At 41.1% G+C, this 72,089-nt stretch overlaps 3 protein-coding genes and 1 pseudogene across 6 annotated transcripts; 1 reads left to right on the top strand and 3 right to left on the bottom strand.

Annotated features, from left to right (window-relative positions):
* Positions 1-869: 869 nt before the first annotated feature.
* On the bottom strand, positions 870-13,651 carry LOC112231663 (pre-mRNA-splicing factor ATP-dependent RNA helicase DHX15). Its single transcript, XM_024398362.2, has 14 exons — positions 13,461-13,651; positions 11,972-12,320; positions 11,080-11,273; positions 10,319-10,478; positions 9,079-9,297; positions 8,733-8,900; positions 8,368-8,454; positions 5,488-5,637; positions 5,081-5,189; positions 4,641-4,832; positions 2,834-2,956; positions 1,857-2,047; positions 1,562-1,731; positions 870-1,367 (listed from the first exon to the last, which is right to left on the bottom strand). Exons 1-14 carry the CDS (start codon positions 13,520-13,522, stop codon positions 1,250-1,252), a joined length of 2,292 nt encoding a protein of 763 aa, XP_024254130.1. The 5' UTR covers positions 13,523-13,651; the 3' UTR covers positions 870-1,249.
* Positions 13,652-24,302: 10,651 nt separating this feature from the next.
* LOC112231662 (extracellular superoxide dismutase [Cu-Zn]) lies at positions 24,303-27,979 on the top strand. Its single transcript, XM_024398361.2, has 2 exons — positions 24,303-24,710; positions 27,097-27,979. Exon 2 carries the CDS (start codon positions 27,119-27,121, stop codon positions 27,755-27,757), a length of 639 nt encoding a protein of 212 aa, XP_024254129.1. The 5' UTR covers positions 24,303-24,710; positions 27,097-27,118; the 3' UTR covers positions 27,758-27,979.
* Positions 27,980-33,947: 5,968 nt separating this feature from the next.
* LOC112231660 (coiled-coil domain-containing protein 149) lies at positions 33,948-57,501 on the bottom strand. Of its 4 annotated transcripts, none has more exons than XM_024398356.2 (13): positions 57,309-57,501; positions 50,698-50,859; positions 48,447-48,485; positions 45,086-45,193; positions 44,759-44,875; positions 43,908-44,080; positions 43,697-43,769; positions 43,229-43,313; positions 37,615-37,762; positions 37,314-37,390; positions 36,776-36,811; positions 35,213-35,503; positions 33,948-34,937 (listed from the first exon to the last, which is right to left on the bottom strand). In XM_024398356.2, the coding sequence occupies exons 1-13, from the start codon at positions 57,357-57,359 to the stop codon at positions 34,780-34,782; spliced, it is 1,518 nt and encodes a 505-aa protein (XP_024254124.1). In that variant the 5' UTR covers positions 57,360-57,501; the 3' UTR covers positions 33,948-34,779. The 4 variants fall into 4 exon arrangements, with proteins under 4 accessions (XP_024254124.1, XP_024254125.1, XP_024254128.1 ...); XM_024398358.2 differs by having other exon boundaries at positions 34,788-34,942; positions 57,309-57,500; XM_024398357.2 differs by lacking the exon at positions 36,776-36,811 and having other exon boundaries at positions 57,309-57,500.
* A 687-nt stretch (positions 57,502-58,188) lies between these two features.
* Positions 58,189-69,127, bottom strand: LOC112231659 (annotated as a pseudogene).
* Between the last annotated feature and the right edge of the window lie 2,962 nt (positions 69,128-72,089).

Raw genomic sequence — 72,089 nt, 5'->3', positions numbered from 1 at the left:
GTTAGGAATGTTGACTTCTTGTTCATAAGAGGGGAAGATGTAGTACAATGTCCCTTGTGTGCATCCATAGTTATGTATAACATGCAGACTAAACTAAGTAAACATGCCGAAGCTGGAACATCGTTGTCATGACATTTATCAATTGTTTTCCATTTTTATCAATGTACGAGCTTGGGACTCAAAGGTCATTGATAAGTTCAGAAATGCAAATGTAAGGTATACTCAGGGGTGAAAGTAAGATGGTATGGTTCGGTGTCCTGACAAAATAAATTGTGGGGGTACGCCATACCAGTTAAACACAAGCCTAGCACTGTTGGCAATTGCACCATTATTTAACATTACCGCATGTCAGCTGCATGAACATGAGCAAATTGACTTCAACATGTGCAGTATACTCTCCAAATTGCATCGTGGTTCGACAAGAACACTAAAATGTTATCAAGGTGGAGATATGTGGCCCAGACATAGAAGCGCACAAACAGCACTGGATGCATCAATTCAGGCTATATGTGTAGTGTGCCTAATGACAATCGCTGAACGTCATTACACGTTTTAGTTTAACAGACGTCGCTTTCCATTCATCAAATTGCAGGTGCACCGTTTGGATGCTGAAATATGCCGCCCCGGTACTCAACAGGAGAGCGTTTTGAAGTGATTTTTCTCACAATCAGATGAAAACAAAAGTAGTTGTATTACCTTTTAATGTGGTATAAACACATGATCAAAGTTATGACAAATCTTCATGGGCCTACTTGACCCACAGAGGTCACTAAATAGGGATTCTATATGTACTTCTAGGATTAGACCCATAACATGTTTTTTAGTAGTAATTCCCGTACCAGTAGACAATCAAAGACCATGAGCTATTATTCATGGTTTTATTCAAGTCGAAGCTCCTTTATTGAAGAAACAAGGACAACCTAGGCAAGTACACTTTCTCAGGGTTCACAATTTCCTAGAGGAACATAACAATATCCACATGAATGCTCATGCTTAACATGTTAATTGAATTCCTTTTCGAAAATCTCTAATCAGAATAGCCTAATATTCACCATTGAGATCAATTTCATAAATGCTTACAGTTATACACGTTGCTATTGAATGGACAGAAAAACCACAAACAAAAAAGTTATAAAAATCATATCTTGAATCGAGAGAAACATTAAGATTGAAGATAGGATACAACTTTTAAAGTATGAATTGTGCCAAGCTCTTTCAAGGATGTCTTCCTCTCTCCAGTCGCTGTTAATCAGTACTGGGAATACTCCTTGGTCTGGAGTTTGGCAACGATTCGCTCCAACTGCCTCTTGGCTTCACACTGTGGGAAGTTGCCCATTTCGTAGTACTGAGGAGCAACCTTCACCAGCCTGGGGAGACGAGATCAATTAAAGCAAAGTCGTAGAATATAATCAAAATATCCAATAAAAGCATTACCTGTAAACGACGAATAAGTCATAAGAGATGTTGACGCTTATCAAAACCCTTGTTATTTACAGTGTATTCGCTAATCGTTTTATTTGTGTGGACATTTCTGAGTTATACTTCATGACCACAAACGTACCATTCCGGTTTGATATCAGAGCAGGTGCGAATGTAGTTCTTGGTTGTGAGGACAAACTCATTGTAGAGCACCCACTCTGGCTTGTGGTCCAGGACGGTAGAGGGGTGTAGCTGGACCACCTGGTTGTCCTTGACTGTGAGATAATGGCCAGTGCGCTCCAAATGAGCCACCTAAGCAAACAAGAAAACATTTAAGAAAATGCACACAATGCGAGATAAATCGTATTTGTTCACTTAATTCCATTTCAATTCGAAGTTAATTGAAATGGAACTTGCCCTGCTGTGCACCGACTGACCTGCATGAAAAAGCCTGTGACTAGCGCTCGGCGGATGTTGATGTAGTAGTCTCTGCTGGTGAATTCGGTGCTGCGCCGGGGCAGGTTGAAGCGGTCCATGATCCGGGACAGCTGCGAGCGCACGTTGTCGGCCGACATCAGCGAACGGTAGTTCACAAAGTTGTCGTAGCACCACTGTGTAGACTCGTGGTCTGAGAAACGACAACAAAGATCAACCTACAGGCAACGGCAAGTCAAATTAAGCATCATATTTCAAAGTTACTTACTTAAAGGGACATTACACTTAAAAAGCAGTCTTCAAAGGTTAATCTTCTGTTGAGATAAGTCCATGGCCAAGTCCGATTAACCATACTTGCATTCTACATAGTAAGCATATTAGGTATGCGAAAATAAAGTTTTATAGTAAATTTAAAAAAATTCAAGTATGCTTTAAATGCAGGATGTTTGTTATACTCATTTCGGCTTCTCTTCTAGTAGAATTTGCTAAACACTTTTGAGGAAGAGAATCATTTTTCCAGACTCACTCACGTGTGTTTGACAACAGCTGATTATCAGCTGATGAGATAAGGGGACACACTGTACCCAAATGAACAAATTGCGGGAATCAACGCAAATACTCAGGACATTTGTTGCTTACTGCATTTGTTTTTTACTAAACAGTACATTCTAAATAGTATGTAGTACAACTAAGTACACAGTATGTTGTTTTAGTAAGAAGTAGGCAAGACAGATTTCGGACACGGCCCATGTATCAGTCTATCAATTTATAGATCCAAATATCCCATGTTAATTCCAGATTTGTGATGCTTATCTTTAGTCTGTCATTAATTAAAGGTTGGTCTACACAACTGATGGCATAGGATGTGGACTCACTTTTGAGGTCTGAAACATCTGATTTAACGTTGATTTGAGTCTAATCTGTCCCTTTAATTCATTTTACCCTATCAAAATAAGATGTTTGTGGTGGCCATGTTTACTTTGTTTGAAGGCGTGGTAGACGTTGAGGAGTGTCAGGTGGTCTCCGTCGATGTGGGCGAACCGCATCTTGGACTCGTCCGCCGCCTTCTTAGCCTCGGTAGGGCGGACGAAACACTGCGGGACTAGACAAGGTTGGTATGGGCCCCAACACAGACGCCCATAGGGATGAGTCAAGCATTCACAGAACAGAGGAACAAGGCCTATTGTAGCTAGAAAACTTGACAGAGAGCATAGGTGGGCAGGGCAGGACCAAGTGGTGTGTTTATGAGGGGGGGCTCTTCCGACTGCATGATGACTGGCTACTAGCTTGTCAAGGGAGTCAACACCTAACCACATCTGCAAAACAAAGAGGTTTCACACACCTGCAGAGCGTTAAAAGAGAGCATTGAACTTGAGAACAGTGTATATATGTATAACATTCAAGAGAATCCAAGTCCATTTCACATTCAAGTCAATGGCCTTGACGTTATAAAAGGGAAATAGATGTCCTTATACGATGTCACTACTGACATACGGCTTTGTATGAAAGAAGAACATCAATATGTCCAAATTGGGAGTTTTTGGAACACCACCGATCATTACTTTCATGTTCCGCTGGTAAGCCTAATTTTGCTTTACTCATACATGTTTAAATTAATATTTGACATTCAATGTAGTCATTTTACAGTCGCAGACCAACTTCAACATGAATTTCAGGAAACAAAAAATGTATGGCCTTTGTACTGAACTGGAATTTCTATGAATCTCCTGAGTTGATATTGAATTGACCACAACCAAATCACAAATGTGTACGAGTAAAACACAAGGGGAATGCCAATTTGAAATATTGCGAATAGTCCAAACATTGAACATTCTATATGATAAAATCAGAACTCTATCTTGCCATATTGAACGCAAATGGTTCCCCCCACCCCCCCGGTAGTAAAACCAAAACTGGCCAAGAAAGCTTAAATATAACCTAAATCAACCACCCACATGCAGATAACAAAGAATCCTTTAAAATGTGTAAACCTCACTTAAAACAAAAATAAAGATCAGGTCTTGATGAGAAATACATTTGATGAGTAAGACCATTACAACATCTTGACGATAAAAAAAACATTGCTTGCCATGGTATCTTGTACTGCATTTGGGCCAATAATACATCAAGAGACACCATTAAAGCAGCCATAGACAAACCACTAAACAAATGCAGAGGCAATGTTTTAGACCTTTCTGAGAGCACTATATTGAGATGCCTGCCCTGCCCAATAGCACTGAGGATAAACACTCCCATATTTCAAGCAGCTGGAAGAAACATGGTCAACTTTTCAATTTGATACAGAATACAATTGGCTTTCAGTTTACTTTTCCATCAACCATCACCTTAAATTACTAATTGTCATTATCAATCAAGTATCTAACCAGTAAGCAATCGAAATACTTTGTGTAGACCAAAAAGTGTATTTTTCCATGGAGCCCTCTACAGCGGAAGTTTCCCACAATTGGCTTTTTGTTCTCACATTTTGATTTGAGGAATACTTACCAAATATTGTTAACTTGATCCCTCCATATAAATCTAATACTTTCTAGCATCTTTGCTAACTAGATCTGCAAACCCCCTTAACTGTGGGCCACCTCCTTACTTTTCCAAAATATTAATGAACTCTTCCAGGAATTAACAAATAGCATTAACAAAGCACTGAGGAGACGATCAATTTAGAGATCTCCATCTTGCATTAAATTGGAACCCACAGGGTTGAGAGGGTGCCAAGGGTGGGCACTGGGCGACTTTGGATGCCAGCCATCCCAGCCCTGGGCCATTACCTGACAGCATGGCGGTGATGGAGAGGATCTCGTTGGAGCAGTTGAACTCGCAGCTGGCGATCACCATCTTGGCCAGCTGTGGGTCCAACGGGAACTCTGCCATCATGGAGCCCAGCTCTGTCAGGTCGCCGTCGTCGTTGAGTGCCGCCAGGTAGTTGAGCAGCTCCAGCGCCCGCATCAGGGTCTCCGGGGCTTGAGAGCGCAGGGGAGGAAGCAAGAAGAGCAAGTGATCAGTACAGCATAGAACATGTTTGATCTCTTTGTCATTTTTACTTTTCTGTCTGTCAAAGGATCAATCAACAAATTATATTTTATGATAAAATGGTTGGTCAAGAGGTATATCAAGAAAAAGGGCTGCCAGTCAGTTTCAAATGAAACAGTTTCAAACTAAAGTAGCACTTCCAACAGGCAAGTATTGCAGCAAAACCTTGGCTCCTCACCTGGTGGGTCCATGAAGTCAAAGTGCACCAGGTCATCGATACCCAGCTTCTTCAACTGCAACACGACAGAACCCAAGTTGGACCGGAGAATCTCAGGATACGTGTTGTCCTGTAGTGTGGAAAGGAAAATAGTCAGATCAGTAGAACATGAAGCCATTCTACTGTATTATATCATCCGTTGTGTAACAAGGTTGGCTAATTCTGCCAAATCACGTGTTTAACAAGAGCTGAACGTACTGGCCGAAACAGGCTTCTGTAAAATGCCCAGCACCACATGAGATAAGTTAGACTATAAACATTTCCTTAAATTAATTGTCCTCAACATTATCCATAAGATAACAATGTATTCAATATTTAATTCGACCGTATACTTTGCCCCAAAATTTCTACAATCCAGGACAGCTCACCTGCATCTCGGTCTTGTAGGCTTTCTCAGTGTAGAGGCGGAAAGTCTTCCCTGGCCGTGTCCTGCCGGCACGGCCCGCCCTCTGCTGCGCCGAGGCTTTGCTGATCGCCGTTACCAGGAGAGACTCCACCCTGATACGAGGATTGTACACCTGTGGGTTACAGGTGTAGACAACATTCTCACTCAAGTCTTTATTTTATAATTTAAAAAATGCTGGATGCTGATGTTAATGTTAACTCAAAATGACACCACGACCAGGTTCCAGTTTAACAATGTTTACTTCACCGTATGACTACAGTACATACCGGTAGTTTCCATCACACTCAAGTCAGGTCCATCTCCAGTGAGACTACTGCGCAGGCGTACTAACAGAGTGATAGCGCCATAATAACAGAAATACAGGGATACTTAAAACATGAACTTAACAGTTAAGTCCACAGTGAATGTCATGGACAGCACTTCTAGAGATAATCTTAAATCATACATTCATTACTTAAACTGTACCACAGATGTACAGGTGAAAATCAATGAATACACAAATGATTGAAGATAATCACTTGTTCATCTGTAGGTACAGTTGGAGGGATTTGGATATGGGGCGAAGGGGCACCCATTACACAAGTGTTAGTCTACAACGGCAGCGAGGTGAATGAGTAACGGGAGGGTTTCTGGTTCAAATCGCAGGAAAAAAAAAAAAAAACAGGTAATAAGGGAACAAATGTATGTTCTCAAAAAACGTACTGTCGCTAGGTTTCATACATTTGGCGACAGATAAGCACATTTTCCCACCAGAGGGGCGTTTCTGCCAAACTGACTTGTTGAGGATAAATGGCTGTGTGTAAAGACGTAGTGAACTTTAAAAATAATTTTGCGGTTAAATTCCCCATGTACCGAATTAAATAATCTAAGTTAAATGGGTTTCCATTGCATTTTCAACTCCATCGATGATTTTCACCCAAACACTGTTGCAACAATATAGCAAACTTGCCCAATATGTTTTTGGCACATGCTCTACAGACAGTTTGCTGATAAAGTGGACAGGGTAGGTTATATGATAAAAGCCAGATCATTTTTTATTGATAATTGGCAGCCAAGCAAACCAGTCATCATGTCACCAGCATCATTCAAATGATCGCCTACCCTCAATATTTAGTGGAAATGTGCATGAAGCTCATCACAGTGCACTTAACCACCAAGTAAAGACATAAGCTATAAAGTTCATCGTAACTTATTCCATCTGCCTATAAACTCTGCATGCTTTTTCAAGTCGTGGTGGTAGTACAACAAAACATATCACATGACTAAGTTCACTTAGAAACTACATTGGCACAATCTCATTCCAAAATCATGGGCATTGATATGGAGTTGGTCCCCCCCTTTGCTGCTATAACAGCTTCCACTCTTCTGGGAAGGCTTTCCACTAGATGTTGGAACATTGCTGCGGGGACTTGCTTCCATTCAGCCACAAGAGCATTAGTGAGGTCAGGCACTGATGTTGGGCGATTAGGCCTGGCTCGCAGTCGGCGTTCCAATTCATCCCAAAGGTGTCCGATGGGGTTGAGTTCGGGGCTCTGTGCAGGCCAGTCAAGTTCTCCCTCCCTCGATCGACAAACCATTTCTGTATGTACCTCGCTTTGTACACGGGGCATTGTTATGTGGAAACAGGAAAGGGCCTTCACCAAACTGTTTCCACAAAGATGGAAGAACAGAATCGTCTAGAATGTCATTGCATGCTGTAGCGTTAATATTTCCCTTCACTGGAAATAAGGGGCCTAGCCCGAACCATTAAAAATAGCCCCAGACCATTATTCCTCCTCCACCAAACTCTACAGTCGGCACTATGCAGTCGGGCAGGTAGCGTTCTCCTGGCATCGGCCAAACCAAGATTTGTCCGTTGGACCGCAATTTCATGATTCATCACTATAGAGAACTCGTTTCCACTGCTACAGAGTCCAATGGCGGCGAGCTTTACACCACTCCAGCCAACGCTTGGCATTGCGCATGGTTATTTTAGGCTTGTGTGCGGCTGCTCGGCCATGGAAACCCATTTAATGAAGCTCACGACAAACAGTTCTTATGTTGACATTGCTTCCAGCGGCAGTTTGGAACTCGGTAGTAAGTGTTGCAACCAAGAACAGACCATTTTTACACACTACAGCCCTCGCCAGTGTGTGTGTGGCCTAAAACTTAGAGGCTGAGCCATTGTTCCTAGACTTTTCCACTTCATAATAAATAACAGCACTTACAGTTGACCGGGGCAGCTCTAGCAGGACTGACTTGTTGGAAAGGTGGCATCTTATTACGGTGCCATGTTGAAAGACAGTGAGCTCTTCAGTTACGGGCCATTCTACTGCCAATGTTTGTCTATGGGATTTGCATGACTGTGTGCTCGATTTTATACACGGGTGTGGCTGAAATAGATGAATCCATTAATTTAAAGGGGTGTCCATATACACTTCATGGCCAAAAGTATGATGGTTTTTATATCAATATTTGCACATAAAAGCATTTCTACCACAATTGTCGCACAATCTACTTCACAGACAACAACAAAAAGATCCTATCTCGTCTTTCGTATTTTGATTTGTCGAAATTGCGAAACTTTACTGATAACATTCTGTTTCTATGAGGCCTGTCATGAGTTGTTTTATGCGTCAGGTAATTAATCCGCTTGAACTGGTTGGATGGAAACCTGGTTAATGAACTACTATTACTTTTCTATCTGCATTGTGCTCAGATTGTGGACCACAGACCGTTCAAGTGTCCCTGTTATTGAAAAAAGTACAAGTTCGTAGTACTCGTGCCAGGTATTCGCTCTGCGTTTGAAATGACGAGACAAGGTAAGGTAAAACATTATAGAGGGAGAGGAGTAGCAGCCTACCTTTTGCTTGGCAAAACCGGGATCGATCACAAACACCACTCCGTCGATGGTAAGGGATGTCTCAGCAATGTTTGTCGAAACCACAACCTAGGGAACAGGCATTGGGGGTTAGCACTAGCAGACAATTCAAGGACTTTCTATACATACTTACATCATAAGACATTGGAAATATTTGGTGATAAACAAGCACCAATGTATGAAATCTGGGTTGTATATACAGTAGGGCACCCCATAGCAAAACATTTTGAAATGGAAAATTAAAATCTGATTGTACAAGTTCAGGAAGTACCTTCCCATTTCTCAGTTCCAAAATGTTTTCTTCCTACTGAACACAACCCTGTTTTTGCAGTGTTCTGCTGGTCTACCTTTCTTCCTATCGCACCGCTGGGCTTCCTGGGTGGTGCGGCCTCAAAGATTCTTTGTTGCTGCTGGGGAGGCAGTGTGGAATATAGTGGAATGACTTTGATGTCCCCGACTTCAGGTCCCAAGTCGTCGATCTCCCGTTTGATCCGTTTACAGGCCTCGTCAATTTCCTGAAAGACAGTTCAGAGTCAGGCAATATTCACATTGAGCAGTAGACAGATATCCTGAAAGTTAAACCTCCCCAACAATTCAACTTATATTCAGGCGACAACCTTGGTGTTGTCAGTATCACTCTTCAACACTGAATTGAACCATCTTGACTGCATTTGAGAAGGGGTGGAAGTATACCTCTTGTCCGGTGAGGAACAGCAGACAGTCCCCCTCCTCTTCCTCACACATGTGGATCTGAACGACCGTGCGGATGGCGGCTTCCAGGTAGTCCCGCTCCGGCTCAGGGGTGTAGAAGATCTCCACGGGGTGTGTGCGTCCGGGAATGGTCAGCAGCGGACAGCTGTCAAAGTACACTTGGAACTTCCCGGCGTCTAATGTGGCACTCATCACAATCACCTGTGGGCAAAGAACATATTCCTGCTAATGCTTTGTGGTTGTTAAGGATTGTTGCAATGCCACTTTTCGTGTACAATAGTGAAAGCCTGACTATGGGAGCCAAAGAGGGAAACATCTACGTTTGAATAGGGATCTAGAATGGGTGAGCAAATAACTAGGCTAAATTACATTGGGACTAAGGTCAAAAGCAATCCAAAAACATAACCCCTAAAGAGCGACTGCCTTTAAAAAGCAAATAAATCCCTTTGAAAACGGCCTATGTGGCATCGATATGAGTCAGAAACAGTTATTCTTGTGTCGTCTAAAACAGTTTGGATAATCAGTGCGTCGCAACGGATAAATTAAGGTTGAGTTTTGATTTGACCATGTCCATTTGCCCAAATACTGCACAAACAACTTACACATAAAATTGCGCCGCTCAAACATCCTCTGCAAAAATGTCTTAATTAACATATTTCTTGAGTTACAGTATCTTAGAGTCATTCTGGGAAGTTTGCGGAAGTGAAATAGGCTTCCGTGTCTAGTGTCTCATGGGCGACAAACTAACCAAATGCAGAACCTGTCAGGAAACGCACCAAGACAGAAATCAAATTTTTCTAATAAGCAACAGAAAACCACGTGCCAATTGGGGTGTTCAGTGGCTCTTTTGGCCTTTTGTAGAGGCATGGGGAATGGGCTAGGCCAGGAGTTGTTTTGGGACTTTAAATTCCTTTCAATGGTAAAACAAAATTTGCAATTCATATGCGATTTTCTTTCTTCATGCGACTCATTCAGTTATGGTCAATGCCATTTTAACTTCACCCAAAAACAAGCTAATTTACATTAAACTAATGAATCAAATTTATCTCCAGAATGGACTAAAAGAAAAAAAAAAAAGAGAAAAAAAAGAGAGATAACAACCCTCATTTGTCTTTCCTTGATTCCTCGCCTCTTTCTCAAAACACAAAGGAGAATATCCAAATCAAGGACATGAGGAATCGAGGAAAGACTTGAGATTCCCCACTGGACTCGGAAGCTGTACCTTGAGGTCTGACCTCTGTCGGACCACCTCCTTCAATACTCCCATTAGGATGTCCGTGGCCAGCGTTCTCTCGTGGGCCTCATCCAGGATGATCACGCCATACCGCTCCAGCAAGGGGTCGTTCATGGCTTCCCGAAGCAACATACCGTCTGTCATATACCTTAAAGGGGAAAGGACACACGGTTTAAAACATAGCAGATGCTGACCGAGTGATGGCTTGAACACCAAAATGTGTTCATTGATTTTACGCCTCTTCAAAATGAATAAATATAAACAACATTTGCTCTCTTTTAGTGTGCAGCTGCAACACTATACCAAATACTTGTTGACCACAGTTGCCTAAAATAACTTAATTCTTATTCATTATTAAAGCATGTCCAACATATTTTGACTGAAGCTGTGTGTGTCAAATTGAATTAACTGGCTATGACCCCAAATTCTGTATTCTGGGGGTATTCAAATTACAGTTCTGAAGGGCCAAAATGCTTTGTTTTTTTGGTTTTACCTATGTTGTGTTTAGTAGGCACAAAACAGAAGAAAACACTTAAAAACTGAGTGAAATTGAGGTACCATCTGAACTTATCCAATAACAAATGCTCATTTTCTAATTTCGTTGCATAACATTTTGCAGCGCTTTGCTACGTGCGCGCCCTAATAATTAACGATCCTGGTAGTATGCAAGAATGAAAACCAGAAGTGTTTAGGCCTGGAATTGAATAACCCTGATGTAGCCTCTACTATCCAGACAAGAAGTTGCTTACTTCAGTATAGTCTTGGCGGAGCTGCAGTCCTCAAATCGAATGGAGTAGCCCACCTCCTGGCCCAGCATGACATCCATCTCGTCGGCCACCCTTTGGGCCACGCTCATGGCTGCCACCCTTCTGGGTTGGGTACAGGCCACTGCCTTCTTGGGGCCACCCAAGCCCTTCACCATGTCCACACACCATTGGGGGATCTGAGGGAAAAGGGAGTGCATGTTATGGATGTGTCTAACTGAAACAAACATATTTCAAAGTGCATTGGCTTGGAGGTGAGGGAGAGAATTGACTGGAATGCCAAATTACAAATGGCCCTTAAACACTACCTCTTCTGTGTTTGCAAATCTGAGGGAACAGAGTAGGTGTAAACAACACAGTGATGTAACCACTTGGCCTTCAATGGCATGTGTGGGGAGGGGGGTGAAAAGTGTACAGTAAGCAATATCACCCATCTGATTCCATCAGAAACACAAACACAGAGGGAACGGGAGATCAAACTAAAAGTCAATCCAAACTGCTTCTTCTGTTACAAGAGTGAAGATTCACCAATGCAAAAATGCAAACGAAGCACCTCTGCAAAGTAGAGAAACAGAATCATTTAAGCCAGAGATTAACATTAAGGGTTTCCCTATTTCCCGGGGCAAGTGACCTGAGCAGTCAGGCAAGTTGCCCCATTGGGCAGGGGAGAGTTTTTATTGATTTATTTACAGATAACCAAAATGCAAAGAAATCTAGTAGTTTGGTCTTTCTGGTTCCTCCCGTGGGTAGGTGAAAATAAGTGATCATAATCTTTCGGGCCAACAAAAAAAAAAGGTACTCCTGACTTGCCCAATGGGAAGAGCCGTTTAGACCTTAATGTCAATCCCTGTTTAAGGACTATTGAACAGAACTGCACCTGTGTGGTTTTCCCAGAGCCCGTCTCTCCGACAAGCACAAAGCTCTGGTGGCGTGCCAGGATGTCGTTGAAGCGCTCCTTGTACTCCCACACAGGCAGCTGCAGCCTCTTCTTCAAGATCTCATAGTAGCGTGGTGTGTGGGGCAGGTTTGTGAACGGGTTGATCTGCTGCTGCATGGCTGTCTGCTTGAGAGGAAGCATGCCTCCAACGGCCATCATGGTGTTGGGGGGCACGACAGAGGGCTTCACGTCCCTATCTCGGTCCCTGTCCCGATCTCTGTCGCGGTCCCTGTCCCTCTCCCTGTCTTTAGAGCGCTCGTCACGGTCCCTGTCGCGATCTCTGTCTTTCCTGAAAAATAGAATAATATACATAAGTCAACCCACGATAGTATATTACTTGAAATAGAGTGCACTTTAATGTAGTGGGACATTTACAAAATGTGCAGTGTGTTAATAAAAACGCAATGACAAAAACAAATTCAGTTATACATTCTTATATGGGGTTATGTCAATAAGAATTATTACTTAATAATCAGTGTATTTATATTATTAATTGACCATTCTACAGCAGGATTTTTTTTTTTATACATATGACCCATTCATGGAATCCAAATATGCAAACTGGTCCCCAAAATACTATTGTATGTAGATTAAATCAGATTATGTGCTAATGCTAATGCAAATTGGATGCAATATTACAATATGCAAGTGTTTGTTATTTGGCTATCTTTCAGCTGAGAGGCTAGTTCCTGAACTTGAGAAATATCTTGGCCAATTAATTGCCAAAAACCCCAACTCCATGATTAAAGGATTACATTTATCGTCAATTGCCCACAAGGCCCAACCAAAACTCAACCCCTCTGAATCAGAGAAGTGCATGGGGCTGCCACATTGGGCACCTGTGTGGGTGATTAACTGCCTTGCTCAAAGGCAGAACGGCAGATTGTTCACCTTGTCAGCTCAGGGATTAGAACTGGCAACCTTTCGGTTACCTGCCACCCAGCTCCTGTACATAAACAGAATTGAGCGAAGGCGTGGGCGGACTGGAGCTCCGATGTCACAGAAAACGACAATGTGTCGCATAATTGCGGGCTATTTTTTGAGTGCCGTAGTTTTTTAAATAAAAACTCCATTGTATGTGACGTCGGAGCTCCAGTCCACCCAACTCCTTTGATGTAAAGACATCGTGGAATTGAGTTAACATTATGGCTAGCCAGTTTACTCTTGTGTAACGTTAGCGCTAGGCCGCAGAACATCAACACGTGCCTTGTCAACATGACTACACGAGCGTCACAGGCTGAATTACACAGGAAACTCGCGGATATGTAGCTAATCGTGTATCATCTCTACAAAGTATCCAGTTTATAAATGATAACTAGTAAGACGCAATATTTGCCGATTGGTACCTAGCTAAACAAAACAATCTAGCCGTTCGCTAGCAACAACTTGCTACCCGAAAGACAGTAGCTGCATGAAACGAGAAGCTTACCCATCAGATCTCTTTTTATTGGAGTAGTCGTCGCCTAAATCTAAACGGTGTCTTTTAGACATGATGAATAAACACAGATTTAAAATAACAGCGTATATTTAGCTAGTTTCCTTACAACCGGCAAGCTAGTGTTCCGCGCGAGGAAGCAAATTCGGGTAACCCGGAAGCAGTTTGTTTTAGTTCGCTGGTTGTGGTCGGGCAGAGGGTAAAACCACAGACTAGGACAATGAGACAGATGTTTCACTGGATAATAAATGTGAAGCATCCGCTTTGGGCAGTGGGAGGAGATGGATTTTGGCAGACATTCTGCAAATTTTCTTATCGACGAAACATGTGATCTCAATACAGTTTTCTGTTCACAAAACTAGAATATGTTATGAACATAGTGGACTAATTATTGTAGACTTTGCCCTTTGCAAACGTTTTTAAAAATCGCGTTGTTTAGAAGGTGCGCAAAGGCGAATTGAGTTCTTGCACACTTCACAGAATAGGCGTTCCCGAACGGAAATATGCAGATTACATTAGAACACGCCAATAGGATCTCGCTAGCTCGTGCTAGCCCACTATTGGTAATTTTTTCCCCATTGGAAACGAGGGGCGATGGTCTATCTTGGTTTAGTTATAAAACATCTTCGGTAAAACAGTATGTCGCTCAGTGTGTCGCTCACTGCTGCCATCCTCTGTATCATTGCGCCATAACAGTTGTTACACGGTCAGACTCATATGTTTCAGCACAGTTGAATAGCGGAAGTTATCAGTATATTTGGTGTCTTTCTATTTACAGTGTTGCCAATTTAGCGACTAGTCGCTATATTTAGCGAGCATTAAGGCCTCTCTAGCGACACATTTACAAAAAAGCGACTAGCGACAAATCTAGCGACTTTTTCTGGTGTTATTGGAGACTTTTGGAGACTCGGACGTGAAAGCACGTATCGTTCTTACTCTTCTCAACGAGCAGCGGGTGCTGCCGTGGGTCCCAAAGCACTCACAGGTGGCCCAGTCCTCGCGCAGCAGTCCCTCCCAGATGCAGTCAGAGCAGGAGATATTCATCCCTCCTCTTCCACACTGCAAATGAATCACGCAATGCTGGAAGCCGCCGCTGGCTAATGCCACCCTGGTTTACATAAAAATTAAAATGATCCTGAATTAGGGCCAGACTAGTTACCATAATTTTCTCACATTGCCATTGAGTTTTTTCTAATGTCTCTTTTTGTTCCATTTTTAGATTGTTGATGTAGATTGTATACAAAAAAATGTAAAACATATTATGGTTTAAAATGTTAATGTTTTATTGTGACTTGTTGTAGGCTCATGAGTGGATCATAAGGTTAAACACCAAACCAAATTAAGAAAAATAAAATAAAAAAATAAAATAAAAAACGAAGTAACTCCGCCAGTGTCTCTTTTGGGTCACTTTTGCCAGTCATAAAAAAAACACAAGAATTGACAGAAGAAAGTTCATTTGTAGTTCTAAACATATTTAGGGTGTTTTTTACTCACTTTTTGTCTCTCCCACGTTATTCCTTTCTCCTACAGTGTCCATCACAATTACATGCACATTGTCAATTATGCAAATTAGGTGACGGTGTCATCCAGCTACTTATAGCGACTTTTAGGACAGCCAATGGCTACTTTCCTTACCGAGGAGTTGGCAACAGTGATTTGGTAGTGTTCACTGGGAAAATAGGCTACATTATCGGGATCTTACGTTCTGTCTCTAGGACTAGGCTACTTATTTTCAGGATATTGAATATTCTTTGTGACAAGAAATTGTAGATCACATTAAGGCCTATTAGAAAAATACAAATACACTTTAACTTTGTTAAAGCAAAGCCCCTGAACTTTCGTGTATTTTCTGCACTATGCAATGATATGGGCACTTGTATGATGACGAATTTCCCACACGACTGGTCTATCTGGGTGATGTTTTTTCTTTCCAGGATGATCTGAAACTAGGATTACAGGGACTCTCCGCAACTATATTCAATGTGCGGGACAAAATTCAGGCTATGATTAAGAAGTTAGAGCTCTTCTCTGTCTGCATTAACAAGAACAACACACAGGTCTTTCCATCATTGTATGATTTTTTTATGTGCAAATGAATTGAAGCTTACGGAAAATGTCAAATGTGATATAGTGAAGCACCTGAGTGAGTTGGGTGAGCAATTATGCAGGTACTTTCCCAAAACGGATGACACAAACAACTGGATTCATTATCCCATTCATGCCCTGCCTCCAGTCTGCTTACCGATATCTGAACAAGAAAGCCTCATAGAAATTGCATCAAGCGGTTCTGTGAAAATTGAATTGAATCAGAAGCCACTGCCAGATTTCTGGATTGGGCTGCACTCAGATTATCTTGCCTTGGCAAACTGAGCTGTTAAGACCCTTTGCAACCATGTACCTATGTGAGAGTGGATTCTCGGCCTTCACTAGCATGAAAAATAAATACAGGCAGAGACTGTGTGTGGAAAAATGATTTAAGACTGAGACTCTCTCCAATACAACCCAACATTGCAGAGTTATGTGCATCCTTTCAAGCACACCCCTCTCATTAACCTGTGATGAGTTATTCACAATTTTCGATGAACAAATAAGGTTTTATATGTAAGATGGTTAAATAAGGAGCAAAATTATTGATTATTATTACATTATTATTTGTACCCTGATCCTATAAGAGCTCTTTGTCACTTCCCACGAGCTGGGTTGTGACAAAAAACGTACACTCATTCTTATGTTTAATAAATGTATCGTATAATGTGTGTGTGTGGCAGGCTTACAATGATGGCAAAAAAAAAAACATTTGAGAGTGCGCTGACCGTGGTGCTAGAGGGGGTACGCAGCTGGAGATTGAATGTTTGAAGGGGTACGGGACTATAAAAAGTTTGGGAACCACTGCTTTACTGGAAGGGGTGAAGATGAGAAGAAGAGGCGAAGCGAGAGATAACATCTCCCCAAAATCTGTTCAAAATAAGCACAATCCGTTTCTCTTGATTTATTTTGGACCTAAACTTGTTACCTGCCTTTCCCGCCTTTGGGACAACGGTCGGTTGCTATACCACTAAAACGAGCCCATTGACTCCCATTGTTAGGGCATCTCCTCATTATACACAAATCTCTGGCTGAACGAACCAGAAGTTTCATTTCCGGATTTTAGAACAAACTGGCAAGCTCTATAAGCAATGGGGACACATTGGGTATTCATCAATGTGCATTATACCGTGCTCCGCACTCTCATGCTCCGAGTGTGTTCTCCGACCACGTTCTCTTGAGTACTTTCTTGTGAGGACGAGAGTGTGGAGAATGCATAAAACAATGCATTTGAGAAGCACTCGCACCCCCCCTACTGTATTACCTCACACTTCACCTCCCCATTCACTGAACCTTCTTCCAGCTGTCTTAACATATAGTTCAATTTCTTTTTGCAAGGTAAGAAAATGTGATGTTTTGTTTGTAAATTTACATTTGTGAATATGACATTTGGCCAAAAGAATAATGAAATTAATTACATAAAATTGTTTAAACTTATTTCTATCATAAGTAAAGAATCCAAGCAGTACATCTCTCCATAATAGTGTAAAATATTTATAAATGTGTTATAAATCAGTTATAAATCTATTGATATCCTGCCACAGATTCCTAACATGAATACAATGCCAAAAAACATGTTTCTGGGTGGTATTTTTTTATTTTTATCACTTCATATAGTGGTTGGCAGGATAATATGTATTAATACTTTTTAAAGAAACTTCCTTAATTTTGTTAATAAGTAGGTACAGTTGAAGTCGGAAGTTTACATACACCTTAGCCAAATACATTTTAACTCAGTTTTTCACAATTCCTGACATTTAATCCTTGTAAAAATTTCTGTCTTAGATCAGTTAGGATCACCACTTTATTTTAAGAATGTGAAATGTCAAGAATAATAGTAGAGAGAATGATTTATTTCAGATTTTATTTCTTTCATCGCATTCGCAGTGGCTCAGAAGTTTACATGCACCCAATTAGTATTTGGTAGCATTGCCTTTATATTGTTGAACTTGGGTCAAACGTTTCAGGTAGCCTTCCACAAGCTTCCCACAATAAGTTGGGTGAATTTTCCTCCTCCCATTCCTCCTGACACAGCTGGTGTAACTGAGTCAGGTTTCTATGTCTCCTTGCTCGCACACGATTTTTCAGTTCTGCCCACACATTCCTATAGGATTGAGGTCAGGGCTTTGTGATGGCCACTTCAATACCTTAATGTTGTTGTCCTTAAGCCATTTTGCCACAACTTTGGAAGTATGCTTGGGGTCATTGTCCATTTGGAAGACTAATTTGCAACGAAGCTTTAACTTCCTGACTGATGTCTTGAGATGTTGCTTCAATATATCCACATAATTGTCCTCCTCATGATGCCATCTATTTTGTGAAGTGCACCAGTCCCTCTTGCTGTAAGCACCCCCACAACATGATGATGATTAGCGTCTTTCAGAAAATAGTCAGCCAGCTGGCTTATAATAACTTCTTTACCAGCTATGGAAATACCTTGTACAGGACTATTATTTAAAGAATGTAAGAAGTTGGATGATTTATAAAAACAGATACGGTGAGATAGGACAACCTTGCCTAATTCCTCTCTTTAACTCAAATCTAGGTGAAGTGCCATGTGTCAGTTTAATAGAGCTGTTACCATTCGTATAGAGAGTCAATAGCCTTACAGAAAACATCATCAACGCCAAATTTCTCAAGGGAATGGATGAGGAACGGATGCTCCACTGTGTCAAAAGCTTTAGAAAAATCTATAAATGATATGAAACTATCCTTGGTTATTAGGTCTGAGTAGTCAAGTATGTCTAATACTAGTCTGATATTGTTAGAAATACAGTACCAGTTAAAAGTTTGGACACACCTATTCATTCAAGGGTTTTAATTTATTTTTTACTATTTTCAATATTTAGAATAATAGTGAAGACAACAAAACTATAAAATAACGTAGTAAACAAAAAAGTGTTAAACAAATCAAAATCTTTTTTAGATTCTTCAAAGTATTCACCCTTTACCTTGATGACAGATTTGCACACTCTTGGCATTCTCTCAACTAGCTTAATGAGAAATGCTTTTCCAACAGTCTTGAAGGAGTTCCCACATATGCTGAGCACTTGTTGGCTGCTTTTCCTTCACTCTGCGGTCCAACTCATCCCAAACCATCTCAATTCGGTTGAAGTCGATTTATTGTGGAGGTCAGGTCATCTGATGCAGCACTCCATCATTCTTGTTCTTGGTCAAATAGCCCTTACACAGTCTGGAGGTGTGTTGGGTCATTGTCCTGTTGAAAAACAAATGATAATGAAACAAATGATAACCGCAAACCAAATGGGATGGTGAATCACTGCAGAATGCAGCTCCATGCTTCACGGTTGGAACCACACATGCGGTGGTCATCCGTTCACTTACTCTGCGTCTCACAAAGACATGGCGGTTGGAAGCAAAAATCTCAAATTTTGACTCATCAGATTAAAGAACAGATTTCCACCAGTTTAATGTCCATTGTTTCTTGGCCCAAGAAAGTCTCTCCTTATTATTTGTGTCCTTTATCAGTGGTTTCTTTGCAGCAATTCGACCATAAAGGCTTGATTCACGCAGTCTCCTCTGAATAGTTGATGTTGAGTTGTGTCTGTTACTTGAACTCTGTGAAGCATTTATTTGGGCTGCAATCTGAGGTGCAGTTAACACTAATGAACTTATCTTCTGCTGCAGAGGTAACTCTGGGTATTCCTTTCCTGTGGTGGTCCTCATGAGAGGCAGTTTCATCATAGCGCTTGATGGTTTTTGTGGCTGCACTTGAAGAAACTTTAAAAGTTCTTGAAATTTTCCGGATTGGCAGACCTTCGTGTCTTAAAGTAATGGACGTCTTTTATTTTTTCTTATTTGAGCTGTTCTTGCTATAATATGGATTTGGTCTTTTACCAAATAGGGCTATCTTCTGTATACCACCCCTACCATGTCACAACACAACTGATTGGATCAAACGCATTAAGAAGGAAAGAAATTCCACAAATTATCTTTTAACAAGGCACACCTGTTAATTGAAATGCATTCCAGGGGACTACCTCATGAAGCTGGTTGAGAGAATGCCAAGAGTGTGTGCAAAGCTATCATCAAGGCAAAGTGATTTTTAAAATATATTTTGATTTGTTTTTGTTTTTGATACTACTTGATTTCATATGTGTTATTTCATAGTGTTGATGTCTTCAATGTAGAAAATAGTACAAATAAAGAAAAACCCTTGAATGAATAGGTGTTCTAAAACTTTTGACCGGTAGTGTATATATATAAAATAATAACTGTTTAAGATTTTTTTCCGATTTGTGTGTATTTTTGAGAAATTGTTAGATATTACTTGTTATATATTACTGCACTGTTGGAGCTAGAAACAAAATCATTTCACTCCACTCACAATAACATCTGCTTTGATTTGATATATACTTGTGTTCCCCATGTACTTTTTGTATTGATTTGTTGTTAATAATAAAACAATTATAGAACTTGTCCAGCTATGGCAATGGCAACAATAGACGAAACAAGATATACACAAAGCAAATGTTTTGATACATAATTATCAGCTAGATATGTGAATCGTAATAATCTAGCTAGTCAGCTAGTTAAACGGCCAAACATGACCTACAACTAATGTTATGCGGGGCGGCAGGTAGCTTAGTGGTTAGAGCGTTGGGCCAGTAACTGAAAGGTTGTTAGATAGAATCCCTGAACTGACAAGTTAAAAATCTGTCATTCTGCCCCTGAACAAGACAGTTAACCCGCTGTTCCTTGGCCGTCATTGTAAATAAGAATTTATCTTAACTTAAATTTTTCATGGGTAGCCACCAATTTTTCCTGGCTAGTCAGTTAACTTACAATACCCATTTACTGAACCGTCTTCCAGCCAGGACAACAATGGCAATAGAGAAGAATATATACACAAAGCAACCGTTTTACTTCATAACTAACAGCAAGCTATATGTGAATCATGATAATGTAGCTAACCAGATAGTTTAGCAGGAAAAAATGACCTAAAACAAATATTATGCAATATAGATGTCAATTCTTCATTGATAGCTTGCTAACAAATTTTCATGGCTATCTGGCTGGCTAGCAAACAGTAGTAGTAGCTCGCCAGTTACCCCTATTGACTTATTATGGGCTTGCTATCTACGGTACATAGCCAGGTAAACATGCCAAAATTAACACAGCATGTCTTTATTAACATATCAAGATAACGTATTGCAGTCAGGTAACCATACTGTATGAGATGTGAATAGTTAACATTTAATTCTGAAGTCAGAGTGTATTTTCTCTCAAATAATGAGAGAAAGAATGTCAGCTCAAAAAATGTTTGCCATTGATTTCAATACATTTTTGCGTCCATTTTTTTGTGGTTGCGTCATATTTCTTCGCATACTTTCCATTGAAACATCGATACATTCTTCAAAATATGTTCAAACGGAGTAAGCATTCGAGAAATGCTCTCCGCGTTCCGTTTCGCATACTTTGATTTGGGCTCATACTCCAGCCTCCTTGGTGCAATTTGCGTGCTCGGACCATGAGCAGTTCGAGTCTTCCAATAATCACAACAATAATCATTGACTTATCAGTTGTTAGTTTAATATTACATTTTACAATTAAGGTATAGACACATATAATGCCTCAAAGTAGTATGGATTTTGAGAAACACCCATTGTGCTTTCAAGACAACTCGGAACTCTGAAAAAACTACGTCAAATCATGACGTCAGTGATCTTCAGGTCGAAAGTCAGAGCTCTAGAAAGTTTCCGAGTTGGAATGAAAATAAAATGTTATTCTTCACATGCTTCGTAAACAACAGGTGTATACTAACAGTGAAATGCTTCCTTACGGGTCCTTCCCAACAATGCAGCAAAAGGAAATAGAAAAATAATAGAAAAGTAAAACACTTAATAATAAAAGTAATAATAGATACATAATTTTTTTATTTATTTTGATTTATTTCACCTTTATTTAACCAGGTAGGCTAGTTGAGAACAAGTTCTCATTTGCAACTGCGACCTGGCCAAGATAAAGCATAGCAGTGTGAACAGACAACACAGAGTTACACATGGAGTAAACAATTAACAAGTCAATAACACAGTAGAAAAAAAAGGGGAGTCTATATACATTGTGTGCAAAAGGCATGAGGAGGTAGGCGAATAATTACAATTTTGCAGATTAACACTGGAGTGATAAATGATCAGATGGTCATGTACAGGTAGAGATATTGGTGTGCAAAAGAGCAGAAAAGTAAATAAATAAAAACAGTATGGGGATGAGGTAGGTAAAAATGGGTGGGCTATTTACCGATAGACTATGTACAGTTGCAGCGATCGGTTAGCTGCTCAGATAGCAGATGTTTGAAGTTGGTGAGGGAGATAAAAGTCTCCAACTTCAGCGATTTTTGCAATTCGTTCCAGTCACAGGCAGCAGAGAACTGGAACGAAAGGCGGCCAAATGAGGTGTTGGCTTTAGGGATGATCAGTGAGATACACCTGCTGGAGCGCGTGCTACGGATGGGTGTTGCCATCGTGACCAGTGAACTGAGATAAGGCGGAGCTTTACCTAGCATGGACTTGTAGATGACCTGGAGCCAGTGGGTCTGGCGACGAATATGTAGCGAGGGCCAGCCGACTAGAGCATACAAGTCACAGTGGTGGGTGGTATAAGGTTCTTTAGTGACAAAACGGATGGCACTGTGATAAACTGCATCCAGTTTGCTGAGTAGAGTGTTGGAAGCAATTTTGTAGATGACATCGCCGAAGTCGAGGATCGGTAGGATAGTCAGTTTTACTAGGGTAAGTTTGGCGGCGTGAGTGAAGGAGGCTTTGTTGCGGAATAGAAAGCCAACTCTTGATTTGATTTTCGATTGGAGATGTTTGATATGAGTCTGGAAGGAGAGTTTACAGTCTAGCCAGACACCTAGGTACTTATAGATGTCCACATATTCAAGGTCGGAACCATCCAGGGTAGTGATGCTGGTCAGGCGTGCGGGTGCAGGCAGCGAACAGTTGAAAAGCATGCATTCGGTTTTACTAGCGTTTAAGAGCAGTTGGAGGCCACGGAAGGAGTGTTGTATGGCATTGAAGCTCGTTTGGAGGTTAGATAGCACAGTGTCCAAGGACGGGCCGGAAGTATATAGAATGGTGTCGTCTGCGTAGAGGTGGATCAGGGAATCGCCCGCAGCAAGAGCAACATCATTGATATATACAGAGAAAAGAGTCGGTCCGAGGATTGAACCCTGTGGCACCCCCATAGAGACTGCCAGAGGACCGGACAGCATGCCCTCCGATTTGACACACTGAACTCTGTCTGCAAAGTAATTGGTGAACCAGGCAAGGCAGTCATCCGAAAAACCGAGGCTACTAATGAGTACCATTAACTTGGCTATATACAAGGGGTGCCAGTACCGAGTCGATGTGCAGGGGTACGTCCGATGTCCACCAGATGCATATGCGTTTTGTTTTGCCTGATGTGTAGCTCGCTTTTCAACTAGCTAAACACTAGCTAGTTGGAGTCTGTGTGTGTACTTCCATTTGTACCACCACATGTTAAAGCAAAGCAAGAGTTTAAAATATTGAATGCATGTGGTACACAGAATGCACCGCAGCCTAGTGCGGCATCCCCACAATTGCATTGCTGACTGCTCCATTGACAACGAATGACCTCCGCCAGAAAGCAGAGTTTGATGCAACAGGTGCAGAGGAGGCTGGTGGGAGGAGCTATAGGAAGACAGGCTCATTGTAATGGCTGGAATGCAATTAATGGAATGGTATCAAACACATCAAACTTATGGAAACCACATGTTTGACTCCATTCCATTAATTCCATTCCAGCCATTACAATGAGCCAGTCCTCCTATAGCTCCTCCCACCAGCATCCACTGATCTGGTGGACATGCATATGGTGGACATACCAAGCCTAACTACAGTAATGGATGTTACTGTTTAATCGGGGAGCCACAAAGATGAAGTAGCCTAAACAAATGTAATCTCTGAATTCACGTTGTTTGCTAATAACGCAGCCACAGAATAGAAAGAAGCTAAAACAAATGATTTTGTATTAATATTTTGCATTGTTAAAAGTTGAGAGATACTGTTTCATTCACGCAAAGTAATGAGACTGGATGTGTGAGTATGCCCAATGCCTCTAAGATAAATGATGGTAAAGTTGGCCTCATGTATAGGCCCTACAACAAATCAATAAAATCAAAGACATCCAAAATCCATCAGATTAAGAGTTTTGAATGAAGCCAGCAAGGCAAATAATTAATCTCAGTGATTGACAGTATACAGGTATTATTGCACGTTGACTAAACAATTGCAGTGAAATTAGATTAAATCTAGTCATGATCAATTTCATATATTTCATTCAGCTAAAGTAGATTGGCTTGATAGCAGCATTGACGTTGTTGGTTGGCTAGAAAGCAAACCTTTACACATCGTTAATTTTTGGGAAAACTGGTCCAGCTAGCTATTGCTAGTTCAAATAAAGCAAAATGATGTACTAATACGAACGTTCAAGTGTAAACTATAAAGTATAAACCCACCAGACTTTAATTTATGAAGGTCCCAGGCGGAAGGTTCTCGGTTGAACGTGGACGAGCATCTGGACAGTCCATGCACTTTGAAACCTACGCCCACCGTGACGTAAAGCACAGGCCCCCGAGCGAAATGCCCTGGAAAGAATGTGTCCCTTCTCACCCCCGCTCCACCCACCACCTACGCCCTCTGGTTACACAAGGAGAGGATTTTATTAATGCGTTCGTTTAGGAACCGGCTTCCACCCTGGTGTGAGCCAGGTGCCAAATCGTCTTAAAACAAAAGTGACGTAGTAATGAGTAGGATTCTGTGTTTTCACATGCAGAAGTGATTGCTTTTGATAAAAATACTTTATCTGAATTCCCAATTAAACTATTTTGAGAATTCGAACACATACTTTAATGGAAAATAGATGTATGTTTCTGAACTACACATCATGCTGCAGTGTTTACAACATGACCGAGCGGTGCAGATCACTTTTTCTATTTGAGATTATTAGAGGGCGCTCTACCCTCACTACTTTTTACCCGTTCATGTCATAGACAATTGCACGGTGCACTTAATCGAACACCCTCAAGATTGACGGGCTCTATCTCTGCAAAGTTTGTGACAACCCCGATGGTTTATTCCGACAATTGTCAAGAACTGTGATTTCGCCAGACAGGTAGGCTACAGAGAATCACGAACATGGCCACCATTTATATTCTAGAAAATTGCTTGCCAAATCCGAATTACGTTGGACTTCAAAGACCGTAAACGATTGAGGAATATGTGTTCATTTGGGTGTGTTTACCTCAATTATTACTACAAGCTATAGCTTGTGATTTTTTTTGTAATGAGTACTTTTGGGTGTCAGGGAAAATGTATGGAGTAAAAAGTACATTATTTTCTTTAAGAATGTAGTGAAGTAAAAGTTGTCAAAAATACAAGTAGTAAAGTACAGATACCCCCCCAAAACTACTTAAGTAGTACTTAAGTACTTTACACCACGGCCTATAGTGTTTATATGTGTTTAAACCTATTTGTATTAGAGAAGTAGGCTAAACAGAAATTGTAGTATCGGCTAAATTAAGCATCAAGTGTAGTATAGATACAGTGGGGCAAAAAAGTATTTAGTCAGCCACCAATTGTGCAAGTTCTCCCACTTAAAAAGATGAGAGGCCTGTAATTTCCATCATAGGTACACTTCAACTATGACAGACAAAATGAGAAAAAAAAAATCCAGAAAATCACATTGTAGGATTTTAAATTAATTTATTTGCAAATGATGGTGGAAAACAAGTATTTGGTCAATAACAAAAGTTTATCTCAATACTTTTTTATATACCCTTTGTTGGCAATGACAGAAGTCAAATGTTTTCTTATAAGTCTTCACAAGGTTTTCACACACTGTTGCTGGTATTTTGGCCCATTCCTCCATGCAGATCTCCTCTAGAGCAGTGATGTTTTGGGGCTGTTGCTGGGCAACACGGACTTTCAACTCCCTCCAAAGATTTTCTATGGGGTTGAGATCTGGAGACTGGCTAGGCCACTCCAGGACCTTGAAATGCTTCTTCCTTTGTTGCCCGGGCGGTGTGTTTGGGATCATTGTCATGCTGAAAGACCCAGCCACGTTTCATCTTCAATGCCCTTGCAGATGGAAGGAGCTTTTCACTCAAAATCTCACGATACATGGCCCCATTCATTCTTTCCTTTACACGGATCAGTCGTCCTGGTCCCTTTGCAGAAAAACAGCCCCAAAGCGTGATGTTTCCACCCCCATGCTTCACAGTAGGTATGGTGTTCTTTGGATGCAACTCAGCATTCTTTGTCCTCCAAACACGACAAGTTGAGTTTTTACCAAAAAGTTATATTTTGGTTTCATCTGACCATATGACATTCTCCCAATCTTCTTCTGGATCATCCAAATGCTCTCTAGCAAACTTCAGACGGGCCTGGACATGTACTGGCTTAAGCAGGGGGACACGGCTGGCACTGCAGGATTTGAGTCCCTGGCGGCGTAGTGTGTTACTGTTGGTAGGCTTTGTTACTTTGGTCCCAGCTCTCTGCAGGTCATTCACTAGGTCCCCCCGTGCGGTTCTGGGATTTTTGCTCACCGTTCTTGTGATTATTTTGACCCCACGGGGTGAGATCTTGCGTGGAGCCCCAGATCGAGGGAGATTATCAGTGGTCTTGTATGTCTTCCATTTCCTAATAATTGCTCCCACAGTTGATTTCTTCAAACCAAGCTGCTTACCTATTGCAGATTCAGTCTTCCCAGCCTGGTGCAGGTCTACAATTTTGTTTCTGGTGTCCTTTGACAGCTCTTTGGTCTTGGCCATAGTGGAGTTTGGAGTGTGACTGTTTGAGGTTGTGGACAGGTGTCTTTTATACTGATAACAAGTTCATACAGGTGCCATTAATACAGGTAACGAGTGGAGGACAGAGGAGCCTCTTAAAGAAGAAGTTACAGGTCTGTGAGAGCCAGAAATCTTGCTTGTTTGTAGGTGACCAAATACTTATTTTCCACCATATTTGCAAATAAATTCATTAAAAATCCTACAATGTGATTTTCTGGATTTGTTTTCTCATTTTGTCTGTCATAGTTGAAGTGTACCTATGATGAAAACTACAGGCCTCTCATCTCTTTAAGTGGGAGAACTTGCACAATTGGTGGCTGACTAAATACTTTTTTGCCCCACTGTATTTACCCTCCCCACGTCTCTAATACCAGCCTGGCAGGTAAACCTGCCTTTTCTAAATATTCTAAATGTAAATATGACAGGGCATATCTTTCAAAAATATCTACAAGGTTAGGTAGGCAATGGTTAGCCTACTACAAGTCTATAGTGTTAGGCAAATATTAGAAATGTATAAAGAAGTGTACTTAAATAGTATAGAATAGTTTAATGTAATTAAAATCCCAACTTTGACCTAAAGGCTTCATCCTCCCAATTTAAATCTGTTTATATTTATGTGCATTAGTTAGGCTACAGGTTAGTTTAATGATAAAACATTGTTGCCCTGTGGACACTATGAGATCCTGAATGTGTATTTTGTTTTTCTTCTAGGTTACACAAAAAAGCTAGGACCATGCCTTTATTTCATCCAATATTTCTGTTTGTTCTGGTAAGCTTCCAAGCATGCTCCTCTACACACAGCCAGGAGGCTGCCTCCAACATGGCCCCACCAGAGGCCATGGAGTATAACAGAACTGTCTATGCAGCCTGCAAAATGAGACCCAGCACCAAACTAGGCGAAGGTCTACCTAACGTGTATGGACAGGTGCTGTTCAAGCAGGAATACCCTGAGGGAAGCCTCAAAGTCCTCTTTCTTCTCCATGGTTTCCCAAGTGACAGTGATCATCAGTCAAAAGCCATCCACATCCACCAGTACGGGGATTTCAGCCAGGGCTGCGATTCCACAGGCGGCCATTACAACCCTTACAGGGTCCCCCATCCCAGCCACCCGGGGGACTTTGGGAACTTTGTGGCCCACCAGGGGAGGGTTCACAAGTTGACTGAATCAAAGGCCACTCTGTTCGGGGGGCTGTCGGTGCTTGGGCGGGCGGTGGTGGTCCATGAGAAGGCAGACGACCTAGGGCAGGGCGGGGATGCGGGGAGCCTGCTACATGGTAATGCTGGGCGGAGGCTGGCATGTTGCACCATCGGGATGAGCAGTCCCAAACTGTGGGATAAGCACCATCATCGACAGCAGAGAAGAAGGGGATGAGAATCGTAGTTTATTCTTCCCTTTTCTTTCTGAGCTCACCATCTTTCATCGCAAGACAACTTAATTTCATTGCTTTAATTTTATCCAGATCTAAATTACAAAAATGTTTCCTTCTCTTTTAAAGTCATGTTTATCTTTTATTTTAAGGGATAGGACAGGTTTACCATAGCTGATAGCAATTCATGTATCTTGTATTAAACTTTGAAAAGACCTTTATTGAAATTCCAAGTGTGCTTTGTAAATCATTTCTGAGAAATTAGTTTATTTTCATTACATTTCATTATACTTTAACCGGTATATCAAAATAGATCTTTCAAATGAATACTTATTTTAGCTAGAAGATCCCGACCCTACCGTTGTGCTTGTTTACACTGAGCTGCACTAGGGTCGGAACGCAATCATGTTTACATTAAGACACCGTGGTTATGGCGCAAGATGTTCGTCAGAAAACTTACCTCAATCCAGGGATGGGATATGCCATTGTACTCCAAATGTTACCTTTAACCATACTGCTCAATTGAGAAGATTGAAATACTGCTACTTTTCCAGGAAAACTGCCCTTTTTGTTCTCACGCTAGCTAGCATTAGCCACATTAGCAAATATGGAATGGCACATTGTGTTGAACAACAAAGGAGCTGATTGGCTGACACTTCCATTTCAAAATTGCTGCATTGGCTAATGAAAAGGGCAGCTTTCTGGGACAACTAGCAGTATTTCAATCGTTTCGATTAAGCAATTTAACCCAGGATTCAACAAAAAAGACAATATAGGCCTAGAGTTTCAAGCTTTGGTTGATTTCAAATTTAGTTCCAGGTTGTTGACAAGTTAATTATTGATATGTTGGATTCAACCAAAAATTAAAGTTAAAGAATATAGGACAGATGGAACTTTCCAAGCAGTAGATACATCTCTTCAAATGTTTATATTTGTTTGTGTTGACAACCAAACACAATTCAATATCACTTTTATAATACAGTAACTAGCCAAATAAATTGTTGACAAATTATGTTGGATTCATGTCTTCAACTCAACCAACAATCCCCCAGTGGCACTGATGGAACTATCCAAGCAGATACTAGCCAAGCAGTGTGTTTTTTGATGGTTGAAAGTAGTGATAACACATTGGAAATTCAACAAACTTCTGGCGGTCTTTTTGAGTGGGGAAATAATAGGTTGTAATCTCATTGATCAATGCCTCAAACAAATACCTGATTGTCCACGTTGAAATTATGTGGTGTGCCCAGTGGGAAGGGCATATGCCCAAAATGGCATGGTACCGTATATTGCACCTAGGTAAATCAATTTGAATTCTATCACTTTTTTGACAGCACCCGTCTCTTTATTGGAACGAAACCTTCCATACATATTTGCCCATTGTAAAAGTGCTCCGATGTGACTTTTTGGACCTGAATGCCAAAATATTCAAGAGATAAAGGTCCTCAAAGTTGATCCATTTGGCATACCCCACCATACCATGAGACATCCAGGTCTTCATCACTGGAAAAGATAAATGGTTGAGATTGACATAATTTAAAAGCTTACAAACAGGGTTATCAAACAATTATATAATATAAAGTATTTTTTTAAATAAAAATGGTCCCTATTTAACATTTAACACCAGTTATCCAAAAAAGCATGAACACCAATTTTTTTCACATGTTGTAGCTTAGACCTTATTTTACATCACGTCTGCCATTAGTTGAGAAACAACATGCTCTTGAATACAGGGTGATATAGATACTTTTGTACCCGTTTCCTCCAGCGTCTTCACAAGGTCCTTTGCTATTGTTCTGGGATTGATTTGCACTTTTCGTACTAAAAAGTACATTCATCTCTAGGAGACAGAACGCGTCTCTTTGCTGAGCGGTATGACGGTTGCGTGGTCCCATGGTGTTTATACTTGCGTTCTATTGTTTGTACAGATGAAGTGGTACCTTCAGGAGTTTGGAAATTGCTCCCAAGGATGAACCAGACTTGTGGAGGTCTACCATTTTTTTCCTGAGGTCTTGGCTGATTTCTTTTGATTTTCCCATGATGTCAAGCAAAGAGGCACTGAGTTTGAAGGTAGGTCTTGAAATACATCCACAGGTATGCCTCCAATTGACTCAAATGATGTCCATTAGCCTATTTTTATTTCTGATAGGCTAAAGCCATCGGTGCCACTGGTAAATTGTTGGTTCTGGAATTTTCCAAGCTGTTTAAAGACACAGTCAACTTAGTGTATGTAAACTTCTGACCCACTGGAATTGTGATACAGTGAATTCTAAGTTAAATAAGCTGTAAACAATCGTTGGAAACATGACTTGTGTCATGCACAAAGTAGATGTCCTAACTGACTTGCCAAAACTATAGTTTGTTAACAAGAAATGTGTGGACTGGTTGAAAAACAAGTTTTAATGACTCCAACCTAAGTGTATGTAAACTTCCGACTTCAACTGTATCTACAACACAAAATACACGTGTACGTGTGTATGTTATTGTGTGTGTATGCACTTAGAGGAACTCTGGAGCTCTGTCAGAGTGACCATCAGGTTCTTGGTCACTTCTCCCCCGATTGCTCAGTTTGACCGGGCTGCCAGATCTAGGAAGAGTTTTGGTGGTTCCAATCTTCTTCCATTTAAGAATGATGAAGGCCACTGTGTTCTTGGGGACCTTCAATGCTGCAGAAATGTTTTGGTACCCTTCCCACAGATCTGTGCCTCAAAACAACGATATCTGGGAGCTCCTGTCTGGGACAATTCCTTCGAGCTCATGGCTTGGTTTTTGCTCTGACATGCACTGTCAACTGTGGAACCGTATACAGACAGGTGTGTGCCTTTCCAAATCAAGTCCAATCAATTTACCACAGATGGACTCCAATCATGTTTGAGATGTTTCTACATCTTGAGAAATGGAAACAGGATGCACCTGAGCTTAATTGAGTCTCATAGCAAAAGGTCTGAATAAGGTATTATTTGAAAAAAAAAGTGTATACATAAAAATAAAAAATATATATATTTCACTTGTCACTATGGGATAGTGTGTGTCGATTTTTGTATTTAATCCACTTTAGAATGAGGCTGTAACGTAACAAAATGTGAATAGAGTGAAGGAGTCTGAATACTTTCCGAATGCACTGTACATATAAAGTGTATCAAATTTGATGATGGAGTTTGAGACGTGTGGCTACGCAGTCGTAGGTGAACAGGGAGTATAAGAGGAGGCCGAGCACATACCCTTGTGGGGCCTTCGGTGTTGAGGATCAGCTTGGCGGAGGTGTTGTTGCCTACCTCCACCACTTGGGGTCGGCCTGTCAGGAAGTCCAGGACCCAGTTGCACAGGGAGGGTTTCAGACCCAGGACCCTGAACTTAGTGATGAGCTTGGAGGGCACTATGGTATTGAAGGCTGAGCTGTAGTCGATGAACAGCATTATATAGATATTTCTCTTGTCCAGTTGGGGTAGGGCAGTGTGCAGTGCCATAGCAATTGCATCGTCCGTGGATCTGTTGGGGCTGTATGTGAATTGTAGTGGGTTTAAGTAGTCAGGTAAGGTGGAGGTGATATGGTCCTTAACTAGCCTCTCAAAGCACTTCATGATGACAGTAGTGAGTGCTAGTCATTTAGTTCAGTTATCTTCACTTTCTTGGGTACAGGAACAATGTTGGACATCTCGAAGCAAGTGGTGACAGACTGGGATATGAATAGATTGAATACCGGTATGACGGTAAACACTCCAGCCATCTAGTCTGCACATGCTCTGAGGACACGGCTTGTGATGCCATCTGGGCCGGCAGCCTTGTAAGTGTTAACACACTTAAATGAAATAACACCTACCCTGTGTTCAAGAGCTATTTTTTTTTTACACTAAAACCTCAGATGATGTGAAATCCTTTTTACTGGTTTTAGATAATTGACGCTAAAAGTTTTAAAAATGAATTTCTTTATTAAATTGTTGTGCACTCCAATAAATAAGAAAATAGGTTGACAACACTGTTTGTAAGCTTTTAAAATGATTTCAAACTAACTGTTTATGGGACGGCAGGGTAGCCTAGTGGTTACAGCGTTGGACTAGTAACCGAAAGGTTGCAAGTTCATATCCCTGAGCTGACAAGGTACAAATCTGTCATTCTGCCCCTGAGCAGGCAGTTAACCCACTGTTCCTAGGCCGTCATTGAAAATAAGAATTTGTTCTTAACTGACTTGCCTAGTTAAATAAAGGTAAAAAATAGGTCAACTTTGAGCACCTTTATCTCCTGATTGTTTTGGCCTTCAGGTCCAAAAAGTCACTCTCTGACCACTTCTTCCAAGGGCAAACATGTATGGAAAGTTTTGATTAAATCAAAAGGGATGCTGTCAAAGTGTGATTGAATTCAAATGGATTTACCTGCAACTCCTTACATGTTCCAATACTCTTAAAGCCCAGTGCAGTCAAACTGCAATTTAAATGTTTTTCTTTATATCACATTGTACAACAGCTGATGAAATTAACACTGTAAAAGTGTGAAAACATTTGATCAGTGTTATTTCCTGATAGTTGCTGGTTGAAAATACATTCTACGTAGGACCTTATAAATCAGCAGGTTTGCATGGGCGGGAGTTTCGGCTTTCCATGGTGACGTCACCATGCTGTAAATTGGTTAATAGACCAAAGAGTTACAAACATCACTGGCAATAACAGCTAGATTTCAGTTTTCCCCTCCCCACTCACACCACTCCCAGACAACACAATGTAACTCCAAGTCAATCACACTTCTGTGAAATCAAACTGTCTACTTAGGAAGCAACACTGATTGACAATACATTTCACATGCTGTTGTGCAAATGGAATAGACAACAGGTGGAAATTATAGGCAATTAGCAAGACACCCCCAATAAAGGAGTGGTTCTGTAGGTGGTGACCACAGACCACTTCTCAGTTCCTATGCTTCCTGGATGATGTTTTGGTCACTTTTGAATGCTGGCGGTGCTTTCACTCTAGTGGTAGCATGAGACGGAGTCTACAACCCACACAAGTGGCTCAGGTAGTGCAGCTCATGGCACATCAATGCGAGCTGTGGCAAGAAGGTTTGCTGTGTGTCAGCGTTGTGTCCAGAGCATGGAGGCGCTACCAGGAGACAGGCCAGTACATCAGGAGACGTGGAGGAGGCCGTAGGAGGGCAACAACCCAGCAGCAGGACCACTACCTCCGCCTTTGTGCAAGGAGGAGCACTGCCAGAGCCCTGCAAAATGACCTCCAGCAGGCCACAAATGTGCATGTGTCTGCTCAAACGGTCAGAAACAGACTCTATGAGGGTGGTATGAGGGCCCGACGTCCACAGGTGAGGGTTGTGCTTACAGCCCAACACCGTGCAGGACGTTTGGCATTTGCCAGAGAACACCAAGATTGGCAAATTTGCCACTGGCGCCCTGTGCTCTTCACAGATGAAAGCAGGTTCACACTGAGCACATGTGACAGACGTGACAGAGTCTGGAGACGCCGTGGAGAACGTTCTGCTGCCTGCAACATCCTCCAGCATGACCGGTTTGGCAGTGGGTCAGTCATGGTGTGGGATGGCATTTCTTTGTGGGGCCGCACAGCCCTCCATGTGCTCGCCAGAAGTAGCCTGACTGCCATTAGGTGCCGAGATGAGATCCTCAGACCCCTTGTGAGACCATATGTTTGTGCGGTTGGCCCTGGGTTCCTCCTAATGCAAGACAATGCTAAACGTCATGTGGCTGGAGTGTGTCAGCAGTTCCTGCAAGAGGAAGGCATTGATGCTATGGACTGGCCCGCCCGTTCCCCAGACCTGAATCCAATTGAGCACATCTGGGACATCATGTCTCGCTCCATCCACCAATGCCACGTTGCACCACAGACTGTCCAGGAGTTGGCGGATGCTTTAGTCCAGGTCTGGGAGGAGATCCCTCAGGAGACCATCCACCACCTCATCAGGAGCATGCCCAGGCGTTGTAGGGAGGTCATACAGGCACGTGGAGGCCACACACACTGAGCCTCATTTTGACTTGTTTTAAGGACATTACATCAAAGTTGGATCAGCCTGAAGTGTGGTTTTCCACTTTAATTTTGAGTGTGACTCCAAATCCAGACCTCCATGGGTTGATAAATTTGATTTCCATTGATAATTTGTGTGATTTTGTTGTCAGCACATTCAACTATGTAAAGAAAAAAGTATTTAATAATAATATTTCATTCATTCAGATCTAGGAAGTGTTATTTTAGTGTTCCCTTTATTTTTTTGAGCAGTGTACATCAAAATAAAAAGCAGTAGAACATATGAGGAGCTAGTAGGTTCTCTGTACTGGTCAGTCCAGGCTAGCTTCAACCACGGAATAGAAGGGCCGCAGGGTTCAATTCCACGTTAGAGCAACTGTAGCAGAGTAATATCTCTTTCAGAAATCTTGGGAGCTTGGAATCACCAATAAGCAGTACGACATTTTACAGAATGCACCCTCAGGAATATTGAAACCCATTCTATTACAGTGTCAATCTAGGCATGGTTTTGGCTGAAGTAGCTGTCATTCTTCACTGTTTTCCCATCCCGGTCTGATCATTCAGCATTTGAGTGGCTACTGTTCAAGGGAAGGATTTCTGACTCCTTATTCGTTAAGCACTCGACCCTCACATCTTCTGAATGTTCTGCATTGTGGTGTGATTGGTTATTCTCCCCGTGGGTGGGACTTGTTTGAATAGGAGAGCTGCAGGTTGATGTTGAGGATGGAAGATTGGTGTTTTCTGTCATAAAGCCCTCTGCCATCCTCAGACCCCACCCTAAAGACATTGTCATCTGACCAACTCACCTCTCTCTGGGTGGGTTTTGTGTCCTTTAGAGGCTCTGATATGTGGCATATGTCTTACAGGAGGACACGTCCAAGTCTGGCCTTGAGGAAGGGGATGGAGTCCCGCCTACAGTCTCATCTAATTGGTACCATGGAAGCACCGTGACCTCATTTGCACTTTGTGATTGGTCGACAGTGACATTCATCCAGGTTTATTGTCTCTCCTTGAGAACAGTCAGTGACTTCCTCAGCAGTTTTGCCTGACTAGTTTTGCTTGGATGTGTCCAGGCGGCTGACTGGTGACACTAGTGGCTCTGACTCCTTGGTGCTTATTTCTGTATCCCCCGTCACACTGGGTAACCCCCCCACATGTCTTGGGACGGGGACGGGGATCTGCATGTCATTGGCTACCTTGTCATCCTCTGCTCTACGGTCAAAAGAATTGAGAATGTTATGGTGTAATTGAAATGTAGTAACATTGATTAACATTAGTAACATTGATTTCAACACCCAGAACCAAATTGGCAGCAATGAGAATGGTGTAGTCATCTGCTGTAATACAAATTAACAATATAGTACATAAGAGCCAGTGAAAGATACATTACTCTATATAATGCATGATAATTGGAATGTAAGATATTTAATAAAATTGCTATTTATACAGGTAGCCCCACATAATTACATAGAATATTCTTACCTGTGGTAGACTGCACAGTGGAAGGTACTTCCTGCTCAGTAGGGGGTACTTTGTGGTCAGTGGGAGGTACTTCCTGCTCATTGGGGGTTACATCCTGCTCATTGGGGGGTACTTCGTGCTCAGTAGGGGGTACTTCGTGCTCAGTAGGGAGTACTTCGTGCTCAGTAGGGGGTACTTCGTGATCATTGGATGGTACTTCGTGATCATTGGATGGTACTTTCTTCTCCTCAGAGCTTGTCACAGTGGAGCTAGGCTGCAGAGTTTCATTCAGGATGATGGCATCTCTCCCTCCTATCACAAAACAAGCCAAATTATATTACAAGCACCTATTTTTTACCCCTTTTTTGTGATATCCAAATTGGTAGTTTACAGTCTTGTCCCATCGCTAAAACTCTAGTACAGGAGAGACTAAGGTCGAGAGCCATGCGTCCTCCGAAGCACGACCCCGCCAAGCCGCACTACTTCTTGACACACTGCTTGCTAGACCCGGAAGCCAGCCGCACCAATGTGTCGGAGGAAACACCGTACCGGCGACCATGTCAGCGTGCACATAAGTCAATGGCACAAGGACATCCCGGCCGGCCAAACCCTCCCCTAACCCGGACGACGCTGGGCCAATTGTGCGCCGTCTCACAGGTCTCCCGGTCACTAGCACTGCGATGCAGTGCCTTAGACCACTGCGCCACTCGGGAGGGCCATATTACACTTTTGATATAATAACAAGTCCTAATGCCTGTACAGTGTTAACATAACCATGTTGCAACAATTGTCACATATTTCTACTAGATCACTTCAGCAACTGTATTGACAAAAATATTATACTCCCAACCTACCCTGCACATAAAAGCCAAGATCTTTACTTGTAATGAATTTACAATACAAAGAACTGGCAACCAAGGCGTCTCAGTGTTGTGTGACTGGGCAGAGCATCCCTTATTTTTGGATACATCATACTGTAGAAGGGACAGGGTAAATATAGGGTGTAGCTTCAGAGTGGCTTCTCTTCTGGACTGGGCCCAGATCAGTTTGTGCTGTGTAGCAGACCAATGCAGAAACAACCATACGAGTTGACTATGCAGCTCAAACAGATCTGGGACCAGGCTACCTCTCTTCAGTCGAGTCTGGGTTTACAGGGATCAGTGCAAAGGACATTCTTCCCATCCAGTGAGAAAGAAAGAATGTTCAGAAAAATATAGTTAGGTTTATTTTTGGGTTCACACTGTAAACAAGAAAGACAGGGACAGCATTGTGACTTTCTCTCTGCCTGACCGGCCTTATTATTTTGAAGGCCGGTCAGGCTTTCTGCAGTGACTCAAAAGTTTTAGAAGTATGGTTTTGTTGCATTAGTGTATTTTCTTCTCTGTAAAAAATCAGACTAATCTCAAAACATGCATGCAGTGGGGATTGCTAAGTATACATATAGCAAAAAAAGTGTACCATGGATATTTTCAGGGACAGGATGGAGATAAAGCAAGCAACTTTAAAAAATAAAATTAAAAAAATGGTAGTGCACTATAGTACAGTATAATATTAGTGAAGTAAAGTAAAGCAGTGGAAACATACTTCCAGAGAATCCCAGAGACACATTGTAAGTCAGGCCTCCAGAAAGCAGAAGGAAAAGAGAGAAGAAACTCAGTACAGTGGGAGAGATGGAACATCAATCAAAATCATTCATAGTTTGACAATAGTGACTGAGTAACAATAATACTGGCCAGTGACCACATACAGGATCAAAAGCTATCAGCATGAGTCACCAGTTAATACTCTATTTATATTAGCTCATGCCACTTTCAAACAGCATTTATGAATGTATACAGCAGGGGCATTCAAATGCGAGCCTGGGGGTCCGGAGTACTGTTGGTTTTCTGTTCTACCTGATAATTAATTGCATCCACCTGGTGTCCCAGGATCTAAATCAGTCCCTGATTACAGCAGGGAAATGAAAATCAATCATGGAACTGGCTTCGAGGTCCACATTTATATTTGCATGGTATACATACAGGCTAGTAAGTTACTCATTATGCAATATGCATCATGATATAAATTCTAAAATAATACAAATGACCTCAGAACCAAAAAATAAACAGTGTGTGGCAGAGACCTGGGAGGCTCCATAATCCCGACACCTCTAGAGTCTTCAGTTTCTTCTCAAGCTCCCCTACTCGGTTTCCCAGAATCCTGTTTACATAGGAAGAGTTACAAACAACATAGGAAGAGTTACAAACAGACTGTATTCACTGAGGTGAGATGTTCACGTTACAGGTAGAAATGCAATAATTGAGTACATGGTATAGGGGCCACTTACAGAGTAACTAGAGGAAATTGGTCATGAGAGTTCTGATGAGAAATTCTGATTAAGAAGAAAGGAATTAACATTTCTACAGAGTAGAAGAGCTCCCTACTTGTTGGTTTGGCGCTGGTGCTGAATGACCAGGTTCTTCTCATGGATAGTTTCCAGTAGGGCTGTGGCCAGGGACTTGAGGTCTGAGATGGACTGAGACGTGACAGGGAGACTGCATCCGTTGTCCTCAGAAAGCAATAATTCCTGCACTGAACACACACAAATCCCATTCAGATAGGTAAGATGATCAGAAAAAAAGACTACTAGATTTAGTCTGTGATTATGTTTGCCTAGGCAGATGTTTTGGGGGGGGTTTAAGTTTAGTGTGTCCATCTTGGATAGCTTTGCCTTTTGATGCGTATTACGTATGGAAGTAAATGCATGGTGCAAGAGCATGTTAGCTGGATACAGAGGGATGTTGGCATTTTGATTATGTATTCATTATCTAAAATGAAATGTGCAGAGAACTGACACAATGTTCAGAGATATCTACATCAGCACTGGCTTTAGAGGAAAATTAGGTAACACTTTACTCGACACCCAGCGTCATAACCATGTCATAACAGCTGACATAGCATGACGTAACAGCTGACAGCTTGTCAGTAACATGTCATGACCCATATATTTACACCGGTTGAGACTGTTATTTTATGGCTGTTATGACACCTACACACATCAAAACCCACATTTACTCAGATTAGTTGTTTTCCTGCCAAGAAGTTTCCTTTTGTTTGAAAGTGTTTTAAAAAAAAAGTCATTTTCTATTGTTGTAATGAACTCTTTACAGTCATGTTTTTTCCATAACATTTTAAATAACTTGTCGAAAATACACTTTGACACTGTCATAAAGCATTATTCCGACCCAATGGAATTGTGATACAGCGAATTATAAGCGAAATAATCTGTCTGTAAACAATTGTTGGAAAAATTACTTGTGTCATGTACAAAGTAGATGTACTAACAGTCTTGCCAAAACTATAGTTTGTTAACAAGAAATTTGTGGAGTGGTTGAAAAACAAGTTAATGACTCCAACCTAAGTGTATGTAAACTTCCGACTTCAACTGTAAGTACTTAGGCACTTGGGTTGATATGGATTTTACGTTTTTTTTTATTTATTTAATTTTTTAAACATCGATGAGCTCATTAAGCAGATTATTCAGTCAACCTTTTTTATCTGTTCTTGATTATGGTGATATTACACTGAAGAAAAATATAAACTCAACATGCAACAACTTCAAAGACTTTACTGAATTACAGAAAATGTAAATAAATGATCAAATCAAATTTTATTTGTCACATACACATGGTTAGCAGATGTTAATACGAGTGTAGCGAAATGCTTGTGCTTCTAGTTCCGACAATGCAGTAACAACCAACAAGTAATCTACCTAACAATTCCAAAACTACTACCTTATAGACACAAGTGTAAGGGGATAAAGAACATGTACATAAAGATACATGAATGGGTGATGGTACAGAGCGGCATAGGCAAGATACAGTAGATGGTATTGAGTGCAGTATATACATATGAGATGAGTATGTAAACAAAGTGGCATAGTTAAAGTGGCTAGTGATACATGTATTACATAAGGATGCAGTAGATGATATAGAGTACAGTATATACGTATACATGAGGCCCTAAGCTATGGATTTCACATGACTGGGAAGACGGGCATGCATCTGTTGGTCACAGATACCTTAGGGGTGTGGATCACAAAAACAGTCAGTATCTTGTGTGACTACCATTTGCCTCATGCAGCGCAAAACATCTCCATCAGAGTTGATCAGGCTGTTGATTGTGGCTTTTGGAATGTTGACCCACTCCTCTTCAATGGCTGTGAAAAGTGGATATTGCTGGATATTGGCGGGAACTGGAACACGTTTATCCAGAGCATGCTCAATGGGTGACATATCTGGTGAGTATGCAGGCCATGGAAGAACTGGGACATTTTGAAAGTCCAGGAAATGTGTACAGTTCCTTGCAACATGGGGGAGAGCATTATCATGCTGAAACATGAGGTGATGGCAGCGGATGAATGGCATGACAATGGGCCTCAGGATCTCGTCACGGTATCTGTGCATTCAAATTGCCATCAATAAAATTCAATTGTGGTTGTTGTCCGTAGCTTATGCCTGCCCATACCGTAACCCTTCCCCCACCATGGGGCACTCTGTTCGCAATGTTTATGTCAGCAAACCGCTCACCCACTGTTGGGGAATAATCAGAATTAGTTGGTAACATAGGTAAGATGTTTTATATTCATCATATGTTTGTAAGTTACTTCATCAGAATGTTTATTTTTGTATAATACTGTGGCCGGGTTGCAGTCATCTGTTCTCTGTCAGGACTAAGTTACTTGGGCCGCAGAGAGGGGATAGGTCAAGCGTGTATCTCTTGGCTCCACAATGTCTGTGTGCCAGTCAATGTGTCTCTGTGATCTTGTCAAGGAGGGGTGGATTTGATATATGCGTGTTGATATGAGGATTTGTTTTATGGTTCTGAGTTTGAGAAAATAACAGTTTAGGAGACAAAGCTGAACGATAAATTATGGCCAATGCTGTCTGGCCATGTGGGTCTTTGCTATAAAGGATCTCAGTTGCAATGTATAAGGGACTCTCAGAGAATTCAGATATAGACACTGAATTGATCTGAGAGTCACAGGGTTGTGATGGAGCTCATATAATTAAAGATGGACTTTATGATAACTCTGACTTGTGTGGTTTGCTCTCATGATTTGGTAAATACAGGAAATTTCCACGACACCACACAATGCCAACTGCCAGGGTCAGTTGAAACCAGGATTCATCCGTGAAGAGCACTCTCCCCAGGGTGCCAGTGGCCATTGAAGGGGAGAATTTACCCATTGAAGTCAGTAACAACATAAAACTGCAGTCAGGAGGTCAAGACCCTAATGTGGATGATGAGCACACAGATGAGCTTCCCTGAGACTGTTTGTGACAGTTTGTGCAGAAATTCTTCAGTTGTGTAAACCCACAGTTTCATCAGCTGTTCTCAGACGATCCCGCAGGTGAAGAAGCCGGCTGTGGAGATCCTGGGCTGGTGTGGTTACATCTGGTCTGTGGTTGTGAGGCCGATTGGACGCACATCCGTGTTAGTGAGTTGCCTAACCAGTTCACAGGATTGGTTAACTCTAGGTTCCAAGGGTCTCCACCAAGCTAGGTAAATCTGCTTTTAGTTTTAATGCACTGTATTGCTGTAACAAAATTCTAAATATATTTCATCTTAAGGTTCTGTTCGTGCAGTTCAGAGTATTGATTGGGGAATTATTTGTGGAGGAATGTAACCGTTTCTGGGTTTTGTGATGTTTACTTGTGATGTTTCCCATGACTGTGTTTTTGTATTTTAATGTAATGTATAGTACCAGTCAAAAGTTTGGACATCTACTAATTCAAGGGATTTTCTTTATTTTTACAATTAATTTTCTATATCGTAGAATAGTGAAGACATCAAAACTATGAAATAACACACATGGAATCAAGTAAACAAAAAAAGTGTTAAATCAAAATACATTTTATATTTGAGATTCTTCAAAAGTAGCCACCTTTTGCCTTGATGACAGCTTTGCACACTCGTGGCATTCTCTTAACCAGTTTCATGAGGTAGTCACCTGGAATGCATTTCAGTTAACAGGTGGGCCTTAAAAGTTAATTTGTAGAATGTATTTTCTTAATGCGTTTGAGCCAATCATTTCTGTTGTGACAAGGTAGGGGTGGTATACAGAAGATAGCCCTGTTTGGTAAAAGACCAAATCCATATTATAGCAAGAACAGCTCAAATAAGCAAAGAGAAGAGACAGTCCATCATTACTTTAAGACATGGTCAGTCAATCAGTGTCTCCTGACCCCTCCTGTCTCAGCCTCCAGTATTTATGCTGCAGTAGTTTATGTGTCGGGGGGCTAGGGTCAGTTTGTTATATCTGGAGTACTTCTCCTGTCCTATGCTGCTGCTCCAGTTTCAACTGTTCTGCCTTCTTATTATTCAAACATGCTGATCATTTATGAACATCTTGGCCATGTTCTGTTATAATCTCCACCCGGCATAGCCAGAAGAGGACTGGCCACCCCACATATGCTCTCTCTAATTCTCTCTTTTTTTCTCTCTCTCAGAGGACCTGAGCCCTAGGACCATGCCCCAGGACTACCTGACATGATGACTCCTTGCTGTCCCCAGTCCATCTGACCGTGCTGCTGCTCCAGTTTCAACTGTTCTGCCTTATTATTATACGACCATGCTGGTCATTTATGAACATTTGAACATCTTGGCCATGTTCTGTTATAATCTCCACCCGGCACAGCCAGAAGAGGGCTGGCCACAACAGCTTTAAAGGACTGTAGAGTATAGCCTGGTTCCTCTCTAGGTTTCTTCCTAGGTTTTGGCCTTTTAGGGAGTTTTTCCTAGCCACCGTGCTTCTACACCTGCATTGCTTGCTGTTTGGGGTTTTAGGCTGGGTTTCTGTACAGCACTTTGAGATATCAGCTGATGTACGAAGGGCTATATAAATAAATTTGATTTGAATCTGGAAAATTTCAAGAACTTTGAAAGTTTCTTCAAGTGCAGTCGCAAAAACCATCAAGTGCTATGATGAAACCGGCTCCCATAAGGACCACCACAGGTAAGGAAGACCCAGAGTTACCTCTGCTGCAGAGGATAAGTTCATTAGAATTAGCAGCCTCAGAAATTGCAGCCCAAATAAATGCTTCACAGAGTTAAAGTAACAGACACATTTCAACATCAACTGTTCAGAGGAGACTGCGTGAACCAGGCCTTCATGGTCAAATTGCCTGGGGGTGCTTGCTGGTGACACAGTCTGATTTATTTAGAATTCAAGGCACACTTAACAAGCATGGCTACAATAGGATTCTGCAGCGATACGCCATCCCATCTGGTTTGTGCTTAGTAGGACTATATTTTGTTTTTTAACAGGGCAATGACCCAACACACCTCCAGGCTGTGTAAGCCGCTAATTGACCAAGAAGGAGAGTGATGAGTGCTGCATCAGATGACCTGGTCTCCACAATCAACCGACCTCAACTGAATTGAGATGGTTTGGGATGAGTTAGACCGCAGAGTGAAGGAAAAGCAGCCAACAAGTGCTCAGCATATGTGGGAACTCCTTCAAGGCTGTTGGAAAAGCATTCCAGGCAAAGCTGGTTTAGAGAATGCCAAGAGTGTGCAAAGCTGTCATCAAGGTAAAGGGTGGCTACTTTGAAGAATCTCAAATATACAATATATTTTTATTTGTTTAACACTTTTCCGGTTACTACATGATTCCATGTGTTATTTCATAGTTTTGAGGCCTTCACTATTATACTACAATGTAGAAAATAGTAAAAATAAAGAAAAACCCTTGAATGAGTAGGTGTCCAAACATTTGACTGGTACTCTGTGTGTGTATATTTGTGTTTGCAGGTCAAATTTCAAAAAGAGACCTAGGTCTACTACGAATAAACAAAAAACTACATACAAATAAAATGTTTATTATTTTGTTCATTAGTCCACTGTTAATAAAATCCCCCAAAAATGTGTTTTCTAACTCCAAGTCTGGAAGTGTGTACAGTTTCAAGATAGAGTACAATGATTGATTTGCATTATGAACTAATGAACAAAATACTAACAGAAAGAAGATGAGTGGGGGAACGGTTTGTGCAGTACCTTGTTTGGCAGAGAGCACCCCAGTGAGTGCACTGCTGTTAGCTTTGCCATAAGTCTTGGAGTTCTTCCTGCTCTCCAGAGCACTCTGAAAACCAGTAAAATATTCATATGATATATTGTATACCCCTGTTCACTAACATGATTGAGCATGTGTAGTAGTAGAGGATTGTGAAACATACAAAATATTACCAAGTAAAAAAAACACAGATAATCATACAGTTTGTCAAACTTGGTTTGAGAGCTACAACTGTTATGGGTGCCATCTTGGCAACAAAACTGTCACTAAAGATTACATTTTAATTGACATTAGAACATGAGCCCAGAAACTCAGTTACCAGCTTTGACCAAATAAGGCCTTGAGTAGTCGTGATATTTAAGACCATCTCTAAGGATTGTTCTATTCTATAGCATTATTAGTACTATTCACACAACAATGTGAAAGGCTTGTTTATATGTTGCTTACAATACCTTGTACTTCATGACATTCATTTTGAGCATGGTGACTTCCTCCTGCAGTTGTTTGAACCGCTCGTGTAAATATCTGAAAGAAAAGTTTATTTAAAAAGTATTCCAAAACAAATGCCCAAAGTCATACATTGTGAAGAAAGTTGTTCATGAACATCCTTATTGCATTCAGTAAAACATTACAGATATTACGTTCTCCCACACACAAACACACCTGTTCTCCATGCAGAGTGCATCTACGTCTAGAATCCGACATTCGTGTCCCCCCAAGATGTGGTTCACCTCGTGGTTCAGCCGCTGGGCCTTTTCCTGGAACACGTTACGCTCCGCCCTCACATCCTGCAGCTCATCTGTCAGAGATTTCACACTGTGCTCCAGCTCCTCATTCTAGGACACAAAAAAAACACAACATGTACGATTTCAAACTTTGTAAGGCATTTCAAACATTGTAAGAGATGCCTTATAAATACCTATAATATTACAGATTGTGACAAACCTCCAACACTGCCTTGCATAATGAGTGGGAAACATAGGCTGAACTATGGTTGGTTAGGAATATGGTAGTGACAATTGATCTCTTATCTTGCTATGTGAAAATATTAAAACCATCTGTACAACTTCATTCCGCCATTAGTGTTGTTTCCAACGTCACACAAGGTATGTTCCTCACACTTGCTTCTTTTATTAACCCACCACCATACCCTCTTAGCAGGACAACTTATTCTACAACTTTGATTAAAAAAAGAGAATGCAGTCTTGTTCAGAATTTTTAAATGTATTTAAGACAGTAAAAAGGAGAGAGATGAGGGTGGAAACAGTTCAGAAGTGCCAGACCGGGGAATTGAACCCTGGTCTCTAGAGTGGACATGTGGTCCAATGCAATTAGTCGCAGTACCACTCAACCAAATGTAGCAGAGGTGAATCAGACTCACACTTTTGCAATGAAGTAGCCCTGCCCTGGAATTTCCTCTTGGTCGAATGTTAAAGAAGTTGGTTTCCTGAGTGGTAGCCCGGGGTTCAGATCCCAACAGTTACAAATTATGGCACAACCGTTCCATTCCTCACCTGCTCTCGTGCCGTCTCCAACTGCTGGACCAGGTCCTCCCGCTCATAGGCCTGGAAGTGCCTTGCCCCCACCTCTTCATCCCCCAACCTCTGTCTGGCTATGGTCATCCGCAGGAGCTGTGGGAGGGTAGGGGGAGGACAGAGTCAATTCCATTTCAATTTGGAATGTAACCGACAGTAACTCCACTGTTGGATTTCAAATGTGCGTAAACCATTGCTGCACTGTCAGGAAGTAAACTGAATTTTTTTTCAAATGATGAAAATTTGAATGTCAGTTTACTTCCTGAATTGAAAAAGAATTGACCCCATCCCTTAAGGATATCATACCTTGTTATCCCCCTGGGCCTCAGCCAGTCGTTGACTCAGCTCCTTCACCTCTTCAGACAGCTGCTTACTCCTTTCTCTGGAGTCTCTCAACAGCTGGGCCAAATTCAACTGATAGAGTGAATGATATGTACAGCTGAAGTCAGAAGTTTACATACACCTTAGCCAAATACATTTAAACTCAGTTTTAAACAATTCCTGACATTTAATCCAAGTAAAATTCCCTGTCTTAGGTCAGTTAAAATAAAGTGGTGAGCCTAAAGAATGCGAAATGTCAGAATAATAGTAGAGAATGATTTATTTAATCTTTTATTTCTTTCATCACATTCCCAGTGGGTCAGAGGTTTACATACACTCAATTAGTATTTGGTAGCATTCCCCAAGTTAAACAATTGACAGGCAAAAACTTTTCAGGTAGCCTTCCACAAGCTTCCCACAATAAGTTGGGTGAATTTTGGCCCACTCCTCCTGACAGAGCTGGTGTAACTGAGTCAGGTTTGTAGGCCTCCTTGCTCGCACACGCTGTTTCAGTTCTGGCCACAAATTTTCTATGGGATTGAAGTCAGGGCTTTGGGATAGCCACTCCAATACCTTGACTTTAAGCCATTTTGCCACGACTTTGGAAGTATGCTTGGTGTCATTGTCCATTTGGAAGAACCAATTGCGACCAAGCTTTAACTTCGTGACTGATGTCTTGAGATGTTGCTTCAATATAGCCACAATTTCCCTCCTCATGATGCTATCTATTTTGTGAAGTGCACCAGTCCCTCCTGCAGCAAAGCACCCCCACAACATGATGCTGCCACCCCCGTGCTTCACGGTTGGGATGGTGTTCTTTGGCTTGCAAGCCTCCCCCTTTTTCCTCCAAACATAATGATAATGACCAGAGGACATTTCTCCAAAAAGCTCAAAATGTTACCATGTGCAGTTGCAAACCGTAGTCTGGATTTTTTTAAAGGCAGTTTTAGAGCAGTGGCTCCTTCCTTGCTGACCAGCCTTTCAATTTATGTCGATATAGGACTTGTTTTACTGTGGATATAGATACTTTTGTACCGGTTTCCTCCAGCATCTTCACAAGGTCCTTTGCTGTTCTGGGAATGATTTGCACTTTTCACACCAAAGTACATTAATCTCTAGGAGACAGAATGCGTCTCCTTCCTGAGCGGTATGACAGGTGCGTGGTCCCATGGCATTTCTACTTGCGTACTATTGTTTGTACAGATGAACATGGTAACTTCAGGAGTTTGGAAATTGTTCTCAAGGATGAGCTGGACTTGTGGAGGTCTACCATTTTCTTTCTTAGGTCTTTTTTCTTTGATGATTTCTTTAGATTTTCCCATGATGTCAAGCAGAGGTACTGAGTTTGAAGGCCTTGAAATACATCCACAAGTATGCCTCCAATTGACTCAAATGATGTCAATTAGTCTATCAGAAGCTTCTAAAACCATGACATCATTTCTGAAATTTTCCAAGCTGTTCAAAAGGCACAGTCAAATTAGTGCATGTTAACATCTGACCCACTGGAATTGTGATAGTGAATTATGTGAAGTGAAATTTTCTGTCTGTAAACAATTGTTGGAAAAATTACTTGTGTCATGCACAAAGTAGATGTCCTAACCGACTTGCCAAAACTACAGGTTGTTAACAATACATTTGTGGAGTGGTTGAAAAAAAGTTAATGGACTTCAACCTAAGTGAATATAAACCTCAGACTTCAACTGTACACGATACTGTTCTTTCACATCTACACAGCAAATGTGAGATCAGAATTTTAACACAGTGTTAAATGTAACACTTTCTTAAATGTGTATGTGACCCATCAGAATATTGCTGATAAATGCACACTAAGAAAATGTAACAGCATCAGCTCTAATAGTCTTATGGAATTAACACCTGTGGACTTACAGTAACTATTTTTGGGGTGTTAACATAAAGCCTTTGGCATATTTATTTCTCGGAGTGCCTTTCGAGTGAATTTTAGAGGTACCTGTTGCACCCATGACGGCCTTTTCTAGTGACAGACATGATTGTTGCATTCGATGGTTTTCAGTCCTGTAGCCTTCACTAAGTTAGTGCATAAGGTCATATTTTATAATAAAAATGAAATTATTTATGAGAATACCTAACATTCTTGACAATACCATTGTTGGAATCGGCTAAACTTTGATCATTGAGGTAGTAAATGAATGATAGGAAATGAAAGAGACTATGTTAGAAGTTAATGGTTCTCTAAAGAAAGACAGAAGGCTTTGGAATGTGTTTGATGTAGGAGAGGAGAGCGATGTGTTGATATAGGGAAGACAGATGGACATCTGTGGATCAGGAGGTGAGGGGTGAGGTCAGTTCCCCTTAAGGGAGTAATCAGGGTTAGTATCTGGCTACCTTCTTTCCTGTGGAGACAAACTGTAAGGAGGAGTGTCTTAAGTAGGATGTATATAAACTGTGATGTCTGAAATGTTTGCTGTCTGATTTCAGCTGTGCAGAACCTTTGGGAATGATTAAACTTGGTTAAAGCTTCTCTAGTGTTCTTGAGTTATTTACTCTGAAAAATAAGAACCTAACACCATACTTTGACAGCCTAGTTTTACCCTAACACAGTGGTCTAAAACTCCTGGTTTGTAGGCTACATCGGCAAGTAATATTCTGCTGGCTTGCAAAGTGTTATATAATTCCTATTGGAATCCATTTAGGATATACAACAGTCTGAACTTTTAATCACCCGCATCTGCAGATAGAATGCCTGCCAAGGTAGGGAGATTGATAAATAAGACTACCTAAACCATCTAAACTGGATCAACCATCTCAATAATAGCTGAAATAAGTCCAACCACTTAACATATTTTTTAAACAAATCCAATTTTTATTTATCTTTGTGTAGCATAAGATCAATTAATTAATTCAGTAACATACATATTAAAATAAACAATTCTAAAAAGCAACCTGCAACAAAGAATGCTGGGAAATATAATGAGGCCCCTCCCACATCTTTTTCATGGAAATTAACGCAACACAGTCGAGTAACACCAACTGGTGTTGATTCCACTGTGATTCAAATAACACTTGATTTACTCACAGCATATGGCGTCAATTTCGATCCCACATCCTATTTGGATCCCAATTTCGACCCCACTAGAATCAACATTCAGATATTACAATGACAACACTTACCTCATCACAGAGATTTTAACATAAGTTTCTGGCCAAGGGTGTTATGTCAGTACAGTCATAATGCAAACCGTTACCTCGGTCATCCAATTTGACACGGTTTATCATTTACTTTTTAGTCGACACATTTAGACTGCCACGCTACTACAAATAGTAAGAAAATATTTTGACGCCATGGCGTCTATTGATGTCGACTTACTTGATTTCGTTTTTCAGGTGGTAGACTGGGGTCTCCATCCTAGAATGTAGAAGAAAAAAAATAGATCTTGAGGACAGATCACTTACCTGAAGTCAAGATAAAATTGTATGATTGATATGACTATGGTTAATAAAATTATGAAAATGTAAAGAAATAAAGTGCATTCGGAAAGTATTCAGATCCCTTCCTTTATTCCCACATTTCGTTACATTACAGCATTGATCTAAAATGTATTAAATAATTGTTTTCCTTCAATCTACACACAAAGCCCCATAATAACAAAGATAATACTTTTTTTTTTTATGTATTAAACAGAAATACCTTATTTACAGAAGTATTCAGATCCTTTGCTACAAAACTCAATTTTGCTCAGGTGCATCCTGTTTCCATTGATCATCCATCAGATGTTTCAACTTAATGGGAGTCCAACTGTGGTAAATCCAAATGATTGGACATGATTTGGAAGGGCACACACCTGTCTATATAATGTCCCACAGACAGAGCAAAAACCAAACCATGAGATCAAAAGGAATTGTCCTTAGAGCTCTGAGACAAGATTGTGTCGAGGCACAAATCTGGGGAAGGGTACCAAAAATATTCTTCAGCATTGAAGATCCCCAAGAGTGGCGCAGCAGTCTAAGGAACTGCATCTCAGTGCTAAAAGAGTCGTTACAGACACTGGTTCGATTCCAGGCTGTAACACAACCGACCGTGATTGGGAGTCCCATAGGGCGGCGCACAATTGGCCCAGTGTCGTTAGGGTTTAGCCGGGGTAGGCCGTCATAGTTAAGAACAAATTCTTATTTACAGACTAGCCTAGTTAAATAAATTTTAAAAAATGTTTAAAAAAATAACACAGCGGCCTCAATCACACTTAAATGAAATAAGACACTTCCTAGAGCTGGCCGCCCGGCCAAACTGAGCAATCGGAGGGATAAGGGCCTCGGTCAGGGAGGTGACCTAGAATCTGATTGTCCAAAGTTACTCTGTGGAGATGGGAAAACCTTCCAGAAAGACAACCATTTCTGCAGCACTCCGCAAATCAGGCCTTTATGGTAGTGGCCAGACGGAAGCCACTCCTCAGTAAAAAAGGCACGACAGCCCGCTTGGAGTTTGCCAAAAGGCACCTAAAGGATTCTCAGACCATGAGACAGAGATTCTCTGGTCTGATGAAACTTAGATCCAACTCTTTGGCCTGAATGCCAACTCATCACCTGGCCACCACCATCCTTACGGTGAAGCATGGTGGTGGCAGCATCATTATGTTTTTCAGTGGCAGGGACTGGGAGACTAGTCAGGATCGAGGGAATGATGAACGGAGAAAATTACAGAAAGATCCTTGACGAAAAAAAACTACTCCAGAGCGCTCAGGACCTCAGACTGGGGCAAAGGTTCACCTTCCAACAGGACAACAACCCTAACCACACAGCCAAGACAACGCAGGAGTGGAGCAGCCAGAGCCCGGACTTGAACCTGATCTTACATCTCGGGAGAGACCTGAAAATAGATGTGCAGTGACACTCTCCATCCAAACAGAGCTTGAGAAGATCTGCAGAGAAGAAATGGGAGAAACTCTCCAAATACAGGTGTCAAGGTTGTAGCGCCATACCCTGCTAAAAAGCTAGTTAAATAGTTAAGCTACCCAGGCTATCAGCATTGACTCATCACATACACGGCTGTTACCGTTTATTATATATCCTGTTGACTAGTAACTTTATCCCTACCTATATGTACATATCAACTACCTCGTAGCCCTGCACATCAACTCAGTACTGGTACCCTGTGTATATAGCAAAGTTATCAATACACTCAATGTGTAGGCCTTTATGGTGTTATTCCTTGTGTTATTATTTTTCTATTATTTATCTTTTTCCTCTCTGCATTGTTGGAAGGGTCCATAAGTAAGCATGCCACTGAGTCTACACCTGTTGTTTACGAAGCATGTAACAAATCAAACTTGATCTTCATATTTCTTGTGATACCGGAAGTGTCACTTTGAATTATTAGAACTCGGTAATACAACTTTTGATTGAATGAGGCCTTTAATGTCCCTCTTGTGTAGTAAGTCAGTGTAGTAGGCATTAGTAAGGTATTGTAGCAATGTGAGGAGCAGTTGTGGAGTCATAGTGTGAAGTAGTGGCTCCGGGGTGAAGTTTCCCCCCTAGGTACAGATCTAGGATCAGATTCCCCTCCCCTAATCCTGAAAATGTAACTGATCCAAAATCACCCTATTCCGAGGGTGTAGACTCACTATGAGTTCCCTGTACTTCTTCTTGAGTCCCTGGTGGCGTTCTCGGAGCTGGTTGGCCATCAGCTGGTATTGGTCTCTCTCCTGTTGACAGGTATCCAGCTCCTTGGACAGAATCAGGAGGGCCTCCTTCTTGCTCTCCAACTTGCGCTTACACACCAGAAACTGTACACATGACAGGAACACACATTCTCATCTTGTGCAAGCAGATCAGACATACTGTAAAAAAGGCAACTTCCCTGCATGATGAGATCACTGTGTGGGACATATTAAACTTCTATAAGCAGGACACACTGTACAGCTAACTGCCAAAATAATGGAAACACCAACCAGGGTCCCCACACCTTCTTAAACATCAAATTCAAGTACTTTAAGGCCTTTCCAGGCCCAATTCAAGGACCCAGCATGGCATAGTTTGAGACATGGATCAAGGTTAATTAGTTACAACACTGAGAATTATTATAAATGAGAACTAGCAGGCTTTACAGAAGCTCACAGACAATTAAAGAAAGAGAGAGGCTTGAATGTGTGAACACTTCTCAATTGTGCTGTGTTACAGTGACGGCAGACTACGTGGTCTCTTGCCTTCTCTAACAAAGCAAAACAATATATTGTGTATAATGAGTGATAAAGACAGACTTATTTACGAGTTGAAGAGCTAAGTAACTTGTTTATTTCATTACCACCAGCTTAACACGAAACATGTCGCAGAGCAAAAACATGACATTTTTTTCCCCCCAGTCATTCACTTTTAGGACATTCACTTTTTTGTTGAGTAAGTGTTTCTATTTCAGCTCTTATCTTTAGCACCCCTTCTCAGGCTATTGGACTTGGCAATAAGAGTGAGATTGCCTGTGCTCTCTGCTTTTAGGGCAAATTTGTCTGCTGAGGTCTCAATAGCATTTGTCAGTCTTTTTCTTCCCTTTAAGTTAATCCATAAGGTCTCTGTTTTTTGCTCATCCATTCTTCTCCGTTACTCTCTTCTTGATGCGTCACATACCTCTGCCTTGCAGATGCCACTGACATCAGCAGCGATCTGTCAATGCACACATTATGTATGCCACCCACAGCTCTTATGTGGTCAACTACACATCTCTGTGCTACGTATGAATCTTCAAGTTCTCCACTTCAATCTTCCGATTGATGGAGAATCCGTGCTCTACGGAGGCTTGCCCATGTGACAGTAAGAGGAGTTGGCGGCAACGTCTCCAAGGATTTCTGAACTCTTTGTCCTTTGACATATACTCAAGTAAAAATGTGTCCATGCTGTCTTGGACAGGATCAAAGTTTACAAACTGAGTGTTGGGCCTGGACAATGTCATCAATAAAATGTGAGTATTGTTGAATGATGTTATCACAATCTTCTTCCTCTCATTGACCATTTACAAGGCAGGTCAGGGCCATCTTCGATTTTTCTGTAGACAGCATCTTTCCATTTGTGCCTGCCATTTCCCTTGGATCAAAGAGATGCGAGACCAGAGAGTACTTCAATGGGGATTTCTCAATGAGTTTGTTAACAGTTGTGAGCATACACTTCTTGCAAACGATTTTGAAGTCCATCAATGTTCTCGGGCAACAAAAATCCCTGCGGACAAGTCTCTCATAATTCTTCAAGTAACAAAACCCAAGTCTACCTGTGAGGAGTCGATGTGATTGGATGACTGGCTCACCTCGACATCAATAAGTTTGAGGGGTCTTCACTTCTTTCATGAGGTCTGGCCTAATGAATCTGCTTATCAAGCAGCTTGAACAATGGCACCATGGGCTTATCGGTCTGGTAGCGTGTGAGAAATGGTGTCCCTTCTATGCTCACTGACAAGATAAAATAACATTTTGCTGTCATGAGAGGGTCCTTAACAGCCTCCTGAATCACCTCAAAGGACTTCGTGCCTGGATTATGCCTAGATCTACAGCCTTCACATGTTGCCATATGGGGTAAAAACTCTAAAGCTTGTTCAAGCACGGGCGCATTTTCAACCCACTGTGTCTTGCAAAACCTAAGTGGCATTGGGGGGATCTGATGATCCAATTATGTTAAAGAAGTCCTCCCTGCGGGCTGGAGTATCCTTCAGAAGTTGGTAAATAGCATCAAGGAGGGACTTCCCAACCTATGAGTAAAACACCCAAATTACATTTGGTCTACCCATGGAGATCTGATTCTGAAGCATGTTTTTCTTTGGTAGATCTTCAGTGCTCTTCTCATAAACAGCTTTAAGGTCCAAAGCAGTCGCATGTCCCATGAATTTAGAATCATAAATTCTTGTCAAGACTTTGTCCTTATCCCATAAACAGGCGTGAGTCACACTGCTTTGACTGTGCCTTTCTGTTAAAGCTCTCAAAGAGAAGTACATAGTCCTCCTCCCCAGCAGACCGTTTTTTAGACAATAAATGCCTGAAATGAGGAGCCAAGCCATCTGTGCACACATAGCTGGTCTTTGTTGCCCCGCATGTGAAGGTCTGGGCTAGTGCACTGTCTGGGAACATCACTAAGAACAGCACCTAAAAGTAAAAAAATAAAAAAGAGAAAAGATTGAAATCAAACACTTATTTCTGTATCTAGCCTGTGTGTGAACGTGTGTGTGTGTGTCAGAGAGAATATGAAAACAAACATGTTCCTAAAAATAATTTCATGTTACAGGTGACAGTTTATAAACCATACCACTCACCTGTGCGTTCACTAGAGTGGAAAGAGTAGTAAGACTCCATCATATTCAGACACCATAATGTCTCAGCCCGCAATGTGTCCTCTTTTGGAATGCCAGTTATGACAGACTGTCTTGAGGAGGTGGTGAATGTGGTAGTAGTTGTAGAAGATTGTCTTGGTGGTGATGTAGATGACGATGACTTTCCACTTAGTTCAATAGTGGGAACTGTTAGAAAATAAGTGTCCAAATCTGATGAATACTAGCTAGCTGGTTAACTAGCATTAGTCATGAAATGTTGTCACTAACGACTCCAGTTAAAGTCCTTTAACTAAATGTAAACTTTCAGTCAATGTCAGCAAACTGTCATTTATTTGAAATGTTCACTGTCTAGCTCTGCTTGCCTCAAGTTGGCTAACGTTAGCTAGCTAGCACTATATTGACAGGTGTGATTTTGTGGGAGAACTGACTGACATCTAGATAACGTTAGCTAACAACATAGCAAATGTTAATTTTACCGAAAAATTCTGTAACGTTAAAGTTAAATTTGCCCAACTGCGAAGAGATGGAATAATCTAGCTAACTAATTAACGTTAGTAACTAACTATGGTTGTTGTATTCCTTTCTACATGTTACCAGGGGTAGGACCCACCTGCTTTTAACTTGTGCAGTGCCGTCATGTGTGACGCTCCAGCAGCATGGCTCGTCACAGCTGCTTCGCCCACTTTTATTGATTTGCGGCAGGCTCTTCATCGGGCCGTATACATATCACATGGATCTTCAACAAGCCAGTCTTTGTAAATGTCTTTGGTGAGACTCGAGTCCTGGAATGTACATTTTCCAGGCAGAGCTGAAGGTTCACTTAACGTTAGCGGCAAGGAAGCGAGAAAGCTGTTTAACCTGCATCATTCATGTATGCACCTGACCACCGCACTTGCGAGGCAGGTGACGCGTGAAACAAGGACACAGAGACGGCGGGAGACACATGCAGATAGCGGAACTTAGCCTATTACGCGGAACCCAAACCATGGTGCGCCATGTGCATCTATTGCATAGTGCATTTCTTTTGTCCCCCCCCCCCCACACCAAACGCGATCACGACACGCAGGTTAAAATATCGAAACAAACTCTGAACCAATTATATTAATTTGGGGACAGGTCAAAAAGCATTAAACATGTATGGCAATTTAGCTTGTTAGCTAATTTGTCCTGGGATATAAACATTGAGTTGCACAAGGTCCTCTACTCCGCCAATTAATCCACACATAAAACGGTCAACCGAATCATTTCTAGTCATCTCTTCCAGGCCTTTTCTTCTCTTGACTTCACATTGCGATTAACAACGTTCATAAATTAGTGGCGGTAATGCACCTGACCTCCTTTGTCTTTCAGTCACCCAAGTAGGTATAACCAAAGAGGACATGGCACGTGGGTACATGTTTCTATAAACCAATGAGGAGATGGGAGAGGCAGGAATTGCAGAGCGATCTGCGTCAGAAATAGAACTGATTTCTATTTTAACGAGAGCAGTGGGTGCAAAAATGGAATAACATAGATTCACACGCGACGGGAGCGGTGTGGTCAGTCTGTTACTGACGTTAAGTTACATTTTTTATTAAAGAACTTCAATTTCTATTCTTGCACAAAATATATAAATTCAAGCACATTCAATGACCCATGTCTATTATGTCTATTTTTAAAAACTTTCAAGGCCTTGATTTTTTCCCCTCAAATTAACAAACTTTCAAGGATCCATGGGAACCCTGACAAACAAAGTAACAGGGCATTGGGCCACCAGAACAGATTCAATGTGCCTTGGCATAGATTCTACAAGTGTCTGGAACTCTACTGGAGGGATGTGACAATTTTTCCACAATTTGGTGTTTTGTTGATGGTGGTGGAAAACACCGTTTTAGGCGCTGGTCCAGAATCTCCCATAATGGTTCAATTTGGTTGAAATCTCATGCCTGAGGCACGAGCAATCATGCACACACACTCACTTTAAACCCTCTATGCTCCTTTGAGACCCCTCTTTCAAAGTCACATATTTTCTTAAAGTAGGGCTGAACAGGTTCTGGTTGGACTATATTTATCTCTGGCTCCCTCTTTAGTAATTTGTTACCTATACATTACATCTACAGTTGAAGTCAGAAGTTTACATACACTGAGGTTGGAGTCATTAAAACTCGTTTTTCAACCACTCCACAAATTTCTTGTTAACAAACTAGTTGTGGCAAGTCGGTTAGGACATCTACTTTGTGCATGACACAAGTATTTTTTCCAACAATTTTTTACAGACAGATTATTTAACTTATAATTAACTGTATCACAATTCCAGTGGGTCAGATGTTTACATATACTAAGTTGACTGTGTCTTTAAACAGCTTGTAAAATTCCAGAAAATGATGTCATGGCTTTTGAAGCTTCTGATAGGCTAATTGACATCATTTGCATCATGTGGATGTATTTCAAGGCCTGCCTCTGCTTGACATCATGGGAAAATCTAAAGAAATCAGCCAAGACCTCAGAAAGAAAATGGTAGACCTCCACAAGTCTGGTTTATCCTCGGGAGCAATTCCCAAATGCCCGAAGGTTCATCTGTACAAACAATAGTACGCAAGTATAAACACCATGGGACCACGCAGCCATCATACCGCTCAGGAAGGAGACACATTCTGTCTCCTAGAGATGAATGTACTTTGGTGTGAGAATTGCAAATCAATCCCAGAACAACAGCAAAAGACCTTGTGAAGATGCCGGTACAAAAGTATCTATATCCACAGTAAAACAAGTCCTAATATCGACGTAACCGGAAAGGCCGCTCAGCAAGGAAGAAGCCACTGCTCCAAAACCACCATAAAAAAGCCAGACTACGGTTTGCAACTGCACATTGGGACAAAGATCGTACTGTTTGGAGAAATGTCCTCTGGTCTGATGAAGCAAATGACCATCGTTATGTTTGGAGGAAAAAGGGGGATGATTGCAAGCCGAAGAACACCACCCCAACCGTGAAGCACGGGGGTGGCAGCATCATGTTGTGGTGGTGCTTACAGCAGGAGGGACTGGTGCACTTCAAAATAGATGGCATCATGAAGAGGGAAGAAGTGAAATTATGTGGATACATTGAAGCAACACCTCAACACCTCGAAAATGGGTCTTCCAAATGGACAATGACACCAAGCATACTTCCAAAGTTGTGGCAAAATGGCTTAAGGACAACAAAGTCAAGGCATTGGAGTTTCCATCACAAAGCCCTGACTGACCTCAATCCCATAGAACACCTGTGTGCTTTTTGACTGACTAACCTAATTGTTAACAAAAGCTTCTGTAAATAAGATTAGAATATACTGTAGGCCAACAGTACAAACACCGTGTGAAAACATTTGTCTGGATTCTTCTCAAAATGTACTTCCTTATGCTTACAAATGTTATCGGGGATAGCATATAGCCTATGCCCACAAGGAAGACTATGTCCGTAGCAGGAAAATATGTAATCGACTTTATTGAAAACATTTAGATGTTTATTAGTGCAGTACTAGACAGTCTTCCTTCCTTCCTTCCCTCCCTCCCTCCTAACAAACGAGGACGATTTTATAATCGCATTAAACCACGGTTAATCCATTTCCATTTAAAATGAACATGCGTCAAAATGTTGTATCTCATTCCATGTTCAAGCCGTCATATTTATCAAAAGAAACGACGTAGCGGTTCTGTTTTAGAAATAAAATACCCTGTACGCATCAGTTCTAGTTTGTTGTAGGCTAGCATGTTGAATTTGAAATATGCAACTGCGTTGTAGATTAAATAGGCTACCCGACAAACATGAACATTTAAACTATAGGAAGTGTTTAAAAAAACGAGGTACTGTAGCCACATTTATTTCAAACAACGTGATAAAGATACTGACAGCTGTGAGCCGATGGATTGGGATTAAGTTTGACATGGAGGCAGTGGCATATTGAATAAACTCACCTCGCTGACCAAACCCTGCCAATCGCTTTCGCTTCTTCTTGAGGAATTCATCTCGTTTGTTTTATGACAGCCTTTCAATGTTGTCGTTTATCAAGCTTGACGGTACAGTTAGTATCAGGAGGGAAGCATCACTGTATTTATTCTGCATAGGAAGACATGCTATTTCAGTCTACCTCACTTCCGTCTGTCTGTCAGTTGCGTGCATGCGTGCGTGTGAAACGTCAGCAGAGTTGAGCAGCTATCAGGGTCATTAATATGAATATGACTGACCTTTCAGTGTGATCTGTGTCTTCTTTGTTATGCAAATATGCCGACATGGAAAGTACATTTTAATGCATTTGTATACGAAATATTGTGTTTTCCTTTTGCCTCAATGCCCTGCAATGTCGGTCTTAAACATAGGGTGGTGCACTTATCACACTCATCTTGAGTTAAATGCGTAGGTTTATAGGCTATATCCTACAGAATCAGGTGATGCTCATAGCCCTTGTTAATGTATTCAAAGAATATTGACAATGTGTTGTTGTTTCACAAATAAATAAATATAACAGCATAGGCCTACTTGGCCTCCTCTTCCAAATTGATTGACAACTAATCAAGGAATGGAAGTGGTTTGGAAATTTCCCCACACATTACAATTTCTCTTATTCTCATAACACTAGCTAATACATGTAGCCTACCGATGCACTGATGTCCTCTATTCTTGCAAGCCAGAGATAAATCTGTCACAAAGGCTCAGTGCTGACAAGGCTACACATCTTAACTTTGCCATCTTGGGCACTTTATCATTGCCACACAGACAAATTCTCAGCATTTGTAAGTGCTAGGTATGCTGTACAGAATAATGGGAACAAAAACAACAGTGCAGTATATTTCCTGTCAGATGCTTTAATTCTATTGCATTTTAAATCCACAAATGTTAAATAATAAATGGAGAACAATTATTTCACAAGGATCTTCTTAAAGCCAAATGGAATCTACATTCAATTAATGCTCTTTATGTCTAACTTATATACAGTACATAGATAGATGTGGCTGAAAACACCATTTGTTCAGAACATCAACATTGTACAGAGGTAACATACTGTAGTAGGGCATAGTTAACATGTTGAAGGTAAAGGCAGCAAGGTCATGACACTAAAGACAAGGAATATATGTGTATTATATAAATTAAGTTCTAGCTAACTGTACTAATGTAGTACAGCATGTAATAAAGCATAATAATAAAGTACAGCATTAAATATACAGAAAGATATGTATCATTATCTTGCATAGGAATTCATACTACATTAGTGACATTCTGTTTTGCTATTAGCCAGGCACTGTTCCACCATATAGCTGGCCATCATCAATTTCAGTTCCGTTATTCGTTATGTTCAGTAAAGGTATAATAGTTGTTAATGTTTAACAGCTAGCTGTAAATACTGTGCAGTTGCTATAATCATATCCCTGATAAGTCACTGTACAAGACCATTGCAGGTATTGGCAGCCAATTGTTCAGCATGCGGGTTACATTTCACATATTGTCATTGCTTTAATATGATTATTTTGGTTTCACACTTAACAAGGGAAATCATTTTACCAATCTATCATTACATTCAATAACAAAATGTTAACAAATGTAAACAAAGAGAAATTCATAGTTTTGCAGAGACTGTCTAAACCATAGTTCATTGCAAATGAAAAAGACTAATTTAAAACACTATATTCATCTTTCATGAAATAAATAAATCATTTACTACTCATGGCAACGGGTATAAATGTGTCGGAAACAATCATTTGATGGTGTTAGGCACAAATAAAAGCTTTCTAATTTCACAGGCTTATGTCGACAATAACATGCTCAAAGACCATAGTTTTCCCTTTGAAGCTGGAGGAAAATAAAAAATTACGCCGGTCAGTGGACACCACATTGAAAGAACGTGGAGACTGCACATAGATATCCTTGAACTTAGAGAACATTTTGATCTCCTCATCCCACAAGTAGATCTGTGTGAAGGAGTAATCACTTCCCAGGGCCAAGTAGTGCCTGTCCTTGAATGAAAACGGCTGGAGGACCATGGCGCCACGAGAAGGCAGGGCCTGCACCTCAGTGAACTGCTTGCTGGTCCACTTGAGGACTTTGGAGTCACCGATGTAGCACGTCATGGCCAGGTAGAGCTCCTCGTCCACCCGGAAGGCTTTGACCGCCACCACGTCGTCAACATTTGGGATTTCGTTGTGCAGCTGGAACTTCTGGCTGCTCTTGTTCCACAGGTAAATGACGGGCGCCTGAGAGCGACTGGCCAAGATGAGGTGGGACTTCCCGTCTAGCTCGACGAACTCGGCGTCCGTATCTCGGAACCACTCGTGGAGGAACTGGTAGGAGTAGAAACCGGTCTCGTTCCGGTCCGTTTGGTCGTTCCACTTGTACAGAGTAGATAGGCCTGCCTTGGAGCTGTCCACAATGATGAAGTACCACTCGCCGGCTATTTGGAACACCTCAATGTCATTGGGTTTGGAGATGTTGAAGACCTCAATGGTTTGGAACTTGGTGAACTTGTTTTGCTGATCATCAAACTTGTAGATGTGGGATCCGCCAAAGAGTTGAGTCACGATTACCAAGACGTGGTTGTCAATCAGAACAGACTTGCATCCAACAACAGACTTTCCTGGAGTAATATTTAAATCATTAGTAATAGTGAAATTATGAATGAGAACAAAATGAAATAAAATATAGTCAAATTATCAAGTCCTATAAGCTCTACCACTACTCATGTGATGGAATAGCTCACTGACCCAGGCCCAGTCTGATGACCTGGAAATTATTCAGAAAAGAGCATGCTACACCATCCTAGGATGATACTCCCGTTATACTGAGGCACTTGAGATTAAATAACGACACAACTCTGCACGGATTTCGCTGTCAGCCTCCTAAAATCTCAATTCAAAGACTGGCTACCCCCTGACGAAACAGTGACAGGCAGGAACACCCGCAGCCAAAACCAACTGACTATACCAAAGTCTAGAACTGAACAGTACAAGAGGTCAACCACCCTATACTTCTGCTCATTGATTAAGGAGCCGCTTTAAGACGCAGGACATTTTTTATAAAATGTATTTACTTACACTTTTTATTTTGTTACTCTTATCTTAATATTTTGTATGCTGATGTATTTCAGTTTATATTGACTGCTATATGAGTGTAATAAAAACTTTCCCAATATACATTCACACTAGATAAGTTGTTTTAAGGTCCTGGCCAGTCAAATTTGTGATTTCTATTGAATTGTGTGTGGAACAACAAATGTAAACTGAGTGTAAAAAACATTAGGAACACCTTCCTAATATTTGCTCCAGAGTTGCGCAGCGGTCTAAGGCACTGCATCTCTGTGCAAGAGGTATCACTACAGTCTCTGGTTCAAATCCAGGCTGCATCACATCTGGCCGTGATTGGGGAGTCCCATAGGGCGTCGTCCAGGTTTGCCCGGGGTAGGCCGTCATTGTAAATAAGAATTTGTTCTTAACTGACTTGCCTGGTTAAATAAAAAAAGTTTTTACAAATGAAAAAATATTGAGTTGCACCCTCCTTTGCCGTAATTCATTGGGACCTAAATTCAATTTGTAGGGGCATGGACTACAAGGTGTCGAAAGCATTCCACAGGGAAGCTGGCGCATGTTGACTCCAATGCCTCCCATAGTTGTGTCAAGTTGGCTGGATGTCCTTTGGGTGGTGAACCATTCTTGATACACACGGGAAACTGTTGAGTGTGAAAAACCCAGCAGCGTTGCAGTTCTTGGTACACTCAAACCGGGGTGCCTTGCACCTACTACAATACCCCTTTCAAAGGCACTTAAATATTTTGTCTTGCCCATTTACCCTCTGAATGGTACACATACACAATCCATGTCTCAATTGTGTCAAGACTTAACAATCTTCTTTAACTTGTCTCCTCCCCTTCATCTACACTAATTGACGTGGATTTAACAGGTGATATCAATAAGGGATCATAGATTTCACCTGGATTCACCTGGTCAGTCTATGTCATGGAAAGAGCATGGAAATGTTTTGTAAACTCAGTGTATGGTACAACTGAAAAACAAAAAAAATGGACGGTGAGATTTCTAGTATATTTAACTAAACAACAAGGATAGGCCTACAATCAATAAACGTTTCTTTTCTTTTTTAAACAAACATGAAAATAAATCAAACCTGTGATGTTATCGAAAGGCCTGAAATTCATTTCAATGTGGTCCCATTCCATGACCACACAGCTGTTGTAAATTGGGGTCAGCCATCGCCACATAAATGTCCTCCTTATGGGAGAAAATGTCAGCCGACAAAGCCTGGGTTGGAATGGACTGATGGCGGACAAAGTCTGTGGGGCAGAAAAGGAACACAACATGATGAACACAACACAAAAATGTGTACAGAGGAGACCCTGATATCCACACAAGGCCACAATAATCTGGCAACTCTCTAATTAAGCTACAACAAATTAGTAATTAAATATAACTTGAATTTTAAGAATTAAAGCCCCCATTGTCCATATTGGTAATTTAAAAAAATATTTTACCTTTATTTAACTAGGCAAGTCAGTTAAGAACAAATTCTTATTTTCTATTCAGCCTATGAACAGTGGGTTAACTGCCTATTCGGGGGCAGAACAACAGATTTGTACCTTTTCAGCTCGGGGATTTGAACTTGCAACCTTTCGGTTACTAGTCCAACACTCTAACCACTAGTCTACCCTGCCGCCCAGGTTAATTATTCAACAGCAAAGTACTGATGATGTCCAATACATTATTACAGAAAGTAAAATGTATTTTACCATGTAAGAGTTAAAAAGGTATTTGTGTTGTTACAAGAAATCTGATCAACTGCTGAACAGACAACACATATGGTGTGAAAGGACTGTGTGTCATGAAACCTTTGTGTATCACAATATGTAAATCAAACATGGTTCATAGTATGTAGAGCTACTACAGTATATGTGTAGTATTATTACAGTATCACACAGATGGCAAGTGTGCCTATAAATAAAATGCATAACTGTATATTTGATTCCCCCTCAACACACACACCAAAATTATAATTCTTAAAAGGAGAAATAATATCCATTTGTTGGGTGTGTTTGTTGAGTGTGGAGGTGCGCTGGTTAAATTACCCGTGGAGATACACTCGTCTGGCGGGATTGGAAGGTCGTTCAGGCGTTTGCCCTTCATTTCTATGGGACCTGCGCAGTTGACATCCGATACGGTAGCGTTGGTGTTTTTCAGCCACATCATCAGCCACTTGTTCTCGCAGTCACACTGAAATATGTTGCCTCTCAAATCCCTAACATGTGACAGAGGATGGATGCAGTAACATAAACGAATCCACCAAAAGATAGAATGTGATTACTTAGTAAAAGGCAAAGCTTAGGGTATTCAGAGTTAAAATAATGGGGGACATGTATACCATCCATTATCCTCACACTGCAAGAAAATAATGTCTGGACTCTAGGGGCTAGTTTCCTGGACACCAATTAAAGGGATAGTTTGGGATTGTGGCAATGAAGCCCTTTATCTACTTCCCTAAAATCAGATTAAACCTAACTCTAACACTTTTTTCAAAATAACCCCTAGTCCCTTTCCTTAGCCCCTTGTGGGTTTTCAGATTTGATGAAACATCATGTTGATTTCACCTATCCAATCTCTCTTCAGATGGACCTAGGGGAAAGGGGCTGAAGGTTGTCTCTGGACCAGGCGTAACATCCCATACACCTTTTCAAATGCCAAAACAACAACACATTACGGGCAAAATTTTGCATGAGCAATTGGCAGTTATGCACAACATTAAATAACATTTTCAAATTATATTGCACTGCATATTATAAATGTGGAGCTCTACAATGTTTTTCACAGATCTGTGCTCTGTTCTGTGACAAAAATGGCGCCCTATATGCATGCGGGACTAAGCTTGTCCCTAGTAACAATTTTGTGCACCATTTCTAAATCACTGTCTAGCCAGTGTACGGTACAAACCTACTAAAAACAAAACATTGAGGTATATACACAAATTGACCATTAACTCTTTAAGCACAAGCAGCATTCTGACTGAACTAGCTGAGTATAACAACCATTTCCTGTTAATCTCATTAAAAGCCTAATAAGAGCGGGTTGCCAACTGTCAATTAGAGATGTTTGGTGCAGTGTCAGTGCTGCCTCATAGAAACCTGTGGTCCTATAAGTGATTGCTAGCTGGGTTTCTTACTCACAGCTCTAGCAGGGAGTCAAGATCGTGGAAGAGATCCCTTGGCAAAGCCCTCATGTTGTTGTTAGCCAGCGACCTGCGAGAGACAGTGCGGCAGGAGACGGTGAGAAAAATAATGTGTCATCATGGAGAGAGATTCTTGGGTGGAGGATTGAGATGATAAAGATAGTAGAGAATAGAAATTATAGAAATGGTAGAGACAATAGAAATGGTAGATATAAGAGATTGATAGATCTGATAGAAATGACAGAGGTGGTACAGAGAGATGATCAGGGAGAGTGAAATGATAGCGCCGATAGAAATGATTGAAAAATGGAAGAGTTGGTAGAAATAGTACAGATGATAGACATGATAGAAAATAGAGATGGTAGAGATTATAAAGATGGAATAGAATAGAGATCGAGAGACAATAAAGATGGAAGAGATGGCAGAGACAGGGTCTGTCTGAGTTTAGTGAGGTTTGGACGGGGGGGTTGGGGGGTCAGCAAAAAGTTGATCTATAAACATATAGGCTGAATCTCAAACCAAACACTTGAGTACTTCGAGCACTTACAAGTCAATTGAGTCAATCTAAAAATGCTAGTCTTGAGTCATTGATGGCTCCACTGCGCCCTTTGGAAGCCTCTTTATTGAGTGGGCATCCAACGCCGATTCTTTTTTTTGTTGCAACTTTCTCACTGTCTATCCGAGTATGCGTCTGTGTCTTCCCCAGGTTCTCAGTACCCATGTTTCATAGCATGTGAGTCATGGTACAAGACAGATCGCAGGAGGCGATTCTCGCAAATGGATTTAGAATTTTTGAATATTGCTAAGTGGCAATTGGGACATGGAGTGCGCATTGTCCCAATGCTCATTTTGGCCAAAACACGAATGATCACTATCGAACACAACACCACTCAATAAAGGACTTAGTGGCCAAGTGTTTGGTTGGAGATTCAGCCATAGCCTATTAGCTATAGAATAAGTCGCAACACATTAACTCACATTAACTCAGCACCAGGATTCAAAACGATAATTGAATGCGTACAAAGGAATTTGTAAGCAGAAAAAGTATTTTATGAACAAAAAGTAAACAAATCATTTTTGGGGGGTTGCAGTTTTACAGATAATTTCCTACAATTCTAAATATTTTGTCATGGGATGGGGATAATTTTTTGCAGTTTTAAAGCACCTTTTCTGCAATTCTACACATTTTGTCATGACTTATGCCATGCTAATATGATATCTGAGTGGAAGTGACTAACAAAATCAACGGGGGCCCCCTGGAAGTCAGGGCCCTGGGCCGGGTCGGGAATTCGGCCATGATTACTGCAATTTTATATAGCTGGATAGACTAACTAGACTAATTTACCAATCAAAAATGTTTTAACTGACTTGGGCTAATTGAGTGACTGTCTGTGAGTGACATATAACAAAAGAAAAACCAATTCACAACTAAGTTTCAAAATTGCACCTTGTGTATTCTACTATTCTAACTCTCAACAGTAAGTTGAGACCTTGACTGAGGTCCTAAAAAATCTCTCTATATATACACTACCGTTCAAAAGTTTGGGGTCACTTAGAAATGTGCTTGTTTTTGAAAGAAAAGCACATTTTTTGTCCATTAAAATAACATAAAATTGATCAGAAATACGGTGTAGACATTGTTAATGTTGTAAATGACTATTGTGGCTGGAAAAGGCTGATTTTATTTATGGAATATCTACATAGGCGTACAGAGGCCCAGAGGCCAGAAAATGGCCAGAAACAAAGACCTTTCTTCTGAAACTCGTCAGTCTATTCTTGTTCTGAGGAACGAAGGCTATTCCATACGAGAAATTGCCAAGAAACTGAAGATCTCATACAACGCTATGTACTACTCCCATCACAGAACAGAGCAGACTGGCTCTAACCAGAATAGAAAGAGGAGTGCGAGGCCCCGGTGCACAACTGAGCAAGAGGACAAGTACATTAGAGAAACAGACGCCTCACAAGTCCTCAAATGGCAGCTTCATTAAATAGTACCCACAAAACACCAGTCTGAACGTCAACAGTGAGGAGGCGACTCCGGGATGCTGGCCTTCTAGGCAGAGTTGCAAAGAAAAGGCCATATCTCAGACTGGCCAATAAAAAGAAAATATTAAGATGGGCAAAAGAACACAGACACTGGACAGAGGAACTCTGCCTAGAAGGCCAGCATCCCGGAGTCGCCTCTTCACTGTTGACGTTGAGACTGGTGTTTTGCGGGTACTATTTCATGAAGCTGCCAGTTGAGGACTTTCACGCACTTATCAAGATAATACGTGGTTATCCCTACTGCCTCTGATCTGACAGGCTCACTAAACACAAATGCATAATTTGTAGATTATGTCTGAGTGTTGTAGTGTACCCAGGCAGGGTGCCGTCTGCTTTGCTTAATATAAGGAATTTGAAATGATTTACACTTTTCATACATAAGTATATTTTATCAATTACATTTACATTTACAATTATATTTAGCACCAAATACTTTTAGACTTTTACTCAAGTAGTATTTAACTTTTACTTGAGTAACTTTCACTTTTACTTGAGTAACTTTCCATTAAGGTATCGATACTTTTAATCAAGTATGACAATTTGGTACTTTTTCCACCACTGGTCTTTGTGAGACGCAGAGCAGGTGAATGGATGATCTCCCCATGTGTGGTTCCCACCGTGAAGCATGGAGGAGGAGTTGTGATGGGGGTGCTTTGCTGGTGACACTGTCACTGATTTATTTAGTATTCAAGGCACACTTAACCAGCATGGCTACCACAGCTACCACAGCGTTCTGCAGCGATATGCCATCCCATCTGGTTTGCGCTTAGTGGGACTATCATTTATTTTTCAACAGGACAATGACCCAACACACCTCCAGGCTGTGTAAGGGCTATTTGACCAAGAAGGAGAATGATGGAGTGCTGCATCGGATGACATGGCCTTCACAATCACCCGACCTCAACCCAATTGAGATGATTTGGGATGAGTTGGACCACAGAGTGAAGGAACAGCGGCCAACAAGTACTCAGCATATGTGGGAACTCCTTCAAGATTGTTTGAAATTAATTCCAGGTGAATTTGGTTGAGAGAATGCCAAGCGTGTGCAAAGCTGTCATCAAGGCAAAGGGTGGCTACCCTGAATAATCTAAAATATTCAATATATGTTTATTTGTTGAACACTTTTTTGGTTACTACATGATTCCATATGTGTTATTTCATTGTTTTGATGTCTTCACTATTATTATACAATGTAGAAAATAGTAGAAATAAAGAAAAACCCTTGAATGAGTAGGTGTGTCCAAACTTTTGACTGGTACTGTATATTTTTTAAATTCTAAACAATTACAGAGGTCCGGACCTTGGTGTCTTCATATGCAGTTACAGCCCTGGGTAGAATAGAGATGGTACAAATGGCATCAGCAGACTTACAAATGAGTCACGTCTCGGAGACCTCTGAGGGCATTTTTGGCGATGGTCTCAATCTTGTTGCCTTCTATGAATCTGTTAATCACAAATGTAATAAATTAAGGGAGTAATGATGTTACTCTAGCTGTCTTTTGAGCTTGTTATTCACTTTTAAAAACATCAAGTTACTTATTTTACTAAAGCTAACAACTTTTGGTTTTATATGACACAAATTAAGAAAAAATTATGGCGAATTACAGGTATCACATTACACTAGTGCTCCATAGGCCACCTTAAAATGTGTTTAGACATTGAAGATTAATTCAGATGTTTGTTAATCATACAGTCTCTGCAAAAACAGTTGACTGAGGAGAGGAAGCCAAATTAGTTTGAACCAAATACTCACAAATATTCAAGATGAGGAAGGCCATAGAATGCATCATCTTTGATGGTGGTCAATGAATTTGAATTGAGAAGCCTGAGAAAATAAGAAAAACATGATACTTTTTGGGTCATACTAGCCAAAATTCCATAGCATATTCCACTTTTAACATTTGGATGGCAAATGTTACACGTATTAAAGATGAAAAGAAAAAAAGATTAGCAGCATGGATGCAGTGAGTTGTGTGCGTGTTAGGGCTTGCATTCGTACTCGCCCAAGTGTGTGTGTGGTTTCAAGTGAAGAATTGAAATGATTACTGTAGTAATCATTTTCATGGCTACATCATAATATCTAGTCATTTAGTGAGTGACGGACCATTTAGTGAGTGACGGACCTTCGATCTGCAAGACACAATGACCAAACAGACTATCGAAGGCATTGAAATACTGTTCATAAATAAGGCAGTTCAGTCTGACACGACTCCCTGCATGTGTCTCTGTCTGATATAGTAATCATTTATGCCATTTAACAGAAAGCGACTTAGTCATGCATACATCCATTGTACGTTTGGGTAGCACCAGGAATTCAAAACATAGCCCTGATTTAGCAAGCGTCATGCTCTATCAACTAAGCCATACAGGACCACAGCCTCATCAGAATTGCATTTACATTTAGTGGTGTAGGCCTGCATTGCTGCATCCATGTATAGGTTACTATAAAAACACAATATTCTTAGGTACTTGCTGAAAATGTAAATTATGTGGCTACGTACAGCAACTGCAGAGATGGCATGAGGGAGAACATGGCCTCTGTGATTTCTGCGAGGGATCCATTTACTATGCTCCTGGTGGAAGATCGACATAATATTGACAATATGAAACCAGCATTAACCTATTAATATGCTTCAGTTGACTAAATAGTCTGTAACGAGGAAATCATTGACACAAAAAAAGTGGGTTAGGCTACATTTGTAACACTGAAGTCATTACAAACTTCATGTCATTACACAATTCATGCTTGCACGTTTTCCAACATTCCATGTGATAGGCCAACTGTATTTTCCTTTCAACTATGTGTGATGATGAATACATTGAGGACAATACTCACAGTGAGTTGATGTCATTCGGCATAGTCCGTGGTACACTTGAGGTCCCGACACAAATAATGGTCTCCCTGGAGCACGAGCATCCCGAAGGGCATCGAAAAACCTTTTTAGGTGCAGCTAGACTGGCTTGACCGAGACACAGTATAATCAAATTTATCCATAACCAATGCTTCGAGGCTAACATTTTTTTTTTTAAATGTATGACAATGGCAGAGTGACTTCGATGCAATCCACCTCTATCTCACCGCTCCGTGCCTTGACTACAGCAATGGACAGAAGAACACCTGACATAAGCAGATTCTGCTGCAGATGCTTTCCGCTAGGCTTCCTAATTTCGCATCCAACGCTATTCAGGAAGATTTCCGGGATTCCAGGCAAGCTACGGTCGATTAAAATATTTTTTAAATGTTGATGATAATATCAGTAGTTAGCCTTCTTTCAAAGCTCCAATAGGTGAGAAACGTGGCCCATATGTGCGACAGACTAGTGATTTTTGAAGTCTTGACATGTGCAGCGGAGAAAGGAGAGTTTTTTTTGTTTGAAAATAGGATTGTAGTGTAGTTATGTTCTCAAATAAATTGTCCCCTTTTTCCCCCAACACATAAACCCACGTGTCCGCCATGGCAATATCTGCTTTTTGTCGGGATACATTTCTCCTTTATAAATAGGCTAAATAGGATACTGTCCGCAATTATGTTACAGCTTCATGTTTAAACTAAACAATTTGTGACCTCTCTTGAATGATTTAGTACATGTCTCGTGATCTCCAATATCTCGCCCTTAAATATTTGTTTTGTCTGATGCCTGATTACAACTAAATTCATGGGCCATCCTAGTTGTTCAGGATATGGTTGATTTACAGGTGTAGGATTTTAATTTGACCAATAAGCCTATTGTCGCAGAAAAATAAACCTACAGCAGGCCTAACAGGATTTGAAAGTTTAGTCTATAATGTTGCATGAATCTATTATTTGTCCAAAATTATGCTTAATGAAAAGTGCAATAGCCTGCTAATATAACCGTTGTTATTGCGTGTTTTCAGTGAATTTGTGTAAATCATGAAGCTCATATGCACTTTATTTAATTTTTACTTTAGTGTATTTAGTAAATATTTTCTTAACTCTATTTCTTGAACCACATTGTTGTTTAATTAAGGGTTTGTAGGAAAACATTTCATGGTAAAAGGTCTACTACACCTGTTTTATTCGGGACATTGGACAAATAACATTTGATTTGATTTTCCTGCAGTGCAGAAAAAATCCCAGCAACAAAAGAGTGATCACATTAAGATCCTACACCAGTACAGACGACAAGGAAGGATAACTACAGGAGAGACAGATGCATGTCTAACTCCTAGACTAGCTTCTAAGTCATAAACCCCACCCATATTTACCATTTCTTTTCATCAAATTTTATTTTAAATCTAACCTTAACTGCACTGCTAACCTTATGCCTAACCCTAACCTTAAATTAAGATGATTTCAATTAAGATCATTTTTGTAGCCAATTTTACTTTGTAGCTGTGAATCTCAATTAGTGTCTGTGGAATCTGACTGTGTGGATATACTGTAGAAGCTAGTGTAAACAATGAGGCAGGTCCAGCTCAGGTGATGAAGCAATTCCATACTTTTAGACTACCTTAGATCAAATGTAATTGTTCTACCTCTAGGCCTAGACACATTTTACATTTGAAACCATTGAATACTCCGTATAGGCCTTTAGGGCTGTGGACTTGTTTGCAACTCATCCTTTTGATTTATGACCTCTATATCATAACCTCTGCTAATGTAATCTATTGACAACCCTAATGGCATTGTGACTGAATTAGGTAAGATAAGATGCATTAACGATAAGTGTGTACATTAAACATTTATAACAGTAAGTGCTCTGGCTATATCCCCCACACACAACACATACAGTTACCTCCCAAATTGTGGAACCATTGATAAAGATGAGCAAAAAGACTGAATAAAATAAATAATTCAAATACTGAGCTCTTAATGTATACTACAAACATTTTGAAAATGATATTATTTTTTCTACTAACAATAAGTATTCAGACCCTTTACTCAGTACTTTGTTGAAGAACCTTTGGCAGAAATTACAGCCTCGAGTCTTCTTGGGTATGACGCTACAAGCTTGCCTCACAGATCCTCTCAGGCTCTGTCATGTTGGATGGGGAGCATCGCTGCACAGCTATTTTCAGGTCTCTCCAGAGATTTTCGATTGCGTTCAAGTCCAGGCTCTAGCTGGTCCACTCAAGGACATTCAGAGACTTGTCCCAAAGCCACTCTTGCATTGTCTTGGCTGTGTGCTTAGGATCGTTGTCCTGTTGGGAGATGAACATTCACCCCAGTCTTAGGTCCTGAGAGCTCTGGAGCAGGTTTTCATCAAGGAACTCTGTGCTTTGCGCCATTCATCTTTACCTCAATCCTGATGATTCTCCTAGTCCCTGCCGCTGAAGCACATCCCCACTGCATGATGCTGCCACCACAATTCTTCGTCGAAGGGATGGTGCCAGGTTTCCTCCAGACGTGACGCTTGGCATTCAGGCCAAATAGTTCAATCTTGGTTTCATCAAACCAGTGAATATTGTTTCTCATGGTCTGAGAGTCTTTAGGTGCCTGTTGGCAAACACCAAGTGGGCTGTCATATGCCTTTAACTATCAGAAGCTTCTAAAGCCATGACATCATTTTCTTGAATTTTCCAAGCTGTTTAAAAGTACAGTGAACCACTGGAATTGTGATACTGTAAACAAAACTATAGTTTTGTTGGAATATTTACTTGTGTCATGCACAAAGTAGATGTCCTTTCCGATTTGCCAAAACTATATTTACTAAAACTAAAACAAGAAGCTCCCACGCTGAGGTCTGTCCAACGCTGGTCTGACCAAGCTGACTCCACACTCCAAGACTGCTTCCATCACGTGGACTGGGAGATGTTTCGTATTGCGTCAGACAACAACATTGACGAATACGCTGATTCGGTGTGCGAGTTCATTAGAACGTGCGTTGAAGATGTCGTTCCCATAGCAACGATTAAAACATTCCCTAACCAGAAACCGTGGATTGATGGCAGCATTCGTGTGAAACTGAAGGCGCGAACCACTGCTTTTAATCAGGGCAAGGTGTCTGGTAACATGACTGAATACAAACAGTGCAGCTATTCCCTCCGCAAGGCTATCAAACAAGCTAAGCGCCAGTACAGAGACAAAGTAGAATCTCAATTCAACGGCTCAGACACAAGAGGCATGTGGCAGGGTCTACAGTCAATCACGGACTACAGGAAGAAACCCAGCCCAGTCACGGACCAGGATGTCTTGCTCCCAGGCAGACTAAATAACTTTTTGCCCGCTTTGAGGACAATACAGTGCCACTGACACGGCCTGCAACGAAAACATGCGGTCTCTCCTTCACTGCAGCCGAAGTGAGTAAGACATTTAAACGTGTTAACCCTCGCAAGGCTGCAGGCCCAGACGGCATCCCCAGCCGCGCCCTCAGAGCATGCGCAGACCAGCTGGCCGGTGTGTTTACGGACATATTCAATCAATCCCTATACCAGTCTGCTGTTCCCACATGCTTCAAGAGGGCCACCATTGTTCCTGTTCCCAAGAAAGCTAAGGTAACTGAGCTAAACGACTACCGCCCGTAGCACTC

This window comes from Oncorhynchus tshawytscha, linkage group LG34, assembly GCF_018296145.1.
Source record: "Oncorhynchus tshawytscha isolate Ot180627B linkage group LG34, Otsh_v2.0, whole genome shotgun sequence".
In the NCBI taxonomy this organism is placed as follows: Eukaryota; Metazoa; Chordata; class Actinopteri; order Salmoniformes; family Salmonidae; genus Oncorhynchus; species Oncorhynchus tshawytscha.
Note: the sequence above shows the minus strand (reverse complement) of the source record. Positions and strands in the feature narration are given on the sequence as shown.

Coding starts and splice junctions, on each gene's coding strand:
- LOC112231660 (XM_024398356.2), bottom strand. CDS start 57,359: ATGAATTCCTCAAGAAGAAGCGAAAGCGATTGGCAGGGTTTGGTCAGC. Junction 44,081..44,758: donor TGGAGACGGCACGAGAGCAG/GTGAGGAATGGA, acceptor TTTGTGTCCTAG/AATGAGGAGCTGGAGCACAG. Junction 37,763..43,228: donor GGTGCTCTCTGCCAAACAAG/GTACTGCACAAA, acceptor GTGTGTGTTCAG/TGCAGGAATTATTGCTTTCT.
- LOC112231662 (XM_024398361.2), top strand. CDS start 27,119: ATGCCTTTATTTCATCCAATATTTCTGTTTGTTCTGGTAAGCTTCCAA.
- LOC112231663 (XM_024398362.2), bottom strand. CDS start 13,522: ATGTCTAAAAGACACCGTTTAGATTTAGGCGACGACTACTCCAATAAA. Junction 9,298..10,318: donor GACAGAGGTCAGACCTCAAG/GTACAGCTTCCG, acceptor CTTTGCCCACAG/GTGATTGTGATGAGTGCCAC. Junction 5,638..8,367: donor CCGGTTTTGCCAAGCAAAAG/GTAGGCTGCTAC, acceptor TGTAACCCACAG/GTGTACAATCCTCGTATCAG.